Source organism: Bidens hawaiensis, unplaced genomic scaffold (assembly GCF_021521415.1).
Source record: "Bidens hawaiensis isolate Kalapana, Puna unplaced genomic scaffold, B.hawaiensis_p1.1 tig00005179_1, whole genome shotgun sequence".
Lineage (NCBI taxonomy): Eukaryota > Viridiplantae > Streptophyta > Magnoliopsida > Asterales > Asteraceae > Bidens > Bidens hawaiensis.
Genome location: NW_027491332.1, coordinates 4858 through 65805, shown reverse-complemented (window position 1 = coordinate 65805; position 60948 = coordinate 4858). Strand labels below are relative to the sequence as shown.

At 35.3% G+C, this 60948-nt stretch overlaps 1 protein-coding gene and 1 pseudogene across 2 annotated transcripts; one reads left to right on the top strand and one right to left on the bottom strand.

Moving 5' to 3' along the window:
- The first annotated feature begins 409 nt into the window (after window positions 1-409).
- On the top strand, window positions 410-22616 carry LOC143629228 (anaphase-promoting complex subunit 1-like; annotated as a pseudogene). Its single transcript, XR_013152919.1, has 37 exons — window positions 410-966; window positions 2062-2125; window positions 2216-2300; window positions 2402-2688; window positions 2772-2877; window positions 2984-3131; window positions 8485-8672; window positions 8786-8855; window positions 8984-9145; window positions 9244-9704; window positions 10567-11026; window positions 11100-11429; window positions 11538-11621; window positions 11855-11947; window positions 12025-12084; window positions 12263-12361; window positions 13046-13186; window positions 13507-13587; window positions 14166-14237; window positions 14657-14728; window positions 14892-14985; window positions 15209-15291; window positions 15424-15480; window positions 15555-15632; window positions 15722-15843; window positions 15921-16081; window positions 16155-16235; window positions 16310-16423; window positions 16526-16627; window positions 16715-16852; window positions 17084-17257; window positions 17332-17395; window positions 17473-17612; window positions 17705-17856; window positions 17946-18123; window positions 18532-18939; window positions 22596-22616. The product of XR_013152919.1 is annotated as an anaphase-promoting complex subunit 1-like (transcript).
- A 10811-nt stretch (window positions 22617-33427) lies between these two features.
- Window positions 33428-37162, bottom strand: LOC143629258 (protein SMAX1-LIKE 6-like). The gene is made up of 3 exons (XM_077098573.1): window positions 35852-37162; window positions 34902-35139; window positions 33428-34828 (listed from the first exon to the last, which is right to left on the bottom strand). The coding sequence occupies exons 1-3, from the start codon at window positions 36961-36963 to the stop codon at window positions 33443-33445; spliced, it is 2736 nt and encodes a 911-aa protein (XP_076954688.1). The 5' UTR covers window positions 36964-37162; the 3' UTR covers window positions 33428-33442.
- Between the last annotated feature and the right edge of the window lie 23786 nt (window positions 37163-60948).

Below are 60948 nucleotides of genomic sequence, written 5' to 3'. Positions count from 1 at the left end.
GAAATTTCTTGTCTGTGTTCGTTCATTAAGGAAATGAAGGTTCACAAACACAAACAATATTTTGTTTGAATTGGCTAACCGAAAATGGTCACTGTCAACGGTTCAATTCAACTCCAAGTTTCTGTTGGTGTTTTTTTTATAACATTCATATTCATATGTTAATTCTACATATAAATTAATCACATAAACTGATATATTTTTTGTTTAATAGTTAATTATTTTGCTTAAATCTATATGATAGGATCAGAAAAGTCATTAAAAAGTATTAAAATATCTAATGAACAAACAATAACGAACATAAACAGACGTAAACGGACATCTTATTGAACCCTCACGAACATGGTCTTTGTTTGTGTTTGTTCATTTAGTTAGTTGAACAAGATTCCTTGTTCATGTTTGTTCATTTTTAAACAAACAAACATAAACAAACTTCCCGCCGAACAGGTTGTTGAACGAACGTTCGTTTACAGCCCTAGAGTTTCTAGTGTGTTTTGTAATGTTTATATTTTAGCAAATAATACAGAGTTACTTTACTCAGTGGCAGAGGCTAAAGTGTATTAAGTTGTTCACAAAGTATTTAATTCTTACCTTTTCACTTGGTTATGTAGTTTGAGCTTCTTTTACTTGAAGTTAACTACCTCTTCAGCTCACCACTTCATCCAACCTCGCCTCTTTGCACTCACACCGCAACACTTTCTTCAGTTCATCCAACACTTTAATCACAAAGCAGTCAATGGCATCAATCAGAGTCCGGCATCTCACTGTTCTTGGAGAGTTCAAGCCCTTCGGCCTCATTGCTGAAGCTCTGGACGGAAAATCTGCCGATGAGATCACTGGCGAGTATGAGTACTTTTTATTTGATCCAGAAGTTACCAGACAGCGAGACGAAGCCAAGTCAGATGACACTGAAGCGTCGTCTTCGTTGAGTGATCGCAGCGATCATGAGCTTCTTATAAGAGGAAACCGGTAACTTTACTTTTTTCAGTTGATGCACTCTTATTTTCCATATCAGGGCTCTTCATTATGTTAATATGTTTTCGGTTAAGAGTTATAGACAGGAGAACAGAGACTAAGAAAGGTTTGTTACTATTAGCCCCTAATCTTACAGTTTACATGTTTTGTACGGTACAAAACCCTAGTTTCTAAACTGTTGAACTAAGAAGCAGATTAAGAAAGTTTTGTTACTATTAGCCCTTAAATTTACAGTTTACATGTTTTGTACATTACAAAACCCTAGTTTCTAAACTGTTGAAGTTTGAAGTAAGGAGCTATATTTTTGTTCATTATGATAGTTAGACGTTCGTTGTGTTTTCCTTTTTTGCTTTGGTTAATATAGGGGGTGAGGGTTACGACTAAGCATATCAGAGCTTGTGTACCTAATTAACGAGTAAAATTATAGAATAGAGGTACGGTGTCAGAAATGCCTATATGTCTCCATGTTTCATGTTTCTGTGAATTTGTTTTTTTACTACCAGGACCTGAGATTATAAGTGTATTCTTGTTTCATGTAGTCTATATTTCAGGACTTGAGAAGTTGAGATTATAAGTGTATCCTTGTTTCACGTGGATACTGGTTTAAAATCATACACAGATAGGTGCCTGATGGACATTTCTTACATCGTAGTCTTTGTACATAGTGCATATAATTCAACTGATATGTGCAGGCCTATAATGTTGTGATTACGTCAACATCTTCTAAAATTTTATAAATGCATGCATACATGTGTACAACTGCGCACACACATGTACATAAGAATGTAAGATTGATATGCAAATAGTTGCAATCATGTATGTATGCATGTATATTTGACATTTATTGGCTCAAGTTTTCAAGCTTACATTTGTAAAGTTTGCATAACATAATTGGCTGACCGAAGTCAACTAACCAGGTTCATTAAATAACATCAGCCAACAAAGCAAATGATTTAGTTAAGCACCACGTTGTAAGTTTGGGTACTGTTTACTTGTAGTACAAGAAGGGAAAACGGTTTTATGTATTGCATTTACGTAAATCACATCCGTCAACTAATTCACTAAATGCATTTGCGATTAATGTAACAGGATAGTATGGTCAAAAGGAGCAAGAGTGTACAAGAGGTTCAGTATACCTTCACCAGTTATCATGGTAACTTAAACCATAGTTCACCGTATACTACGATTCATCAAAACTTTTTTAAGATGCCAATGACTATCTTCATTCATGCTGTTTTTTTAGGCTTGCTGGTGTCGAATGGGAGATTTGTCTGAAGCTCTTCTTTGTGTTCTACAAGTAGATAGTTTGACGATGTATAGCGCATCAGGTGTTTATAACTAATCGCTGATGAAGTTTATTGATGGTTTAAAAATTAAAAACAAAACATTATTATGTGACTGGTTTAAATTTGGATACCCTTTTTGGCAGGTGATGAAGTATCTATCCCTATTCCTCATGCTGTCACATCAATATGGCCTCTTCCATCTGGTCTACTTCTCCAACTGACAGATGGACCAAATCCATTAGTACGCCCTCATTTTTCATCCTCAAGCCCATTACTGACTCCCAATGATATACCCCGCTCAAAAAAGGATATGGGTTATAGTCCTCAACAATCCTTCAGTTTAAGACGTTCATGGGATCATATGATGAAAGCAGATGGAGCTTCATTGTCTTCACATCTGATTTTAAAGGATCCGCTAGAAGAACCACAGGTGTTTAAAACACTTCACTGCCTTGAGTTCTCTTTTATTCTTATTGTCATTTGTTTAAATATTCTTGAATTTGCTGTGGCTAGCCAATCCATATCGAGGAAAGAGGGAAGCTCAACATCATGAAGGAATTTGATGAGAAGACAATCTGGACTAGTGATCTTATTCCACTTATGGCATCCTATCATAAAGGTTTTCACTCTCTGTTTCTTGCCTACCATTTGAATTCCGTAATAGCACCCGAGAAAGTTAGTCTGACTTTCATTGTCACATGATTGGAATATGGTTCTTCTTTTAGGAAAGTTGCAACACTCGTTATGGACTACAGAAGTTACAAATCCTAACTTTAAATCCAGGGATTCTTTACTAGCTGATGTTATGTTATCTAAGAAGTTTTTTTTAGAAGAATATGGCAAGGGAAAGGGGCACAAGCAGCTGCAAGTGAGGTGACATATCCATCAATCTCTCTATATAATGCATTGTCATGTCTTCATTTATTCGGGCACATTTTATCTGTGTATAAAGTGAGGGAAAATAGTGATAAACCTCTAAAAGTTTATTCAAGAAAGCAGAAGGATCCGATTAAGAAAAATGGATCAATGGATCAGTTTCAGTGGGTCTTTGACCCGTACATTGACCATTGAGATGGCTAAATTATGGGAAGTCATAATCAAGGGCTGAAATAGTGGGGTCAAAGTCAAGAGCTGAATTCTTGGTAAATTAAAGTCTGAGGCATGATTAGTGGAGGATTTCCTGGTTACCTTTTAGTATAAATAAAGCTAGAGTCTTGTTTGTTTTTCATTATCAAAATTATCCATTTCGTATTCTGGAGAGTAGCCCCTCTCGAATTGGGCAAACCATTATCCTATTTCTAATATAAATTCAGCCTATTTAAGTCTTATAATTTCGGTTCTTATCATTTTGGTTCCATTGCCGGGAAATTACGAAGATGGTTCAGACCCGGAACAACTCAGCAGATAGTGGTGCTGGTCAGGGTGATCCGGTCGCCACCCAGTTAGCTGCGATTGCTGCAAAACTCGAGTCATTAGACTCCGACATGGCAGCCCTTAAACAGCAAGCTCAACCCCGTGATAAACCCAGCAGTAGCAAAAACCGATTTGATGGAGACAGTTCGTGACGATCACAGCCGCAACACCGACCCTACCATAAGATTGATTTCCCGACGTTCAGCGGAGGCGACCCAAGAGGATGGGTATTAAAGGCTGAAAAGTATTTCCGTTTTTACAACACCATGGAGGAAGATAAAGTTGATGTAGCAGCAATGCATTTAGATGGAGATGCTTTGGATTATTACTCCTGGTTAACAGCCGAGCAGGAGTTAACCTACTGGGAGGAATTGGTAAAAGCACTGCAGAAATATTCTGGACCACCGGAGTTTCAAAATTCCGATGAGTACCTTTGTTGTATCAAGCAAACAGGGTCTGTTCAGGAGTACCGACATGAGTTTGCACGCTGATCGGCACGGGTCTCAAACTGGCCCGACCATTGTTTACTTGGGGTTTTTCTTAACGGCCTCAAGGAGGAGTTGAAAGCCGATGTTAGAATCCATAAACCCCGAACCATTTACAAAGCAATGAGCCTAGCCCTTGAGTATGAGTCCAAACTTAACCATACTCGTAACGACAAGAAAACCTCATGAAACTCACAGTACAAACCCGAATCCAAGTTGTTCACACCTACTACCGCCTCATCTTCAGCCCAACCTAAACCCGATACCAGACCCAACACCCGCATATCCGACACAGAAAAACAGGCTCGTCTCCTTCGTGGAGAGTGCTTTCGTTGCGGGGACCAATTTAGTCCGGGTCATAGATGCCGAACTGGTTCCCTTAAACTGTTAGAGGCTGATGAAGAACTGCCAAAAAACGTGGTGACAGTAGAAGAAGAGCCATTAACTAATCAAGACGATATGGCAGAGATTAGTCTCCATGCAATTCTTGGAAAATCTCACACTTCAATGATGAAGGTTTATGGTACATTCAACTCCACCGAAATCCTAATACTCATTGATAGTAGTTCAACCCACAATTTTATTTCTGATAACTTGATTCACGAATTGAATCTCACAACTCAGCTCATTCCACCATTCGGAGTGCAAATTGGAAATGGGGATATTATTCGTTGTAGTCGAATTTGTCGTGATGTTGTGTTACAGGTGGGAGAACTTAAAATTAAACAAGATTTTTACCCGTTCTCCCTGGGCGGGTCGGATGTGGTTCTTGGGGTACAATGGCTTGCAACCTTGAACACGGTTCAAGCCAATTGGAACGAAATGTTTTTGATTTTTTCAATCGATGGGCAGAAATATAAACTTTAAGGTGTGGCTTCAGGGCCACAAAAATCAGCCTCGTTCCAACACCTAGCTGTTGAACCCGAAAACAAACCTGATATCCCTAACAGTTTACAGCCTTTGTTAGACAAGTTCAAAACTGTTTTTGACGAGCCAAACACCCTCCCACCTTTCCGATCACAGCACCGTTCCATCCCTCTTCTCCCGAATTCCGTACCACCTAACATCCGGCCATACCGATACCCCCATTCCCAAAAGACAGAGATTGAAAAACAAATTGATACCTTATTAACTGTTGGGTTTATCAGCCCAGTACAAACCCATTATCCAGCCCTGTGTTGCTCGTCAAGAAAAAGGATCAGTCATGGAGAATGTGCGTGGATTACCGAGCTTTAAACAAGCTCACCATTGCAGAAAAGTATCCTATACCCAATATCGATGAGTTATTGGATGAACTCTATGGGGCCACGGTATTTTCTAAACTTGATTTACGTTCCGGCTACTATCAGATTCGGGTCAGCCCAGAAGATATAGAAAAAACGGCTTTTAGAACTCATTCCGGGCATTATGAGTTTATGGTAATGCCTTTCGGGTTAACCAATGCCCCGTCCACTTTTCAAGCGGTTATGAATGATCTTTTTAGGCCATATTTACGGCGTTTTATCTTGGTTTTTTTTGATGATATCCTGATTTACAGTCGCACTATGGATCTGCACATCGAGCATCTTCAGACAGCTTTAACTTTGTTGTCTCAGCAACAATTTTATGCTAAGATGTCTAAGTGCTGTTTTGGACAGCCCTGGGTACCTTTTATGGGCCATGTTATTTCTGCAGAAGGGGTCCAAGTTGATCAAGAAAAAATTGATGCTGTAACATCTTGGCCCATCCCTGTTAACGTTCGCGAAATACGAGGTTTTTTAGGCTTGACAGGGTACTATCGGCGTTTTGTTCGAAATTACGGGCTGATTGCCCGACCATTAACATCACTTACCAAAAAGGACGGGTTTAAGTGGACCCGTGAAGAATTGGCAGCTTTTAACGAGCTGAAGCACGCGCTGATTTCAGCCCCTGTTTTGCCTTTACCAGATTTCACTAAACCATTTGTGATTGAATGTGATGCGTCCTCTGATGGTGTTGGGGCTATTCTTATCCAAGAAGAGCATCCTATTGCCTATTTCAGCAAGGGCTTCTCAATGTCTAACCGATTTAAATCAGCTTATGATAGAGAACTTTTGGCAGTGGTCCTCGCGGTTCAGAAGTGGAACCATTATTTGTTGGGTCGTCATTTTTTTGTCAAAACAGACCACCACACCCTCAAATTCTTGCTTGAGCAACGTGTCACCACAACTGAACAACAAAGGCTACTCCTCAAACTCATGCCTTATGATTTTTCAATTATTCACCGATCAGGGAAGGAGAATAGGGGAGCTGATGCCTTGTCCCGTCGCCCACATTCAGCTGAATTGGTCACTTTGGCCATACCCTACTGCATCGATTTAACTGAAATACAAAAGGGATTGCAAATTGACCCGTTTACTAGTGATATTTTACAGCAACTCACTGCTGATTCTGTTTCAGTTCCTGGGTACTCGTTGGTGGGTAAAACCCTTTTTTATAAGGGTCGTGTGGTTATCCCTGATAACCCTTCCATTAAACAGAAGTTGCTTCATGAAGCCCATGCCACACCGATGTCGGGTCACGGGGGGTTCCTAAAGACATATAAAAGAGTTTCTACTTATTATTTTTGGCCTCAACTCAAACAAGATACCCGTTTGTTTGTGCAAACTTGCCTCACTTGTCAACAACACAGGCATGATACCCTTTCTCCCGCTGGCCTACTTCAACCTCTACCAATCCCAAATCAAATTTGGGAAGATGTTTCAATGGATTTTATTGTCGGGTTGCCTCGATCCAACAAAGTTGATACCATAATGGTAGTTGTGGATCGTTTGAGCAAATATGCTCATTTCCTTCCACTAAATCACCCATTCACTGCCAAGGGAGTAGCAGCCCTCTTTTGCAAGGAAATTATCCGACTTCACGGGTTTCCGCGTTCCATTGTATCAGATCATGATGTCATTTTTCTTAGTAATTTTTGGCAGGAAATGTTTCGGTTAAGCAATACCACCTTGAAGATGAGTACCGGGTATCACCCACAAACGGATGGTCAGACCGAGGTGGTCAATCGCTGTTTGGAAGCCTACTTACGTTGTTTTGCACACGAGCAACCCTCTTGTTGGAGTTCATTTTTATCTTGGGCTGAATACTCCTATAACACGGGGTACCACACTTCTACGGGTATTACGCTGTTTACTGCTGTTTATGGACGTCAACCTCCTTCATTCCATCCATATGTCATTGGTGATACCAATAACGCTGAGCTGGAAGCCCAGTTGGTTGACCGTGATGATATGTTACGAGTCCTGAAAGATAATCTTCAGCGTGCACAGTCCCGTATGAAGAATCAAGCTGATAACAAAAGGCGGGATGTCTCATTTGAAGTGGGAGATGTTGTGTTCTTAAAAATTCAGCCCTATCGGCAGCGCAGCCTAGCAAAAAGGAAGTTTCAGAAGTTGTCTCCCCGATTTTTTGGTCCCTATCGTATCATTCGCAAGGTTGGGGCTGTCGCTTATGAGTTAGAATTACCATCAGAATCCAGAGTTCACCCGGTCTTTCATGTTTCCATGCTGAAACCAGCTCGTGGTCAAATACCAGCCATGCCTATTGCTCCTCTTCCGGTTACAAAAGATTGGGAAATCGACCTTCAACCACAATCTGTTGAGGCTTATCGTTGGGTAAAGGAAGCTGGCCAGCCGACACTCGAGTTCACTCGAGTTACTAATCTCCTGGTGTTACCGCCCTAAGGAAGAAGCCACCTGGGAAAATTATGACTTGTTGGCAGAGCAATTTCCCTCTTTCCGACTTGAGGACAAGTCGTTTTACCGGGACGGAAGTATTGATAAACCCCTAAAAGTTTATTCAAGAAAGCAGAAGGATCCGATTAAGACAAATGGATCAATGGATCAGTTTCAGTGGGTCTTTGACCCGTACATTGACCATTGAGATGGCTAAATTATGGGAAGTCATAATCAAGGGCTGAAATAGTGGGGTCAAAGTCAAGAGCTGAATTCTTGGTAAATTAAAGTCTGAGGCATGATTAGTGGAGGATTTCCTGGTTACCTTTTAGTATAAATAAAGCTAGAGTCTTGTTTGTTTTTCATTATCAAAATTATCCATTTCGTATTCTGGAGAGTAGCCCCTCTCGAATTGGGCAAACCATTATCTTATTTCTAATATAAATTCAGCCTATTTAAGTCTTATAATTTCGGTTCTTATCAAATAGACAATTGAATTTGTGAGGATGAAGACGGGTGGTTTAATTTTGCTATTTACAACAACTTTATATGATATAGTCTCTTATTTTCTACCGGGAAGACTTGATTTTGTTGTTTTGGGATTAACATATGATTTGAATTGATGTTATGCAGGTTTTTTTGGCAACAGACAGTGACACCACTCCTGTTATTTGTTTCCTTCTTCAAGAACAAAAGAAGTTGCAAGCAGTGAGACTTCAGTGTGTTGAAATGGATAACGATGTTCTTTATGATATTAAACCTGACATGAGCTGGAGCATACCAGCCATTGCAGCGGCTTCTGTTGTTGTAACTCGCCCAAGGTAGGAGATGTCCACTGTTGTTTTTTTGTAGAAATAAACTGTTCTTGATCATTATTGGGTAACTTGGTATTAAAAAAGATTGCTTAACTGTTCTGGTTGTTAACATTTTCCAGAGTAAAAGTTGGACAACTGCCATATAAAGATATCATTGTTTTGGCCCCTGACAGCTCTCTTGTACTTTATGTAAGTAGGTTAACTTTGTTGCTGTTGCCATCAGCTGGTTCTGATCAATAACTTTGTTTCAATGCATAAACCAGTTATTCCTCAAAAGGTTAAACCAACATTTGGTTTTTTGTCTTTTATTGTATCAGTCAGGGAAGCAATGCCTGTGTAGATATGTCCTTCAAGGACATGCTGGCGTTTCACATAATGTCAAACCACTGGAAGCAACGACTGCTTTTCAAGATATGAAAATTATTGGATTGGCAGATGCTATTGAGGGGAGAGTCAATGTCATTTTACATAATGGACAGGTTTAATACCAGTTTACACGCATATGCATTCACTTGTTAAGTATCACGTGACATGTTTTTCATATGTTTGGTCTTTGTATATCTTTTTCTTTGTACAGATGCTCAGATGTACGTTTCGTAGATACCCGTCTTCATCATTGGCCAATGATTGCATAACAGCAATGGCTGAGGGACTTGAAGCTAATTTATATGACCACTTTGTGGCTCTTCTTTGGGGAAATGGTGAATCAGCTTATCTATCTAGGGTGGATTCTTCTGCTGATTCTGAATGGGAGTCTTTCTCTGCTATTATATTAGAAATTTTTGGGAAAACAAGAAAAAATCCTCAGTTACATTCAGGGTCATCATGGGAGTTTCTCCTGAACAGCAGCTTTCATGAGAAATATTCCAAATCTCATTTCATGAGTGGATTTTCTTCTAGAATGTCACTTCAAAGTGACGAATCATGTTCTGCTTCTCAACAGCTGGATACATCGTACACATCTGAATCTTTGATAGAGATCCTTGATATACTACATGCAGTTTATGAAAGTTTGAAACTTAATCATCTTCGTAGAAGGTACACTTCATGTTTAAATCACATTTGTCTTTTCGCCTTCTGTTTGTGTTTTATGTTTTATTTTATGTTCTAAGAACAACTATATGGCCTGTTAATTGTCAGTGGGCATCTTAACTAATTACTGATTCAAAATTTACAAACAAAGAAATCCTTGTACCAACTGATCATTTAGGGTTATTCTCATTTATACACACCCCTACAAACTTGGAAAATGTCGTATATACCCATACAAAACTAAAAATATCATATATGCTTACAAAATAGTTAAAATATCATATATACCCAAATTCATAAAATACAATTTAATAAATGATCATTTTGCCCTTATTATTTAAAAACTTTAAAATTTCATATATGGCCCATCTCTAGCTTTAATGTTCTTCCTCTCATATAGCTTAAACTTATTTTTCTTTTACCAATAAACAATAGTTTTTCAAAGTATTAGATTGCCTATCGTTCGATTATCATGCGATTATACCTGGTACGATTATCTGATTCGAACATACAGATTCGATTGTTCGACTATCTACTGCTGAGAAAACCAAAGAGAGATGATTGTTCGGTTCTCTTGCTTATCGTCGGTGTCGATCAAATCCAAGTAAAAACAGGGTTTAAACAAATATAATGGAAAAGGGTAGCATGGTCATTAATTAGAATTCATTCAAGTTGGGTATATAAGTATATTGGATATTTTTATTTTTGGTTGGGTATATGAAAATTATCAAGTTTGTAAGGGTATATATGAAATTAATTTGAAAATTTATAACCTTTGCTATATTATTTAAACTTCTGATCTAACTTTTGGACTCATATATGCATATGTTTTTATCGGCGTTGCCTAATACATGCCTTGTTATTGCAGGGATTTAGGTTTTCTTGTTGTTCTATTATGTGAAGTTTCAAAGATTTTAGGTGTAGATGGTTACCTGGACTATTATATACGCGACTTTCCCGCTCTTTCTAGAAAGTATTGTATTCAAAAAACATCTTTATCACAAAAAAATCCTCCCAGTTTGTTTAGGTGGCTTGAAAATTGCTTAAGAAATGGATGTACTGCTACCAGCATTATTGATCTTCCATCTCTTATGTGTAAAGATGGAAATTCTGTTGTGAGTTGGGCCAGGAAGATAGTTTCATTTTACAGTGTGTTATGTGGTGGAAAAATTATAGGGAACAAGCTGTCATCTGATGTCTATTGTAAGTTTGCTACCGGATCAGCCAACAGGCCCGAGGAGCTAACAGTTTTGGCAATGGTTGGAGAAAGATTTGGATTGCAACAACTTGACTTACTGCCTGCTGGTGTATCACTTCCCTTAAGACATGTAAGTTATGCTCTGAAACTTGTACATTTAATCAAGGTTGATCTTGAGTATCTAACTGGTGTAAAATTTTTAGGTATTGGACAAGTGTCGGGAATGTCCACCAACCGATTGGCCTGCTTCTGCATATGTTCTTCTTGGTCGTGAAGATCTTTCATTGTCACACTCTAAAAAGTTCACTGAAATGAATTCTTCCAGTAATGTGACTTCTGTTTCTATGTCTACACCTTACATGCTACATCTACATCCGGTTACTATTCCTTCTTCAATCACCGATGTGAATGGGTCGGATGATTCTAAGCATGAAGATACTGATTCTGTTGACGAATCTACAATTGATGGCATGGAGCATATTTTTAATTCTAGCACACAGTTGCGATATGGTCGTGATCTGCGACTTAATGAGGTTTGTTTTGGTTTATATATGTTGATTTATAATACTAATTGTCATCTTTCTTATGATTTGTTTTCTTTGATGTTTGTTTTCGCTTCATTCTTGAATTTGTGTTGGCAGGTTAGACGTCTTCTGTGTTCTGCAAGACCTGTGGCAATTCAGACACCAGTTAACCCAACCGCCTCAGATCAGGAATTCCAACAGGTAATCTCTTAATTTTTTTTCTCCTTCACCTGTGTAGTTTTGTTGGATTAAGTGGAGGTTATGTATCAAATTAACATGCTTATACTTTCAATGTATCATCTTTGAGGAGATTGCATGTATATCTATGATAGGACTTACGATCTTGTGCACATCATTTCATTTTTATTTGAGTCAATTTGTAAAAGAGTCGAAGTTTATCTTCTATGACCGCTGGCTGTTTTTCTTCTGTACAGGCTCAGCTATGGCAGCTTGCTCAAAGAACAACTTCTCTCCCTGTAGGACGTGGTGCATTTACTCTTTCAACCACATGTACCTTGTTAACAGAGGTAACACCCTTTTCGTGTACCTGCAATGATTACCTAAAAGAAATAGGGTTATTAATGTTCATTGACATTCTCTGCAGGCACTTCCTGTTCCAAAGTTGATATTAGCAGGCCGACTGCCTACCCAAAAAAATGCAACTGTATGATCATTGCAGCTTTTTCTTTGTTTTGTAACTTCAATATTATCCAAATACCAACAGCTCTGGTCCCCAATTGCAAGGACCTCCTTAGTTTAGAGAAGACTGATGAATATCTAGTTTCTGTATTTGTTTTTTTTTGGTATTATTTTTTCGATTATACTCATTTCATGCCTTTTAGGTTAACTTGGATCCAAGCATAAGGAATATACAGGAGCTCAAATCTTGGCCCGAGTTTCACAATGCTGTAGCTGCTGGTCTACGAATGGCACCTCTCCAGGTTTATATATATTATGAAATTATTGCCAAATTTGAATATTCTTTAATTGTCATGTAAAGGTAAGAAAATAAATATGTTTTGTTTGATATTTCAATAATTAAAACAAAAGTATACATAAAGATTGGAATACGTAGAAAGAGAAACCACATTTCAAAACGTATATAGATTTATTTTAAACAAACTTAAAGCTTAGCTCAGACTAATAAATGAATCACAAAAGTAAGGCAAATAACTTTTTAGAAATTAGGGTATTCAAAGAATTTTAATAATCTGGAAAGTAAACACCTAGTCTGTAACTAACCATATTATTGATTACCATCGTGTACTCGTATAAAATCTGTAAAGTTAACACCTTCTGAATTTCTGACTTCATCATGGGACTTACTATGTAGAAATTAGTGATTTAACCATAACCATTTATCTATAGGTTGCATGGTTAGTGAACACAAGGTGCTCAAAGCTTGTGCAATCTTGCATCAGGCGATAACAGCGGTTCTTTATTAGTTTATTATCACAGCCCATATTGTTAGTTTTTAGTTGATTTAAGCTTTAAACTTTTGTGTAGCTGACACTGCATGAGAGGAAATTGAATGTGTTCATAGCTCTCCCATTCATTAATCTTTTCATTTGAGCATGCCTAGTATTTCATTCTAGATTCTTGTAATCCAAATCGACATCTTTCAGGGTAAAATGTCACGAACTTGGATCTTGTACAACAGACCCGAGGAACCAAATATTACTCACGCTGGCCTTTTACTTGCACTGGGATTACATGGTCACCTGGATGTTTTGACTATAACTGATATATATCAGTACTATGCACAGGTATTTTGTTATCATTGTTATGTTTATTTATTTTTTTGTATCAAGAGTTAACAAAGGAAATCACTTCAAAATTCTTGGATATCTACTTTTTCCATGTTAATTTTACCTTTGTAGTTGGGAGTTTCTCTAAACTATAGTTGGTTGCACCCTGATATAAGCTACATATTCTTGTGATTTGCGAGTGTCTCAAAATTTTCATCTTTTATGCATCACTTTCTCAAAAATATACTGAGAAGCAAACAACTTCTCAATTTGGATTTCAAGCCAGCAACAATTTTTCAATGTAACACTATGAAAATTTAATGTTTTCACTATCTTAGGAACATGAAAGCACGACAGTAGGACTAATGCTTGGACTTGCCGCATCTTATAGAGGAACAATGCAGCCAGCAATATCAAAGGTCAGTGATGTGATACCTGCTTCATTATGCTTAGATATCAAGTAGGGATTTTTGTATTCTTACTCAGGGAGTTGCATGATTTTTGTTTTTCTAAAAACATAATCTACTAGAACTGAGGAGTGCCATTTACTGGCTGTATTTCTGGATTTTTCTTTTTATGTTGCATTGTCGTCCACTTTATATTTTGTTAATAACTCAATGCTGCTATTAGCACTATTCTTGTTGTGGTCTGATCTATTTTTAGGTAGAAATCATTTTGTCACTAGTAACAAAAATGATTTTAAAAATTTCATGCTCACTTATGGGAGTGATTTAACAGAACTCTAGGCTCTTCTAGACATACCTGATTTGCTCTATGTTGCTATTGATCTATTGTTAGCTTTTAGCCTAACTGTAGCTGGATCTTTTTTTAGGTTAAGCAGTGAAAGTTGTCACTTGTAAGAAAAGTTAATTTTCTGATTTAGTAGAACTAAAGTGCATCATTGCATTGGTTTAGCTTCGTTATTAATTTGTTTTTACATTTAGACTTGCTGCAGTTGTTTAATGTACACATAACAGCTCACCATTCTTTCTTGCAGTCGTTCAATGTACACATAACAGCTCGGCATCCGTCTTCCTTCCCGGAACTGGAATTACCAACCCTTCTTCAGGTAACTTATAACCATATTTTTTTCACACATCGCCTGTCATCTTTCCTTTCCAGAAGTATTTATCTGCTTTAACAGATATGTGTGTTTTATATAATAACCTGTATTAACTGCCTTTGTACATACTCAACTCAAAAAACAAACTCTTCCTTTTGTTCACTGGGGGCAGTTACTCAAGGCTTTCAATACATATATATAACAGTCATGACTAATTAGCGTGAGCACTATACCTACACAACAACACGCATAATTGTCACAATTGTATTATGTTTTCAAATTGTGTTCATGTTTTTGTTCAATAAAATGGGGCATGGGATATTTTCTTGGAAATTGGATTGGATAGGTAACTAGTATAGGGAATGAAAGTACAATTTGATTATATAGCAAGCCCATAGCTCTAATTGTTTTTTAATAATTTTCAGTCAGCGGCGCTTGTCTCAATTGGGATTCTTTACGAAGGATCTGCACACCCCCTAACGATGAATAATCTTCTGGTATACGCTCGTGTCTATGCTGTTCCTAGTTTTATATCAACATCTATGGCAATCATATTCTTTGATGTTGTGCCAGTAGTTATGCTATACATGCTTCGATTTACATTTTCCAATTTTATGACCTCGAGCTGCCACAATCGTTAACTTTAATAAACTTCTGCAGGGTGAGATTGGTCGTAAAAGTGGTGGTGATAATGTACTTGAAAGGGAGGGATATGCTCTATCTGCTGGATTTTCTTTGGGACTTGTTGCTTTGGGTATGTTTTATGTACGCATGGCAAACTATGTGGGTTGGGTGGATGGGTGACGGGTCAAACGGGTGGGATCAAGTTGACCTCAAAACACTTTTTTGTTTATAGTTTAGGTGGTTTTATACATTAAAATACATTGGGAGATGTATAAAGTATTTTGTATTCAGTTAATTTTTTTGATTCGGTTGGTGGTAATTGCTAATTCTTACCATATTCTTTTTGATTGCAGGTCGTGGTCTAGATTCGGTTGGTGTCATGGACACGCTAGTTGATCAGTTGTTTCGATATGCAGGAGGCAAAGATATCCAACATGTAAAAGCTGTTTAAACTGTCCCATCACATTCTATTTGATTTTTTTGCCATTCATACTCATTTCACTTCACTTTTAAAGATCTATAAGACCACGAGTTCTTGTGCCTGACTTTGTTGTTTCGGATTCCTCAGGAAAGACCCCTTTTCTCCAACGAATCAATAGATGATCACAATCGTGGTTCTGGACAGGTTGTAAATATTGTTTTTCAAATATGATTATTCATTATATTTTTCTCAATTCCTGCTTTTGTGTGCTATTATAGATGATGGATGCAACCCAAATTAATGTTGATGTTACTGCGCCTGGAGCTATAATTGCTTTGGGGCTAATGTACTTAAAGGTAAAACTTCTGCAACATGGCTATATCTTAGATTGTGAAATTTAATTGTTCCTTCAATTTTTCTCACTTTTTACTGTTATTGATGGCAGACTGAATCACAAGCGATTCTATCCAGGCTTTGTATCCCACAGACACGATTTGAATTGCAATACGTGAGGCCCGATTTCATAATGCTTCGTGTCATTTCCCGTAACTTGATATTATGGAGTCGGTAAGTACTATTAAAATATAGATCTGTTGGTGGAGATCTTCAATTCTGCATCTACCTTAACACCTTGTTGCTTTCAGGATTCATCCATCAGAAGATTGGATTCAGGGTCAGATTCCACAAGTTGTTTTAGATGGCGTGAGAGGCCTGAATGGTGAAATGGATGATTCTGATGATACGGACAGTGAAGCAATTGCTAAAGCATATGTGAATATGGTTGCTGGTGCATGTATCTCACTTGGTATGTCACCTTTTACCATTAACTAATTCTTGCTTCTTATAAAACTGATGCCCATAATATGGACTCATTGTAGGGTTGAGATTTGCTGGTACCAAAGATGGAAGTGCACATGACTTGCTTTATAGTTAGTTATGTTGTTGCCTTCTTGAATGAGGTGGTTAACTGACTTCTATATTCATTCGTTCTATTAGTTTAAACTTCTTATATATATGCATACATGTGTTGCAGATAAAGTCTCTACCTGTTAAAAGTTTGCATGGATTTCCAAGAGGACTTTCTCAATATGTTGACAGGAGTACATTAGAGACATGCTTACACCTCATTGCTCTTTCCTTGTCTGTGGTAAGTGTTAGCAATCTGCTAATTATAAAATTATTCTATTTTTGTTTTTTCCTGTCCTTGTATTGATGGTTTGGATTCTATACGATATTAAAAACACATCAGGTTATGGCTGGTTCTGGGCACCTGCAAACTTTTAAACTGTTAAAGTTTCTGCGCTCTAGAAATTCAGCTGATGGGCATATCAACTATGGTACTCAGATGGCTGTAAGTTTTATTTCTTTGCTCCAAACCAAAGTTCGTGTATCAGTTCAGACCTTTTTTTAAACTTTAATGTGTATTTGTTTATTTTAGGTGAGCTTAGCTATTGGTTTCTTGTTCCTTGGGGGTGGAATGATGACTTTTTCAACTAACAGCTCTATTGCTGCATTGTTGATAACCCTTTATCCACGCCTACCCACTGGACCAAATGACAATCGCTGCCATCTTCAGGCATCTCTCTCTCTCTCTCTCTCTGTATACACACACACACATACACACTAAAAAATTCCATACTACAATTATGCAGTGCTTATATCATCTGCAGTATGATATACTGCATATTTGTAGTATGGAGTTTTTCGATTCTCTCACCAAGAATGAGTTTTCTCATGATTATATTTCTCTATACACACACATATGTATGTGCATTTCAATGTCTTAATATAAGAACTGCATTTACAGGCATTTCGACATTTGTATGCTATTGCTACGGAAGCTCGGTGGGTTCAAACAGTTGATGTGGATACCGGGCTTCCAGTTTATGCTCCTCTTGAAATCACAGTTAAGGAAACTGAGCGTTATGCAGAAACAAGTTTCTGTGAGGTCACTCCTTGTATTCTGCCCGAGCGTGCCCTTGTAAGTTTTCATTTTTATTTCTTCAGGCGTTGACTGGCTAATTGTGTTTTCAACAATGAAATTTGCTGATGCAGTTAAAAACTGTGCGAGTTTGTGGTCCTCGTTACTGGCCTCAAGTAATTGAGCTTAACCCCGAAGGTAATTTATGTTTTTGTTAGTAGCTTATTGATGATTTAATGTTTGTTCAACACTGGTTCATGTTTTTTATTCTACAGAGAAACCTTGGTGGAATTCTGAAGACAAGAATAATCCATTTAAATCTGGTATTCTTTATATTAAACTTAAAGTTGGAGCTTGTTCATACGTCGACGATCCTACAGGTCGACAGTCTCTGCTTTCAAGGGCAATGCACAAGGTCAAACCTTCATCATTTCAACATTACTCAAGCATTTCCGTCTGTTTTAAAATATACGTTTTGTAATAAATAACTGAATTCACACGATATAGGTGTTTGGTTTGGCAAGTTTGCAAGCTTCTACTCCAAGCAATAACGATGATGATGCTGCGGTAAGCGTTAATCAGTTGGTCAGTACCTTTTCATCAGATCCCAGCTTGATTGCTTTTGGTGCTCTCTGCTGTGATCCTTCTTGGAACATCAAGCATGCGTACACAAAACTTTTTTTAATTGTTTCACAAAACTCTGCACATTTGTTAAGCGCCAACTTATTATTATCATACATTTCTGCAGATCTGATACTGATTTTCTAGAGTTTTGCTTACAAGTGCTATTTGAGTGTGTGAGTAAGGACCGGCCCGCACTTTTGCAGGTCTACTTGTCATTGTACACAACTGTCGCGTCTATGGCTGATCAGGTTATCAGCGGTATACCGGTTATAAACGACTCTCAGTTTCTCCCCAGTTTAAAGGTAACATTTATTTCCCTTTGTTAGGGTATATGCACGCGGAAGCAGCAACACACAATCACAATCAAACACAGAAAATAAACGGACACGAGGATTAACGTGGTTCGGTCTAAACTGACCATGCATTATATTATGCCCTGCTTTACACCACTCTTGAAGATGAATCACAAGTACAAGACGCCTATTTATAATTACATATTAGGGATACTAACTTTTTCCACAAGAAAACATAAGCGGTCTAGAAATAAATTATAACCAGGCCCACCTGCCCCTTAATTCACTGCCACTAATTTAGTCTTCTAAACGAACCAGGCCCAATACCAATCAAGCCAGCACCCTTGATCTATATTATGTAAATATATTAAATCCCGAATCAGCTGACTTTAGTTATTATTGTTATTTTACATGCAGCTTGCGCTAGCTTACAACGATGCTCTACTAGAAGGACGTCTCTCGAGTTCAAGAGGAAGCATTGTTCAATCGACGTTTCTAGGATCCCTCAAAAAACGGGTAGAAGAGCTTCTAGAATGTACTCCATCGTTGACCGTCAATATACATGATTACTTAAGATCCGGTAAATGGCCTGAAAATGATGATAACCTCCCAACACTTTTGTCATGGTATCTTCAGTGGTACAGTGTACCGCCACCTGCCACACTTGAAGCTGGTATTGACAAATTGAAGTCTATACAAGCACCATCTTTGATGCCCCTGCTACGTTTGTTGTTTCCTGTTACCAACATCAAGGCAATTAAGGAAATTGATGGGTTTATGCTAGTTACTTCAAAGTCCAATAGGTAAACTTTATCGGGTAGATTAGTGATTTTTTATATAGTATGCCCTGTAAAAACTATGATTTATTTATATGCTCTTAAGTATTATCTTTTGCATTTATGTTGTCTTTATTTCTTATGTGATTTTGAATTGTTCGTTATAATAGCTAAAATAGTGGGAGCACATGAATTTTAAGTCAGATTTATAATATTTTTTACTTAAGATTATATCGTATGCTAACTTTTTTTAGTTGTACTTGTTTTGGTGTAGAGCTATGTGAAACTCTAGTTAAAATAAGATAATCCAATTTTTAGTGTGACGAGCTAAATTAATAATCCCATTTTTGGTGGGACAATTGACAAGTCTGGTGCTAAATGGGACATGTTTGCATGGTGAATACGACGCTGAAATAAAAAAGTTACCAAACATATTTTGTTTGACCAAAAGTTTTTTTTAATGTTTTCTAAGCATTTTGATAGGTCATCAACGGATACAGGATCCTGAGTTCATATTTACTTTACTTTTGTGTTGTAAACGTTTTCAAAGGTTATTTGTAGACCAAAAGAGCAAATGCTCTCTTTATTTCATTTTCCTTTTCCGAATTGGATTCCACATGCAGATTTTGAATAGGTTGAAGAATGAAGAGTACATTTTTAATGCATTTTTTGTCATCTTTGTTTTATGTAAACTACCCCATGCTACACCTCACTTTTTTTTGGATCCACATGTTATACAAAAATCCTTTTATATGTTTGCTTCCACGGTATTTTTCTATTAAAAAAAAACAAAATCAAAAGGTTAATTTATGTATTCAACCCGCTTGAAGATGCCATGCATGAGCTAGCAGTTGCAAAGCAAAACAATCAAACATGATTTGACATTCCAATTTGGCTTCTGTTTACGAATTGGTGGGGAATTGAATTTATCCTCGTCAACAAGACATAGAAGCTAGACCCGTACCGTAACAGTGCCAACATCGAAATACCAACACCAAATTTCTAGAAAACTAGGTATCATATACTAAATCTATAGTACATTAATTCAAATTAATGATAAAGAAGGGCGGCCTTCTAAATAAAATTTTCTAAATAATCTGAATAGTAGAGTTTTTACTTCTGGTAATGAAAGTTAATATGTACTCTTGAAAATGAATATTTATTTAAAAATAGTTTAACAAAATATTTATTTCAAGGCGGATGATTTAATAAATAAAAACAAAGGAAAGTGACAAAATTTATTTACTTGTGTCATAATACATTAATTCAAATAAATGATAAAGAAATAGGTCATCAATGGATGTCAACAAGTTCCTGAGTTCATATTTATTTTACTTTTGTGTTTAAAACGTTTTCAAAGCTTATTGGTGGACCAAAAGAACAAATGCTCTTTCTTTATTTCTTTTTCCTTTTCGGAATCGGATTCTAAATTAAGTACATTTTTATTGTAATTTTTTTTCTATCTTTTATGTATTGGCTACTTCTGTTTTCTAAACCCGCACTATTACTCAACTTTTATTCTAAATTCGTCACTTATACGCGATATGCCAGATTAAACAAACTTCATAATATTAATAACTCAAAGATTTAATATACAAAAAACCCATATGCCATATCAACACTTATACCCCAACCGATTTTGATAGCTAAATTATATATTTGCAACCACAACATTTTTCTATTTTAGAAAAAAAATAATTTATGTATTCAACTCACTTGAAGGTGCCAGCCATGCAAGAGCTATCAGTTGCAAAGCAAAACAATCAAACGAGATTTGACATTTTAATTTGGCTTCTGTTTACGAATTGGTGGGGAATTAAATTATCCCCATCAACAAGACATAGAAGCTAGATCGGTACCGTATGGATAACAATATCAAAATACAAATACCGAATTTCTAAAAAATCATGTACTCATTACAAAATACTTATCATATATTGGTACCGACACTCGGTATCAAATTATTTGAAGAGATCATAGATGAAAATAAACATAAAATTCAACCGAAAACAATAGAAAGAGATCATCAAAGAGAGAGAGAGAGAGAGAGAGAGAGAATAGGTTTAAGTGTATTGAGTGAATGATGAATGAGGTCTATATAAAGAGATGAACAATGGTTAATGTTTTGATCCAACGGCTCTGATTTGTTAAAGGACGGATCGTGAACCTTTATTGTTGTGACATGACCAATTCCATGGGATCAACCATTTTTCAGGTGACACGTTACAACATTTCTCGTACCACCTTTTGACCAAATTTTAAATTTTGATTTTTAAGAATATGGAAGTTTGAATTTTGGATCCAAAAGTTTGACAACTTGTTAAGTAACCTCTTAAAATTAGAGGTGTAAATTAGACATATAGCTTGTAAGTCAATCTCGAGATTTGGTTTACTAAAAGTTTGAATTGAGTCAAGCTTGAATGAGTCCGACCTCAAACTCAAGTCTAAAAGTAAGCTTGTTCCCTAAGTGTGGACGAGTTTCACCTGTTGAGCTCGAGCCAACCTGAGAACTTAAACAAATTAAGTTATTATTTATCTAATTTATATTTTAGATATTTAATATATAAACCTTATAGTTAAATATATAAATATAAGTAAAATAATCAATAAAATAATAAACAAGTCGAGTTGAACTCAAATTTAAAAAGCTACTAATGAGCCGAGCTCGGGCCTAGAACACACTCAAACGCACACCCGAAAACGCATCCACTTTTCGTGTCTCTATAAATAAGTTTTAACAATATAACAATAAAATCATAGTTATTCAAAAAAATTGATTCAAAACATGGATGATAAGTGCATGAAACTCTATTTAAAAAACTTTCGAGTTTTTTTTGTTCTTATTGCAATGTAATAAAAGATACCTAAGGGGGTTGTCTTGAACAACCACAGAAAGTGAGTAGATGCGTTATGTAAAATAATATGAAACTTTGAAAGCAAGATACGTAATTATGAGACCTGAGTTAGATAAAAGAAAACTGTAAGGGGCACAATGAAAATAATGAAATAGCATGAGGCAGTAAACTGTAAAAGTGTAAAACGCTTGTTGTTGTTGGGCATTAGGCCCTTGGTTATTTGATTTGGGCCGAAGCAATTCATAAGCCCATCTTTACAAGTAAAAAGATCCAAGAGAACAAATTCTTTAAATTAAACAGCTCAATAAAATAACTATTTTATATATAAAAAAAATGAAATCCAATTTTTAAGGAGTGTTGATTTCCATTTTATAATTTTAAAAAAAATCCAATTCAAATTTAAATATTTAGTGACAGAATTTAAATTTGTATTGAAATTAATTTCATTTAAAATCCCCTATGCTAATTCTTCTAACAATATATATTACTAGGTTATTGTCCCGTGGGCGTCACGGGTGAAAATATAGAAATCGTCTAATAAACACATAATTTCAAACGACAATATTTCGCATCCTCGAAAGTAAGTTAATAGAACTTGTCTAAATTCGAAAGATAGACAAAGTCTATTAAATCAGATATTGGATATAATGAATTGTTAATTAGAAGATCATCGGAATTTGTACATTCATCTGTCATCATTTGAACACCCCCCCCCCAACATTCCCTTCACCTATATCCAATAGTCAATTCGCAAATTATTTTATCTCTTCAACATGTAAGAATTGACATCTAACTGTGAGCCTCGTGTTTTTTTTATAGTTTAAGTACCTTGTGCTTTTACAATGTGTAGGAAGAACCGCTTGAAGTGTAATTTAAAATAAACATGAAGAAAATTTTATACAATTTAACTATTTATTTAACAAAAGTATCATAACTTTAGTATCTACAACTCCCTAAATACTTTCTTGTATATAAGGTTTATACTTTAATTTGCAATTAATCAATTTAAAGGTCAAAATTAAATTAACTACGCAATTGATGAATATAAAGTAAGAAATTACCTTGTATTCAAATTCCACTATCAAGCTCCTGATATGTAATTATAATAAAAAAATAGTTTATAAAGCTTTCGATAAATAAAGTAAAAACCTTATACAACAAACACCAAATAAATTGAGGTTTTTACCTAACACCCGATTAGAGATTGAGTATGAGATGATAGTTTATATAGCCTTTTGATATCTTATTTTCCATTAGTAAGATACTAATAATGTATTCATTTTTAATACATATAAAAGGTGAATAAAATAATTTTTAGTGGTTCTTAAATATTTAGTAGTAATTGAAGCTTACTATTGTATAATAGTATTATTCCTCCTAATCATTATACCTCCACATGTGACGTCAGCACCATAAAACTGTCTCAAAAAATATTTTAATAATTCCTACAAAAGTCTATGATATAAATTTAAGTAAACATAATAAATAAATTAAATATGAAAATATGTTATTAAGCTTGGTACCAAATGTTGTGAAACTGGATCTCTTAATTTCTTAAAAATAAAAAAAGTCAACACATTTTCCCATTTATATAGAGAATAATTAAAGATTTTAATTACAATTAATTCATAAACTGATGATTTTGCATAATTATGGTAAATTGAATGATATGTGGTTTTAGTAATTGAATGTGATTTTAATCCGGTTATTCAAATGATTTTGAATTTTGGGATATTTAATGATATTAGAAAAGTTAGTCTCACCATTTTTATTACAGAAAGTAATTAATTTTGATAAATGACTATCATAAAGTAAATTAAGAAAACTATTACATGATTTATTATAAAGTAAATTATCCCTTCTTTAGTAAACATCATTTTAATAAAGAAATATAGTATAGAGAAAAGATCATATAAGAAGTTTGATTATTCTAAGAAGGCTAGGAAGGAGGGTATTTTTGTCTAATATCTTAATATTGAAAACCCACTTAATTTAATTTTAAAAACCCACTTAAATTTTCACTTATCTCCTACAACCACCACCGCCCACCGCCACCACCTTGCCGGAAAAGTGTTCGGAAATTTCGTCGGAAACTAACACACTATGAAAAACACAATGAAAAAAACACAATGTAAAAAACACAATGGAATAAACACTATGAAAATAAAAACACAATGACAAAAACACAATGAAAAACACAATTAAATAACACAATGTAAAAACACACAATGCAAAAAACACTATGAAAAAATAAAACACACTTGTATAACACAATTTTGTAAAACACAATTTTGATAAAACACACTTTGTAAAAAACCCACGAATTTGTTTTTGATTTTTATATAGCAATATGGTACTCATATAAAAGATAAAAAAACACTCGTTATTATGGTGAAATTGTTTTGAAAAAAAAAATGTCGTATAAAAAAGTTATGAGCGTTTTAAAATGATGGGGGTATTTGACATGTGTCTTACATGTGGAGAGAGAAAGTCAACAAATGTGTTATCACTATTATGCCCTTACCCTTGTTTTACACTTGATAATCTCTCTAATCTAATCTCAACCATTCAATTTTAAAATGAATGGACAAGATTATTTCCTATACTTCCTAGAAAAATAATCTTCTTATTATAACTCAACCCATATAGTATATACATAGGCTTAATTAATTGTATCATATCCCATATAATAAACATCCTTTGAAGTTAGTTTATACATTTATTTTTAATTAGTTGACTCAATTAAAATTTTTAATTTCATATCCCGTCTCTAGTAAAAATTATTTTAATATATAGGCTTAATTAGTATACATTATTTTTTTATAAAGCTAAACAAAGTTATATTCTAGGCTTAATTATTTATGTTATTGTTAACTGAGTCTGATTTTAGATGTATGAGAATTGACAATTCATACCGGTTACCAAAATTCGTTTAATTGATATGATTAATTATATTAATGGTAATAAATATCAATTACTAACTTATTCTTGTACATTACTAATTTTATGCTCTAGCTTGAAATATGGTGTATATTTAAACATATCAATTTAATTATATTGTAATTAATCGTGCTTAAAACATTATATCGCCTAACCTCCGTTACCGGTAGCCCTACTTTCGTGTTGAATTTACTCATAAACACAGTTCTAAATATCAGAGTTAATTAAAACATTTACGCGGAATATAAAACTTTCATAAAACTTTACATAATTCATAACTTGTCTCAAAACATCCTTTGTCTTTCAACATTAAAGCATTAAATTAAAACATCATAAGTCTTCAGATGCCAGATTCTTGTTCAGTGCCATGTGTCTCCTCAAGCGAGCTGCCTCATCCTACTCACCTGCGTGCATACTAAAAGTCAGCTACGCTGAGTGAGTTCTAGTTAATCACATAATCATACAATACATTCTTACGCTTCATACTTAATCTCTTAACTTTCTTTCATATACACCTAAGTGCTTTTACTTTCATTTTTACTTTCATACTTTCTTTACATTCATAATCATACGTTCATTTTTACCTTCATGCTTTCCTTACATACATAATCATACTTTTTAAAGAGCCTCTCGCCCTATAACCTCACAGATATTATAAGGGTCTGGTCCCTAGTTTTCGAATATTAGAAGGGTTCGATTCCCTAACATCACAGATATTATAAGGGTCTGGTCCCTATCATCACAGATATTATAAGGGTCTGGTCCCTAGTTTTCGAATATTAGAAGGGTTCGATTCCCTAACATCACAGATATTATAAGGGTCTGGTCCCTATCATCACAGATATTATAAGGGTCTGGTCCCTAGTTTTCGAATATTAGAAGGGTTCGATTCCCTAACATCACAGATATTATAAGGGTCTGGTCCCTATCATCACAGATATTATAAGGGTCTGGTCCCTAGTTTTCGAATATTAGAAGGGTTCGATTCCCTCTTCGTTACCATACAACCATACATCATACCTCGAGTATTAGTAGGGCTCGGTACCCTTTTCGTAACCATACATTATCATTTCTTTCTTCTATTATCTCTATCATGTTCATACACATAAACATACATAACATACTTACCTTATACATAGCGTTACAACCTGACAGTACGTGCAATATCCGAAGATCGTTCACGTACTATCAAGCAATCATTCATACATTTCACATTATCCACATAAGGCATACACTTATCTCTTAGGATAAGTGTATTAACAAACATATTGAGTATGCACACAGCCCCGAAAACGTAACACATAAATGGGGCTAGAAACTCACCTGAACACGGTTACGTTCTCCGTTGATCGTAATCCCTTTCTTCAGTTGTGCACGGCTGACTGTATAACAAGTATACATATCAATTTAACTATCACTACTTATAACATCTTTCTAGTCTTAATTACTACCCACAACGAACGGGGGTCCGGGGGCAGCGCCCCTGGCAGCGGGGTCTAGGGGCGGCAGCCCCTAGCAGGGTCCAAGGGGCAGAGCCCCTGGCTGGGGTCGAGCTGCCAGGTCAGCTTGGAAAAATTTTATTTCCATTAACTGTCTTAACACATTTTTCATTAGATTTTTAATTTATTTTCTAATCGAACTTGACTTTAGGCGAAGTTAACCTTAGGCGAACTTAGCTTTAGGCGAAGTTACCAGCTAGGCGAACTTAGCTTTACAGCGAAGTTGCCATCAGGCGAACTTGGCTTCAGGCGAAGTTGTCATCAGGCGAACTTGGCCTCAGGCAAAGTTACCAGTTAGGCGAACTTAACTTTACAGCGAAGTTGCCATCAGGCGAACTTAGCTTGCAGGCGAAGTTCATCAGGCGAACTTAGCTTGCAGGCGAAGTTCGTCGCTTTGAAGGCGAAGTTGCCCAGATGAAGGCGAAGTTGCCCAGGCAGCCGCTGTTTTAGCTTCTGATCGGCATTTCGAGCGATTTTAACACCCTTGCTATGGTTCAATATCACCCACTACGCTACCCGAGCATTTTTGGTCGTTTATACACTAAAAAGCTTGGATCTTTAAACTTCAAAGATCAAGAATCATACCTTTTTAGGCTTGTTTGGATCTCGTTTACTTGCTTATCACCACTAATCGCTCTCTCTCTCACTCGGGTCTGCCGGATCTGCCCGGATCTGCCTTCGGTCCGGCGGCGAAGTTAGTGTGGTATGTGTGTGTTTTTTGGAGTGTTAGGGAGTTTGGTGAAAAATGAAGATATTTTGGGATTTTGGGGTATTTATATCCCTGAAATCCCATTCTCATTTAACCCCTCTCAGTTAATCCAAGTCTAAGACCCGCTCCTTACCCGATATTAATTAATTACGCGAAATCACTAAACATAACTTCCTTTATTCATCATTAAAATTTTAGGATGTTACAGATGATGAATTCGATTAATGATGTAAACCTGTAATCTTGATTTCAATCTTGGTTTTTTAAAAAATTGTCTGGATTAATCTCTGAATCGTATAATCACTATTAGAAACACTTATTTATGGGTTACATGCAATGATTCATCAGATAAGACAAATATTTTTTTATATAGAATTGGATTTTGAAGAACTTGTGTAAACGATGAAGAACCAGAGAAGAAGAAGTAACCATTCTCTATGTTATGTGTTTTCGATTGGTGGAATCTACAGGGAATGAGAAACATCGATTGCTATAATCCAAATACAATTCCATTATGAGCCCAAATAAATAATTAGAACCCCATTTAAAATTACACTTAAGACCAAGTAGATAATTACTGTATAAAATCAAATAATAAAGCCCAAATAACATTATTCTTAAACGAGCCCGCACTCCCACGTCACCTAACTCGTTTAATCTCTAGCGTTATTTTCTCGATCAACAAATTAATCCAATAGCACTAAAATAACTAACACTTTTTGATATTTAGCTAGAAAACTAATGACGTGCTATCTTATTAATACAACGCGTGGTATATTTAGGGATCATCAAATGGTACTGGGTACCGGTATCAAGCCTTTTAAGTAAATCGTTATCAGAAAATTCATTGACTGATTGACATGATCAAACAATGAGTTACTAGATATATTTTAGATATGTTATATTCACACGCATGCCTAATTTTCAAGACACCGATCTGTCAGGGCCTATACCACCCTTTTAGAACGATAAGAGGCGTACAAGTACGTAGGAATTAGACCTAATTTGTTACCTACGCCTATACGAGGCGTATAGGCCCCAATGTTTTGTATATAGCTCCATGTCTATACGACTTGTATAGGCCTATATAAGTAGTATATATAACTCGTATGGGTGTCTGTATAACCGTATATGTTTCTATATGACTCGTATAGGCTATAAGACTTGTATCGGCCTATACTAGACGTATAATTTACTAGTCAACGTCTCCTAACACACACTACCATGTATACGACCCTTATCAACCTATACGAGTCAAATAGATGCGAAACGGTGTCTGAATATAACTTGTGGTATTGAATATCGCATGCCATATTTTTAAGTCAGAAAGTTTTTATATAAGTTTTTCTCGTGCTCCCGACAAAATATCATGATTACAAACACAATCAATAATTGGGTCAATATGAGACACAAATTAATATGCATATACTGAAATGACAAGTGGATAACTTGCAAGATATATTCTATAGGAGTGAAAGCCATTACCATAATTAAGATCTTGTCACATTTCCATCAAGGGAAGCCAAATGACATTTTCTATTTTGATTCCTCTTCTGTATAAAGATCTTTAATCTTTCTCTCTCCTCAATATGTGAAGTTTTGATTTGTTGAGAGTTCACACAAATGTGGTCTAAGGATTGGATATAATGTGCACTAGCTATGGATTAAGAAAAATGGTTACATCATGATAGATCAATACTCACTAGTAGACACTTTGTCCATTTCTCAATCAAAGTTTATCATGTCTTTCTCATTCATAGTCATTGTATGAAACTATGAATTAGCTTGTTCCAATCTGATTTTGTTTGCATGTATTTGTCTTCTAAAAATATTGTTCTTCAGGTATTTAAGACCATGTAGTATACTCATCAATGAGATTTCATTATTACGTGCGACCTCAACGACACATCATTACCACCCTCTATATTTACAATATCTTATAACATACACTATTAAACAAATGGGTATCATTGACGAACACTTCTATCACTACCAACGACTATCAGTGGTGAAGGTATGCCGATAATATGAGGCTATGTAATTTATTTGCTAATGACGAAAAATTGTACCGAGGGATCACCTTCGGTATTTTTAGGTTTACTCAAGTCTTTTCTGGTGGAGCAAACACTAAAACCGAAGGGGGGTCGACATTTTTAAGGGTTTCTACTTGTGTCTTCTTTTAAGTAAAGATAGTTAAAAAGTGTTCCTCTTATAAACCACTTCAAGGTTTGTCATTCCTCTTGTGTGGGACACGTTTCCATCATTCAACATAGTTCTTAGCTTCTAAGCTCCAAACACCTAGTTTCAAATATCACTATCTCATTAGTTTTAGTTTTGTTTTGAACGAGGTTTGATTCGTTGTGAAATTCTCATATAGTAAAACACAGAGCCAATAATAATACTTAAATTAAGTTATTAACAATTGCTTGCCATGATTTATTATCTGAAGCTAGTTACACTTTTACATTTGATGAAATCACACACTCCACCAATTTTTTTAACAAACATTACATAACACAATTAATCAATTACATGGGATTTGCTCATAACATGTATTATTACCTTGTCTATTCTTTTGTAGTTTGGTTTTCCAAATTTAGAGCATCCACAATTTCAAATCTATATAAATCATTACATCATATTTCAAACTTTTCTCAATACCCACACTTTTTCCACAACACCAAACATCCATTAAACCTTGTCCGTCTCCACGTTTTGTGCTCAAACTTCCTCAACAAACTTCACACACAAAATACTATTTGAAAAAGCATAAATAGTTGTAACCTATGAATTAGAGTCACTATTCGTGACAAATCTTCATCGTCATTTTTGTAAAAATGCAAAATTCCACATCACCCACTGTAAACGAGTGCAGTTGCTTTCTGACTTAAACCGGCATTAAAAACAAAGGTAATATGTAACTTTTAATATATTGATTGCGTGTTTTCTTATTTTCTGTATTTATCAATTTTTAATATAAGTTCTAGACGTACCCATAATAATCTTTGGGTTTTCTTTAATCGTTTTTTTTTGTCACAAAACATGTAGTTATCAAACCAGGGGGACTATTGCCAAATTTGCGTTGAGTATTGATCGTCTGTTTAAAAATGAAACTGAAAACTTGAACCGGATTTACGATTTCAACTAAATAAACAAATTCAACGTCAAAACATTTTGTTATAGTTTTAATTCCTCTTTATGCTGATGTTCAATACCGTTTAAAATAACACGTATAAAACGAAAATTACTTAAATGGCAAAATATTAGTCGATTAGAGTATTCAATCTAGTTGAATTGTTGGAAGTATTAGAGTATTGGGCTAAACTAAACATGGGTATTGGCCTATTGGGCTAAATGCAATAACTCAACTTAAAAAAGTGATCTCTTGTTCACAATTGATGAGTCATGCACGGTATGCCATAAAGTTTGTTTAAACAATTTTGGTGAGCATGCGGTTCATTGTAAAGAACTTATGGGGTTTAAATATAGACATGATTTGGTAAGGGATGTTATGTGATGTGTTAAACGGGCGGGAATCTCACATAAAAAGAGGCTCCTGTGAATTTTCTGTCGGATCCACGTGAAGGAATGTCTACTTTCCGACCAGCGGATATTATGGTGGTTGAATGGGCATGCATAAGCATGCTTGTGTGGACCTTACTGGAGTGTCCCTTATTGTTGGACTAAGAGACATCGGGTTTGTTGCTAGTCATGCTGTGTTAACGACAGAATCACCTAAGCACGAAAATGCTTGTGTCGAGAATTACCATGCATACTCGATAGCGACCCAAGTTAGAGGCTTCCTTATTGCACTTCCCTTTATAATGTGTTTGTTTTATTTTAATGATAATAATAACAATACAAATAAAATAATACATGTGTATATCACCAAAATATTCAATTTATTTTTATTAAAGATCACACCTAATCTAATGTATCATACATCGACTAAGCAAAGCATAATTCTCGTTTTACACATATCCACCAATATATGTCGAAATCATGAATATCGCCTTAAGTATTCTATATTTGTTTATTTGTATTTTAACTAAAAACAGTTTTCAGTTAGGTGCCAACGTGATAAATATTAAATTTTCTATTTGTTAAAAAAAGATTTCCAAAATCCAAATTGAATGTAACACAAGTTGAAACTCCAAATTGATTTCACATACTAGTATTTACTTTTGTAACGCTTTTTAGAGCGTTGAGACACACTTCTAAATCTACACCACCTAAATACCCATAATGTGGTTTGAACCTCTTCGCTTCGCCGCTAGGAGCGAAGCTATGTGGGGACCGGGGGTGACCCCGGTCACTGCCATTTTCTCCGTTATTAGGGTAAATTTCGCTATTTTTCTCGAAAATTTTTATAAGTATTAAGCGCGGTCACCACCGATGTATTTTTTCAAAATGCTACCGGTCACTACAAATTTTTTTTAAATATAATACACTATCGTTAGGTTTTTTGTTTTCTAAAACCTCGCAATATTTATAAACAAAAGTTACAAAATAGTAGTCGAATAGTAAAAGATTTGTTTTTATAAATGTTTTAGGTCTTTGCAATTCTTCTTCTAGGAATTCACCCTTAGGGATGAGATCGGTATCTTACCGGTGCCGATACCGATACCAAAATATTCGGTTCGATACCGGTATTGAAGGTAAAATTTGAGATATACCGGCACCAAAACTTAAAACTTTGGTATCTATTCGATACCGACGGTACCAGATCTGTATCGATTTTGGTACCGGTACCGGTATCAATACCGAATATGCTTATCTCTACTCACCCTTCCTCTCGCATCTCATGAATATTTCAGGTCTTTGTTGGTTAAATAATTACTTTGTTTTTTTTATTGTAAGAACAATTGTTTTAATAAATGAAGAAAAATTAGATATATAGATGTCATATTGTTTGATCCGACTCGACCCGAATCACCGACCCGACCCGAAGCACCGACACGAACCGAATCGTCGACCCAAAAATTTTTGAGTCCGTGACTTCGATCACCCCCGTAACTAAGTCCAAGCTTCGCCACTGTTCGCCGCGTTACATATGATCAAGGCTAAGGTAAACAAATTTAACTAAATCCAACGGCGAAGGATGCTTAGGGCACGGGGTGGCCCCGGCCCATCCTGTTTTTATGCAATAGTGTAAATTTACCTGTTTTCGTCTGAAATTTTTTATACGTTGTGTAAATTTAACTGTTTTCGGGCGAAATTTTTTATATGTAGTGTAAAAATTAGCTGTTTTCGGCCGAAAATTTTTATACGTAGTTTAAATTTAGCCGTTTTCGACCGAAACTTTTTATATGTAGGATAAAATTTAGCCGTTTTCGGCCGAAACTTTATATACGTAGTTTAAATTTAGCCGTTTTCGGCCAAAAAATTTTATACGTAGTTTAAATTTAGCCGTTTTCGGCCGAAACTTTTTATACGTAAATTTAGCCGTTTTCGGACGAATTTTATATACGTAGTGTAAATTTAGCTGTTTTCGGTCGAAAATTTGAGCCCGGCCCCCTTCGTTTATGAAATTTTGTATACATTTTGAGTCCCCCTCGGGTGTCTTAGTCCAAGCTTCGTCACTGACTAAATCATTATAGTATTATACACATAATTAAGATCACAAAGAAAAAACGGTACATCTAGTGACGAAGTTATAGCATTGGTTTGTGAGGAGTTCATGGTAAAGCCTACATAAACAACGAACACGTGTATGACATAGTGAAAAATCACCCAAAGTGAAAGAAATACTCTTCCTCAATACAAGCGACATGAATCCCGTCGCATGAGCCAAACATGAAGAAACTATCAAGAATGGTAAATCAAGACTCTATAATCCCAAATGAAAGACGTTTATTACCCAATCAACAAGATTAATAAAGATATGAAGTGTATATATAGAGTGCACAATTAACAACACTATCTGGATTCTGGAGACGATGAATTGGCCATATGTCCAGGTAAGGATATAACATCTTCAGCCCATAAATCTTAAGCCCATACACTGCTACAAGCCCACATCCTCTTATTGCAATTAAGTTCATCAACTCCAGTCTCCAACTCACATTGTTCAGCAAATAAACCACATGCAAATAAACCGCATTTATAGTACATTTAGTCATTTACAGTGTGCCATGAATATAGCCAATCCTAAGCTTAGATTACTTGTGGCCATATCACAAGTCTACATGTGTTACAGGTTGACAAAGGGATAATCACTACCTACCAGAAATTTAAATACTTGTCTTTCAACGTGTTACGATAACAATCATAACATGATAAACTCGAATGAGTCATGGCTAGATAACTTCATATAGTTATATCTAACTGAAAAATACAAAAGAGTATCCTACACATTTATAGTTGGTATTTACATAATAATGGTACAAATTTCACAACCTTTTTCAACTTTAAGTCTATAACTTACATCTATTATACAAACACAAATCCAGACAAACTGTTTTCATAACCTAAACAAATGTTAAAAACAAGGTTCAAATCGCTATCTAATTACTAGTTACTACATTATGCACTTGACCCGAATCTTGATCAGCTCATTAAGATCCTGTCAGGAAGTTGGATCCCGAGAAATTGCTCCTCAGCCGTGACAAGTTTCAAAACCGAATGACAACCGAGGCCATACTTATTCCGAGCTTCAGTAAATGCTTCACCAAGGACCTGCTCGATCCAATCATCGGTTTTCATGGGCTCTAAAAACCATGAAACTTTTAGAATTTGCTCCATCACTTTATAATCGATTTCTAACGAACAATCCAACCCGATATTGTTCTCGAAACAATCACCGATTCTCTTCAAAATCTTCTCAGCGAGCGAGTCAAAGTCAAACGGCTTAAAAATGACCTTTTCGTCTACATGTTGGAGAACTTCCTCCAACCAAGCGTTCGAGTTCTCAGGGGTAAAACCGAAATCTGCCTCACGCTCTTCAGCTGGTAGATTCAAGTCCAGGTAATCCTTCCTCTTATTCTGGTTCCGTGTAACCCTAACCACTTTTCGTGTCGGTTTCATGTCATCAAGGTCAAACCAGGACAACGCACGGATGTGCCCACATTTCGCTTTTAAAACAGTTTCCTCTGTATACTCCACATCAGCATCCTCAGACTCATTTACTCCAAATAATGTGGAAGTCAACACAAATATTGCATTGCTGATGCTTACTTCTCTTCCATGTGAGTCCGAAAACCGCCCAGTACTCGCAGCCCGAGATAAATGCTGCTGAGTCAGCGTATCCGCCACATCAGCATTTTCAAGAAACACAACTGATAGTGGTTTCTTGATCAGTTCATCCGCGATGTAATCAACGATGTTTTTCCCTCTCAACTTTCGATCACAACCGTTCAAAAAATCACAACAACTTAGATCAACGCATATAATGTTTTCCCGACCTCCGAGTAACACTTCAGCTAATGCAACAGCAGTTTTCTTCTTACCAGCCTTATCGGGCCCTACGAACCCGAACCAGATACCAGCCCGGTTGTGGCCCGGTCTAGCCCTGCAACGCGCAATGGTTTGACTAACACCACCAAAAGCCTCTTCTTGTCTACCAACTCTTGTCAACAATAAATTATACACCAATTTAGAATCTTTCTGATCGAACGGGCCCACACCGAGATCAGTAGTCACCGAGTTTCCTGATGCAGTTGAACCCGAGAGGCTGCAAACGACACATGGATCTTTACCCTTTTTAGAGTTTGAAACTGTGTCACATCCGCTTTCGGTTGAAGATCTTGCAATTTGGTTTGTGCTTTCATTGACTTGAAAGCCCACAACCGAAGGGACCCGAGGCCCGACTGTGTACGTTGATTTGGGAAATATTTGCATATACGGTTCGCCTTGGTGAAGACGTTGACAAATATTATGCCATTTCTTTTGCAGCCCGAATATTTTCGCACTCACCACAGCAGGATCATCTTGGGCCTGTGCTGCAAAGATGCAATTTCATATGATTAATATAAAGTTATTGAGGTACAAACATTACAGTAACGCATACCTGCACCGCGTCCATTTCACATATTTGAGACGAGTGTAACCACGAAGGCAGAGACGACCGATGATGGTCTGAAACCGAAGCGGTTAGTACTCCTTTAGATATATCATTCACTTCTAACTTAAACTTGTCATCACAAATGTGACATAATGATCCAAAATGGTTTGAGATCCTTAATGGGCTACTGATGTCTGATGGTAGAGAAAAGAAGCCTCCAAATGGAACAAATGACTCCATTAGACTGCAAAGTGCAAATTCATTAATTTAGCATTAACATGCAACACAAATAATAAATCAAATTTGGGCTCAAACCCTACAAGCCCATAAACAGTGGCCACACATATGGGCCTGTTAGTACGTAATCGTTATGTTCACGGGTTTGTTAACATACAGGTCACGGGTCAATGTTCGGGCCAGTCAAAACAGATGTCGGGTTAGACTTCTGGATTTAGTAAAAGACTGTTTTGTGTAAACAACTTGTGTGTCACGTTGTTATATTATTATTATATAAAGATGAGATGATAAGGTCGCATCTCTAGGAGGATAAAATTGCAACTTATACAAGTTGCAAAGATAGATTTCTACATATTTTATTTTGTATGTTATAGTGTAAATAGATGGTTTAAGTGTCTTTCTAAGATATGATGGTTTGATTTTTTCTTTAATACAAAAAGAGTTTTGTGCCATTGTAATCCAACACGGCATAAAAAATAATTTTTTTTTTTGAAAGGCAACTAAAATAAAAGCTAGCGAAACACTAGAAAAGAAACCAGAGTTATATACGTGTCAAGAGGATTTTTAATTCACCCGGACCAACTACTAGCTGTATTATTATGTCTATTACTTTTTTTTTTAACGACAACTTTCCTGTTTTATCTTTTACTTAAACCATCAAAACCAGCACGAAAAATTAGGATATTTTGATATTGAATAAAATAATATTAAATATTCACCTGGATTTTGGGAATGTTTCTGGCATGGCAGGCCTGATGGGAAGAACATGTAGGTCCCACTCATGTTCAACTGAAGGAAACTTATTAAAAAACTGAATACAAGTTTCATGGTTTTCAGCAGATCCAATTAACCACACTCTAGCCCCATGACTAGCCACAAGCTCACCCAACTTCTTCACAACAACCTTAACAGAATCTGTTACACTTTCATCTAACAAACTATTCAATTCACCAAACTCAACCATCACACCAGAACCAACACTCTGCTTCAAAATATTACCGACTTCCTCTATTTTCAACCCCAACAAATTCTGGTTCATGATCATGTGTTTGATGGAAATAACATTTGTTATTTCCGTAGGCGTGTAAGAAAACGCGCGCATGCGCGTTTTCTGTAAGGATTCCACCAAAATCCTAACGGTCTCAGCCGCGGCTGGACCGACTAGTAACGGGTTGGTTCGGGTTTTCCCCGGCTTTTTAACGAGTATTTCGTTGATTCTGTTGTGAATTCCGTTCGTTTCTAAATAACCTTGAAATGGAAACACGAATATCGGTTGGCCTCTACCACGAAGAAGCTGACGGTGAACGGGTCGGAGTATGGATAGTTTAATATCCGAGCTGCGAAACCCGGACTCCCCGAACACCCGGCTGACAACCGGGTCGTCGAGTATCGAAAGAATTAAATTTTGAATCTCGACTTTCACTGTTGAAACACAACCTGATGACGGAGAACTAGATGTCATTTGTTGGTACAAATGAAAGTTCTCTTGCTGGCGTCGCTGATTGGCTTGCGATCGTTTGATCGCAGCCATCAGCGAGTTTGAGACCGGCGGCTCGTCTACGCGTTGAGCAGTGGACGAAAGCCGGTCTAGCGCGACGCCCAAGCAAAGCTCAAGAGCTTTGAACTGGACTCGCGATGCGTACGCGCTGTTTCTAGAACGTACGCATGCTTCTCGTAAAGGGGAGGATGGGAGGGATAGTAACGCGGAAACGGCGTGTAACGACGACGTTTGGGCGTGGCAACGGCGGTGTGCGACCGACACCGCCTCGTCTAAGGCGTGTACCGCCTCCGGAGCTAAACATTGCCTGGCTATGGTTACCGGCGTCGGCATATTGACGACCGGTGAAGAGTGAAAGAGTTTAGGATTATTAATATGAATAGAAAGCTGTTTAAATTGATTAATTAATTAGAGACTATGAAGTGAAGGAGAACAAGACAAGTGAATATATTTTAAAATTATGATTTTGGGCAAGTATATATAATAAAATCTCAAGCGTACTAAAAGTGTCCGTATCTCAAAATACTCTCTTTTAATAATGTGTTAAAAATCTAAACTATAATTTATAATAATAAAATAAGGTCAATTGGGGTTTTAGAAAAATAGAAGGTTAAATCTTAAAAGCGTAGTCTGTTATAATATGTGTTTTCTTCTTTTATGGTGAAGGGTTCGAGTTTTATAGTGAATATTGATAGATTAGGTTGTATTTTTAAAAAAATCATGTGATTTTCACATTTTGTGTGATTAAACGGTTTGAATTTTATAATCTAAACGATAGCTTACTTGTTGATTATAATTCACGCTAACATTTGAATTAGTAACTTTATTTTTACTTTAGTTGCCAAGTGTAATCTCATTACATAATCATCTTATAGTAAACCCGATCCTACTCGTAATAAAGGTATGTCTCCCCAATTAGTCAATTCATTTTGAAGAAGGGAATCGGGTGGAAATCGAGTGCAACTCTATGATGCCTATATAAGTGAGATCACCGTTGGTAACGAGGAAAAATAATTCATATTGTCATTGGTTACATTGTTAGTATTAATTATTATTGACACAAATATAAGTTGCATGTTAATCATTTTACAAACTAAGTTAATGTCACCAAAACATAATTGTTTTTATATAGATGAGTTGGAGTTGTTTCTATAACAAGAATGAATCATTAGTCTCTAAAGTGGGTGGTGGGTATGACTGTGTAAGGTGGTGTTGGTGTTGGATGGTGGAGATTATGGTGGCGGTGGTGGTGAAATGATGAGTGGTGAGTGTGGGCTCATTGAGAGGAGTGGTGGGGTGAGGGTATAGATTCTTGTGTGTAATGAGATCTTTTGGTTTGATAGAAGCTTTTTGAAGAAGGGGAGAGGTGTGAGAGGCATGTGTGTGTCTTCACATGAAACATCTCTTTTACTCTTTAGTGGAAGAGTCATGGAGCATCCAACAATTATTATACCAACTTTCTCACTTTTAATATTTAAGTATTTTAATATATATTCATCACAAAATGATTTTAGTTTGTGATATTTCTATGAAATGTCACGCATATATAAATATTATCTAACATCTAGATATATAGAACTACATTTGTAATAACATAACTGTAAAATTTGGAGCAATACCAACTTGAATGGCTCGAATGGTTAATACGAAAAGTACAAGGGTGGTACGGAAGATCTCAAGGGACGGTTTGGTGGAGATCCAAAGTTTAGGGACCAAGTTGAATAACTTGGTGTCATAGTTATATTTTATTTATTATTAAATAAATTAGAAGTCTAGTATGATTATGTTTCCTAGTTTGAGTATGATTAGAATTGTGGGTGCTATATAAACCCATCATTAGTTTTCTTTTGTTGAGAGTAGAGAAGAGTAGAAAAGAGTAGAGAGAGTAAAAAGTATTTGTTCTTATTTCTTATTAATTAAAAGAGTCGCATAAACGTTTTATGCAAAATCGTGTTTGGTGTTCTTGATTCACTTATCTAAGGTTTAACAAGTGGTATCAGAGCCTAACGATCCAGGCTCGTGTTTTCGATCTGCGGCAAGTCTTGATTGAGGTAGTAGTTTCCAATCAAAGACATAAGAAGCCAAGAAACCGATTCCAATCAAAGGTGTTAAAGTTTCCGACCGTAGGTGTTCAAGTTCCGATCACAGTAAAGGAATTGAGTGCAGGATTGTTCGGTCGTTATATATTATATATTGTTTGCAATATATAATTTTGTGGATAGAAAATTATCGTCACCCCAAGAAAGAAGTACAAGATTTTAATTTGGGTTTTGTCTTCTGGTGTTACACATTTATTGCAATTATAGTATTTGTGTTGTGTGGAGAGAATTTTAGCCGTCATAATTCTAGTTTGGAAATTGTATTATAAAGTTCAAAAGTCAAACACAAGCTCTATCCATATTACTTTGTATTGACCAGAAGAGGACGGCGGTTGTTGTTCGATCAAGAAGAAAAGAATTGATCTCCATTTAGTCAAGAAACCGAAACAATGACAGAATTGCAAGTTGTAGGAGGAATCAAGAAGTTGAACCAGAGTAACTATAAACAATGGTCAACGTGCATCAAGTCGTATCATCAAGGTCAAGATATTTGGCAGGTAACGAACGGTACCGAGACGAGACAACCCGCGAACGATATTAACGGTGGTATCGGGAAGTGGCAAGTTAAAGTGGGTCGGGCAATGTGTCACACCCCGACCAAAGGCGGTGGAACATGCCGGGGTGCAACGATTGCTCATAAGCGCATGACACTATTTAAAGCGACAATATTTAACAAACTCATTTCATTTCACAACATCGAAAATGTCATATAACCAAATATTCATAAGTCAAATACAACAAAATATAACAAAATATAGCAAATCAAATATTGTTCATTTTTGCTAATATCCTAACGGTATTTGTGACGTTTTCTTCACCGAACTCCAAAATCAACCTAGATGCAAACCTGTAATATTTCATAACATAAAGTTTATCAACACAAAGGTTGTTGAGCAATTCATAAGTTTGAACAATAGATATATACTATGAAAAGCCACAAAACTAGTATACAAAACCATAAATAATAGCTATAAACTTGGATAAATAGTTATCGCTAACAAGTTAGCGACACCCAACTATAAGGGGTTTTGGCAAATAGTTTAGGATTTTATAGTTATCGTTAATTGCATTACGTTAACGACACCTTGCCATGAGGGGTTGCCAAATGGTCTAGGATTTATAGTTCCACCATCCAAAAGCGATAAACACATAGGCAAATAAGCATAGAACACCAAATCGAGCAATTATTCAAGTAAAGTATACAACAACGTTTGTGGTTTAAGACCCAAGTATAAAACATTTAGTTTAGATAAGATGAAATGTCACCCCCAAAATAAAAGATAGAAAACGGGGTACGAAGTTACTCGCGTTCAAGTATAAAACTTGATCGGTAAAAGATGAATAACCGGATGGATGAAGTTTAATGAGCAAGGCCTAAATGACAATAAAATCTTGGATTTAGAATGGTTGTCTTGAAGATCTTTAAATAAAATAATTGTTGCAAAAAGTAAACAATTAAAGTTCAAGGTTTAAAATGTAACTATTTAAGAATTTATAATAACAATCCTTTAAAAATGTAATTTTGCTCGAAACCGGGTTAAAGTATCTAACCTTAATATTTACTTAACCAATGTTAAGTAATAAGGTGGAAAAAAAGGCTAAAATGCAAGTTCCTTTGGGACAAAGATACTAAAACGAGTCTTTAACGGGTGTTCGGGTTGTCGGTTCGGGTCTTGACAAATGGTCAAACCCAAAGTCAACTTTCCAACATGTTAATTGTTATGAGATAACTCATTAAAATATACTAACACTTAACCAAGTATGTAGATTTATTGTTTAGAACTAACAACGCACGTTAAGTGTAACATCTGCCCGAATCCGACCCGACCCAGATACCCGTTTTCTGATCCGATTCTTTTTATGATTTAAAAATTAATTATAATCTTTATAAATCTAACCTTTAATAAATCTTTATGTATATATATATTTAAAATGTTTCTTCCGCCTCTCCTTCCTCTTCTTCTCTTTTCTTTCCGCCGTCCCGTCCCTCTCCTTCTCTCTTTCCGCCTTCTTTTCCCTCTTGTCGCCGTCCCGCCCTTAAGCCTTGTTTCCCTAACTCCTTGCTTTTCCTTTGGCTCTTCCCGCCTAAGGATGTTTGCGCAGCTCCACGCGCTAAACTCCTTACAAGGAAGCCTGCGTGAAGATTGACTGTTCCTGCGCTACGCGCTAGGAACTATAGTTCTTCCCGCGGCGCGCTAAGAATTGTAATTCTTCCCGCGACGCGCTAAGGATTTATGTTCTTCCCGCGACGCGCTAAGGATTTCAGTTGGTTCCGCGACGCGCTAAGGATTTGTGGTTCTTCCCGCAGTGCGCATGGAAATGTAGTTCTTTCCGCGACGCGTGAAGGTTGTTTGTCTGCCTTCGCGCTCACGCTCTCTTGACCTTCTGTGTCTGCCTTCGCGCACTCAGCTTTCTCGCGCTAAGTCTTGTGTCTTTTATCTTGATTTATCCAGCCGTTTACCTTTGGTGATATTTTATCTTTTGGGCTGTTGACCTAACTTGCTTGTGTCTGAAAAGTTACTTTCGGCGCAGCATGCGCGTCAATCCTATTGGTTGACAGAAAAAGGTGACTGACAATATCTTTTGAGATCTTCTTTTCCTTATCTTGAACAGTGTTTGCCTGACATATCCCATGTGCTGTGAACAGTAACCTGACAGCTTTTTCCCCTTTTCCTGCTGCCATATCTTTTGCTTAGATTTGGTGTGATATTTTCCCCTTTTTCCGGGATTGTGTTCCCTAGGGTTTGCCTATTTATACCCAGCCATTTTCTTTAACATTTCACACAGACACTTAATCTCTTCTCCTTCTCCCTGCTGAAGATCCTCGCAGCACAGCCGTCAACATAACTCCAGCTCTCCTTGCCTCTGTTTTTCTTTCTCTTCTTTTCTGCCCAGATCTCGGTTAGTAAATGTTTATAATTTGTTTAAGTAAATCGATGCATATTACCTATGGTTAGTTATAATCAAGACACTAAAACCAATCGTTAAACCGATAATCTTATTTATAGGTTAACTTTGCTTGTTTGGTTCTTGCTTTATTTATCTTCATCGCACCGTTTATCATGTGAGTTATCTCGTACCTAATCCCTTTTTATTTTTAATGTTTTGGGATGTTCATGTGTTCATACAAACTTAGAGTCTTAAACTGTTTATGAACTTTAGTCGCGCAGTATCCCATGTGTTGAGGATGTTTACTTGGCTGTTATTTGTATGTGTGTATCATTAACCGCTTTGTTCGGCCTATTCCGAAGTTTTCATGGATCCATTGGATGAACACGGGAGACCTATCGTTTACGGTTTTCTTTGTTTACACTTGCACAGTATGTTTTCTCGTTTTTGTGCTCAATTGGGAGCACGGATTGAACTATGAGCTATGATCTATCTTAGGCTTGATCACAATCTGATTTCACCCTTGCTAAACTCTAGACATACACATGTTGTGCGCAGATTTACTGTATTGCATTAAACTTGATTTCTCACCAACACGCAAGTGTTTGACGTTTATTTTAACACATGTTCAGGTTTGCAGTAGCTGTTTTGGAGCTTGTGGACACGTAGGAAGTTTTCTTTTATTTTGGACCTAGATTAAAATGTATCAAGACAAGTTTATGTTAATCGAATACTTTGCTTTATTATATAATGATTTTTGTTGATTTATGTTATCTTATGTTGCGCTGCGCGCGCGCGATAAATGTGTATTAATAAATATTGACACCCAATAGTGTCACGGGTAATGAAACAATATGTGGCGCCCCGATGTATAATCCGCCTTTGGTCGGGGTGTGACATTAAGCGAGTGTTTGGTTTTGTCGGTCCAAACTATGTGATGAGATCAAGTTGGATCTAACAATTCCAAGTACTTAAGAAAATAATTAAAATTAGTTTGTAAACTATTTTTAAAGAAATATACAAGTCTTGATAGCTAAAAACACACTTGTGTGTCTTAAGCGAGTAAAAGTCGGTATAGTTCGGTTTGGTTCGGTCTCCATCTCACAAATAGTTCATAGATGGTTTCTACATGCCCAAATATCATAGAACTTGTATATTGGTTTATAAATGAAGAAAACTTAAATTTTACAACTAAAAAGTTAACTACAAGTCTTTTAAGCAAAAATTTCGGTTTAGTTCGGTTTCCATCTCTCAACGAGTTCATAGATGGATTCCATATGCTTAATATCAAAGAACTTGTAAAAATGATTTTTGAAACTCAAATCTAGCAATAAACATGTTTAAACAACTATTTTAACAAAACTAGTAAACAAAAGTTCGGTTTCCGGTTTAGACTAGTTTCGGTTAAACCGAGGTTATTCTTATACAAACCCACACTATGGAACTTGTAAATAAGATGAACAAACTAAAAAGGGTTAGAAGTTAGTCATAAGTGATATGTATAATAAGTTATGTGTGTGTAAATATATATCAAGAACACGAAGTCCTCCATGAAGCCTTGTCTTATGACATTCGAAACTTAACCAACCGGAGTCGGTGAAGTAACAAATAAAGGAAACAAGGGGTGTGTATTATATATATGTTGTACCACCATATTCAAGTGTTAGTAATATTAGATGAACAAGTTAAAATGAAAGACTATAGTTAGTTGACCTTAAGAAATCAAAATAACAAAATGTTGAAGATGAATACTTGGATTTGAGAGAGATTTGGAGAAGATGAACAACCAAAATGGTGTATGGAGCCTTGCTTTTATAATGGTAAGAGTATGGTTCATACAAATAGGGTAAAGATGCATGTGATTGTTGAAATGGTCAAACAAGTTTTTGGTAAATGGCAATAATAGTCCCCAAAATTTGGTTTAAGTCATTTTAAAGAGTTTTAAGGACCAAAAAGAATGTTTTCAAAATCCAACAAGTGTAAAACAAAATTGTAACATTAAATCCATCATTTTGATTATATCATAAGCTTTGGTTTACAAAATGGGTCGGTTTACATGATAAACGAATACAAAAACGAATACAAACGAGACCCGAAATTGACGAATGTCACACAATGTTTATTATCAAGACAACGGTGGATGATGATGTTCTTGATCACATTCAAGATCTCGAATACCCAAAGCAAGCATGGGATACGCTGGAGACCTTATTTACGAAGAAGAACGATGCTCGTTTGCAACTAGTCGAAGGTGAGTTGATGACTATTTCCCAAGGTGATCTTCCTATCGCACGATATTTTCGCAAGGTAAAGAATTTGTGTCGCGAAATTGGAGAACTCGATCCACAATCTCGGGTTAGCGATGGTCGTATGAAGCGGATACTTATCCACGATTTAAGGTCGGAGTATCGTAGCTTCGTTACCGCTATACAAGGGTGGGCGACCCAACCGAGTATAACCGAGTTTGAGAATATTCTTGCTGGACAAGAAGCCTTGGCAAAACAGTTAGCCGGTGTGTCAATTAAAACCGAGAGCGAAGCCTTGTATGCCGGAAGAAAGGAGAAACATCGGTTCAACAAAAACAAGAATCGTTACGGTGAGAAAGGCAAGAGTAAATATTGGGAGAATGAGAAACGTGACCGACCCAAAAAGAGAGAATGGAACCGGAAGGGTCGGGTTGACAACTTTGAAGTAGATTCATCGGACGAAGAGAACCGAGACAAGGAATCAAGGTACCAACCAAAGCAGTTTCCGTTTAGGTGCCATAACTGTGGACAAAAAGGGCATATGGCAAGGTACTGTCGAGAACCTAAGGAGGAAGGTAATGCGGCTGTTGTTAAAGAAGAAGAACCGTGGGAAGTGGAGGCTAATATCGCCAAGGTTCAAGGAAAATGCACAGTTGATACCGAATTCAAACCGATCCTGGTAGATGAATGGTTTGAAGAAGGCTCCTGTTGGTGGACAGATCAGGAAGTAGTGCCAGAGTCAAATCAGTTGAAGGTAACCATGGAATCATCTATTGTTATTTTGAATAATGATGATAAGGAAATTATGGTTGAAGAAGAAAATACGGTTGATCAAGACGTAATCGTGACTGGAACCGAACAAGACGAAAGAGAAACCGTGTTGGAAGAAGTGCACGAGGAGGTAACCCCGTCTCATGTTACGGTTTGTCACAGTGGAATAGAAAACGTTGAAGATCAACAAACCAACAAAGTTGATTTTGGAGTTTGCGTGAGGTTCATGCAAAGTTTGGGTGATCCGAATGAACGATCGAAAGAAGGAGTTAAGTTCGAGAGGGAGCATGCATCAAGTGGAGATGGAAAAATTGCTTTGAGTACCATGATAGTTGGTCATGGAGTTAAGAAAGTAAAAGTCGTTTCCAATCTGAAAACGGGTGATGCAGTTCTAAATAATGGTAATCTCGAAACTAGCTCAACTGATAACATGAAAAAGAAACCTGAAGGTAGTGTGGTGAAGTCGAATCTATGAATCAAGCTCAAAGAGGTGCGAGCTTTACAAGGTGTGAAGGATCTTGGAGGAACAATGGAAGTTGGTATTGAGAGGGAGTGTAAAACTTGGAGCAATACCAACTTGAAGGACCCGAATGGTTAATACGAAAAGTACAAGGGTGGTACGGAAGATCTCAAGGGGCGGTTTGGTGGAGATCCAAAGTTTAGGGACCAAGTTGAATAACTTGGTGTCATAATTATAGTTTATTTATTATTAAATAAATTAGAAGTCTAGTATGATTATGTTTCCTAGTTTGAGTAGGATTAGAATTGTGGGTGCTATATAAACTCATCATTAGTTTTCTTTTGTTGAGAGTAGAGAAGAGTAGAAAAGAGTAGAGAGAGTAGAAAGTATTTGTTCTTATTTCTTATTAATTAAAAGAGTCGCATAAACGTTTTATGCAAAATCGTGTTTGGTGTTCTTGATTCACTTGTCTAAGGTTTAACAATAACATACTGTAAAACATTAAACTGACAGAGTAATTAGAAGAAGAAGTAACATAAAAAATCGATCTACTTTTTTGTTTTCTTTTAACAAATTTTTGTACGTTAAAATCGTTCTATATGTTAAATTTGAACACAATTGTGAAAGTCTTTTTCAACAACTTCGAACCGGTACATTTTGTCTTTGCTTACGTGTTTTTTTCTCATAGGTTGCTTATCTTTCTTTTGTCCTAGTTGTTTTTTATAACAATTTAAATGTGGCGGTTTCAAGTTGTTTTAGAAAAATAAATCATAAATTTTGCTTAATTATAACAATGCAGAAGGATTTTAATATGCAAAAGTAAAAGTTTATTAACGAGCTTGGTTAATAAAAAAACATAAACTATATTTGCATAAAAAAAAATCATAAACTATGCTTGCTTTTTATATAGTATTGAAGAACGAGCTTTATGAATTTATGCTATCTTATAACATGAATTATTATGTCATATTCAACCACGGAAGCCTAAAAAGATCAAAATATTAGTTTGGCTCGATCCTATGTATGATTGATGAACATATAACTAGGTGATTCTGTTCTTGCTTGAACATGTGAACTTTGTTTAGCCCAACTTGAATGGTTAACAATATTTGTGCATTTTTAGTTGTTTCTTTTGTTTTAAAAAATATAAATTATATTATGATTTCAAAGAGTAAACTAGATGTATAGCTTGTCATGACTATACAAAATACTCCTTGCTTTTTATCAAGACATTTACTGAAAAATCATTTGAATCATGATCTAATTTGTTACCAACAAATTAGATTAAAGTCTGGAACCCAAAAAGCAAACATCCATAATTAACTAATGTGTACTCTTTGACACTTTTTTACAAACAGTTTTTGTGTGGTTTTACAAGAACAAACAACATGATATTTGACATTTTCAACATGAATGAAATGGATGTAGAGGTGCATAAATCGGGTTTTTTCTAATACCCGGGTTCGGGTATGAAACCGGTTTCGGGTATGATCGGGTATTGGAAAATCGGGTATTGGGAGAAATCGGGTAGGGTTTGGGTAGGGTATTGAGGAGAAAAACTCAACCCTATGTACCCCATATAGGGTATGATCGGATTCGGGTATGACCGGGTATTAATACCCGGTTTTGAATTTTTATTTTTTACACATTTTTTATTTGTTTAAAACTTAAATTTGCTTTGTAATGTATAAAAATAATGAAACTATATTACAAAAACCATAAATCCACTTAATTACAAGTTATTTACCTAGTAATATGCATTTTACAAAAACTTAACATAAAAGTTGTGAAGTAAACAAAAAAATATACTATAAAAGTTCATGTATTATTTCGGGTATTAGAAGTTGGTATCATCGGGTATAGGGCATGACCGGGTCCGGGTATAACGGTACAGTTCCGGGTACGGGTATTGACCTCAAAATGCATACCCTATCCATATCCTACGGGCAGGGTCGGTTCCGATTTTGGGTATAGAATACCCGGGTATAAAAAAACCGGTTCCGGTTATTTTTTTCGGGTCCGATTTTGGATACGGGTTTTTTGTGCACTTGGATGAGAGTAGAAATTTATTATAAAGCTAACTAAACCTTTTTACTTAATGATTTTTTTTAATAGAAATGAAAACAACTAGTTGCTAGAAAACAGATTACTAAACTTGAACTGAAAACATTTTATTCTAACAATTTATAAAGAAAAGGCGATATTTATTTTAGAGAAGGCACGGGGATGACAGTTTCTCCTCCCAAAAGCGTTGCCTTCAGACTGTAAACATACGTGGGCCCCTTCTTACTTTCAATGAGATCACTTCATTCTCTTTGAGCCGACAAGAAGAGTCAACTGGTGTGTCAGGAATTGTTTTCTTACTAAACATATATTGTTTTTAATATATTTACTAAACGATTTTAAAGTTTTTTAAAGACAAAAGGGTGAAAAGCCAACAAAACATTTTTAATCACTTATCAACTTTTTTTTCGTATTCTTTTACTTTTTTTACGACCAACTCATTATGTTCAAAAACTATTATTAATAGATTTAGGGGTCGTTTGTTTCATTCAGATCTGAATGAGTCAGATCTGAATGAGTCTCTGTCCCATTTAGCAACAATAACAAGTCTGAATGATTCAGACATAATTTTAACCATTCAGATATTTTTTGTGTTTGAAACCAAACAGTCTGAAGTCTGAATGAATCAGACGTTTACATCTGAATGGTTCCATTCAGATATAAACAAACATCACCTTAGTGTTTAACAAAGGTTTTGATGAAGTATAAAATTTAAACAAATGTTTCTTAGTGCTTAAGAAACAAATTCAAACAAGACATGTCTATTCAGACAGTTGGGCAGATCTTCAAAATGGTCATGACAACTTTTTTCAAGACAAAAATAAAAATCTTATTGTATCTAAAGTTTTAATTTAAACCCATTAATGAACAATGTTTTAACAAGGTTTGAACCTTTTATAAAGGTCTAAAGCTAAATTTTACAATGATCCACGTAAAGAACTGATCTACCCACAGACCACTACTATCATTTTATAATATAGATGAAGAACACAATGCTGATAGTCGATAGAAGAACAAACTGATGTTACTATTATTTGTAAGTTGTTTACAAACTATGAATAGGTTTTGTTTGTGAAATATACCATGTGACATGTCAAGATTGGAGTACGTTTTAATGATATTGTTTTTTTATAGTTTAGTTATCACTAGTTATTTTTATAACATATGTGTGTTTTACATTGATGTACTGATTTCGACTACAAAGAAAACTCTCTTTCATGGTTTGGACTAAGCAGATATCGCAAAAATCTTGAAAAAAGTATTATAAATGTGACGCTGCTCAGTCTAGTAGACATCAGTTGAGTATCATCTTTTCCGTCACTTGACAAAGCATTTTAGACTCTATGAGGAGTACACGAGGATACTTAATCTGCGGAACATGGTGCCCTAGACTAAAGTACTTCGTGTTTAGAGGGACACAGAGTAATGATCCTAATAACAAGGATACACAATTGAGGACGTACGATACATTTGAAGCTTACGGTATGTCAATTGCACATGTGTTTACAACTGTGTGATAATAACACATACCAAAATTATAGTTAGGAAAAATCATGGGTGATTTCATAAGAACTTGATTAATATATCAAGATATTATCTATCTTTTAAATGGAACACTTGTATTAACACATTGATGCATTTATCATTTGTCACAAAAGTTCTCTATAATTGTGACTTATATGTTAAAATAGATTAATGTGACATAAATCATGTCTAGGTACAATTACGTTGACATGATAGATTACACACCACATTGGACGGATGAAACTTGTATTCACACCCTTTGTTACTATTTACTTTCTTTAGTGGGGTAGCCCAAAATAACTTTTCATTTTCTTAGAAAATAATACGTGTTTAAGTTCTTAGAAAATAATAGTTACAAGTTAACAAAAATTTTAAAATCTGAAAAATCAAGTCAAACCTTTTAGAATAATTTGTCTCGTATAGTTACATACTAGAAGGATTAAAATTGATTGTCATCACTACTTAAATGGGGTGTTCATGAAGAATTTTTAAAGGGTCTTTTCTACGAAAAGATTATGAGTTTGAGTCTTAAAAGAATGAATTTTGTCAGTCTCTTACAAGATTACGAATGTTTATTAGTAGTAAAAAAATTGACATGTGACCTATAGTTAAATACTTAAATTGACCTTAAAAGGTTGGCAAAGATTCCTTTCCTTCCTAAAATATGAATAATCAAAAAGATAAACGAGAAGACATTATTTAATTAAGACGTGGCATCATATTGACCTTAGTCTTGATTTTCGGTGCTCAACGAATCGATTATGACCCACGGAATGTGATTGATAAATTGAGCAAATCTTTTTCGATACTAATAAATATATTATTCATAAAAAACAAAAAAAAATATGAATTTCTTTTAAGGCCCAATATATTAAAAATAACAATCGGAAACCATCTAGCCAAAAGCAAAAAGCCCGAAACATACAAGGAGAATGAAAAAATCGAACAATTAACAAACGAGTTACAAAGGTAATAATTTTTCAAAATTAAACATCGGCCTCCTATGTCTAGCTGGCCCATTTGCTTCTACTTTTCACCCAAAGGAAGAGGACCGACTTAATCTCACTAATCATCTTTGTTACTGAGCATTTCGTGTTCTTCTATATCTTCGTGTTCCATGCTTTCGAAATCAATTAAATTGAGATTGCTATATTGCTCGGATCAACATCTCTGAGTCCTTTGAGAGTTTGAGACCTTTTGATATTTTAGGAGTTCTAGAATTTCTTGTATTAAACCATGATCACCTACATAGGGTGATTTCACCAAGGATAATATCACGGCAAGAATAGTGTGTGTGAAACTGCAATTCACTAAAAGATGGTCCGTGGTTTCGATATTAAGGTCCACATATGCCACAATTAACAATGGCTTTTGGTGTGGAAAGCTTAAAGATGTTGATGTACTCCTAAGGCCGTACGCTGTTGTTGGGGGTGGGGGGGTACTGGCGTACTACCCCTCCCACCTCTAACACCATTGTCTCCGCCAAATCACACCACCACCATCACCCATGCATTTGCAAAATCATCTTTGCGCCTTGGAGCCATTTCTCAAACAACATCCCACACTTTGGGTGTGTGGCGTCCACTTTCTCCACCAATCAATCTCATGCAAACACACTTTTTTTTCCTTTTTTACTTTTAATTAAATTTTAGTTAAATTATAACGTGATAGTTAAAGAATGAGTTAGTTAAAATTCATTATCTATATGACAAACGTACGTTTAATAGCATATTCTAGTTAACCGACAACGCATATACTAATAGCTTGAGGGAGTTTAAGTGAAGAGGGTTTGTTTAGACAATCTCTTTTAAAATTTTTTAAGAAAATATCTAGGAGAAAGGGAGGCTAGGGCCTAGGGCTAATAATGTACCCACTTAAATCCAATTGAAAAAGACTCTTAAATATATGACTTTAAAAAATATGATTACGATACACTCATGATAAAATATGAAAAGGGGAGGTGTATACATTTTGTAGCTTTAAGTTTAGTGTGTGGGTTAGGTTTAAACTGAAAGATGTAAAACAATAGTTGTGTTACAAGTTATTTATTCTTTTTATATGTTTATCTTCTTTTTCTTAATTTGTATCAATATAACACACTAACCCACACTTAGTATTCCTTTTTTTGTCCTTTTATTTATCCAGACTAATTTAATAGCTATAGATCAATAGTATTCTGGCTGAATCTTTGGGTGGGAGATCGGACACTGCTAAAAATTCCTTTCATTATTCAAGCTAGAAAGGCGTAACATGTGCTCCTTAAGGGAAAAACGATAGATGGGTCGTTCGTAAATGGTTGGAGATGGTCATGGTCACGAAAACCGACGCTGTGGGAATATTTGGATCTAATCCCCGGTATGGTCTTAAGAACAGTGAAAGATGAATGGAAATGGAGCTTGGAGATAATGGTGAGTTTACATCTAAGTCTTGCATATTGGGACTAGAAAAGTATATTCAAGTTGAACCAGTTTTTGTTATCGATGGGATCCAGTGGGTGCCTCTAAAAGTAAACCTCGAGTGAAAAGCGAAAATGGACAAAATACCGACATCAGATATGTTACATAAATGAGGGATACTTGAAGCAACCGACTTATACCCATTATGTGAAGAATCACCGGAAATGGTGGAACAAGTTCAAATATTATGCTATGTAGCCTTGGTTATTTGGTAGTTTGTAAGCAATTGGTGCGGAATCACCCCTGTTTATGCATTTGAGGTTAGAGACATGCTTAAAGAACGTTTAAAGGTAAGGGCTCGAGATGGAATGATACGTAATTTAACAATACAAGGGGTACCAATCAATAGACTAAAAGAAGACATTTTTTTGGATGACTAAATGTCACACTTCACATATATTGAACTCTTTACCTCCTATTCTTAACTAGTCGTTCTTATGGGTAAAGTATAGAGGAATATATATGGCTTAGAACGGTAAGAATGATGCTAAAGGGTGTGAATTTGAACTGGTGTTTGTAAGTTGACGCGACTAGCTACTTGCTGAATGTATTTTAAGTAAACGAAAATATGGCTGTTAAAACAAAAAACTAACTAGGCAATTAAAAGGTTGCAAAATTAGCAATCAATCCACTCACATCGTTCCAAACATCCACTAACGACCTATATACATCCATCCACTCACATTCATCCAAATATACATGTTACTTGCTACATGATTTTGAATCATGTGTCTGGTTTTAGTTGTTCTTTTATTTTCACCTACTAAATAATGTATATACATGCATACACACATATGAATCCATACATGTTTCTTATTGATCGAAATCCCATGATCATTCTTAGTCGTGTATCTCATGCCTACTTGGTAAAATTTTGTTAAAATGACTATATATTAATACGACACTACAAAGTTATTATTTTTCTCTTATTATATACATTACAAAACATCATTTATATCTTTATTTCTTTATTGATAATCACAATACTTTTCAACAATACGATCATTTTCTTCATGAATCTTCTTATTTAGGCTACTTTCTTAGCACAAAGACCATTTTATCAGTCATCTTTTTTGATGAGGTTATTTTCTCCAGTTCTTCTTGATAAGACTATTTTCATATTCAAACGATGAAGTCAACAAGAAAATCTTTCTTGGCGGGACCACAATTGAAATAAAAAACTATTAAAAAAAACTTGTTCACCAATAATAAAGATAAGTGTTATTAATAATCTTTTTAACGGCAAATCACACACTCTCCAATATCTAATCTACTTCTAAGTTACACCTTGATTATTGACTATCACGAGATTTGAATCCACATGTTGAAAAGGTAAAGGTTTATCAAACTCTTTGAAGCGTTAAGAAAAAAACTCTTTGGTAACTGTTTACATTATAAGACCACAATTAGCAAGCTATTCTAGTGCCTACACATGTGTTACAAACATTATAAAAAGTGAAACATAAAGAAATGAAGAGGTTGGGCAAATTGGGGACCAACGAGTACCAAATTCCATTCACATCCCCATGATTCCATTCATTGAAAATTTCAATCAAACTTTAATTTGTGATCATTATCATGTGTCTCTTTCGGTTTATGTTATTTTTAACCATATAGTTGATTCGTATTGTAATAAAACAATGCTTGTCACCCAAAAGCGAATCAGATTTGATTTGATTTCACTCTTTATTTTCTTTGGCAGTGTAGAACCACTAACCCCACTTATTCGGGTAAATATCTTGAAAACAATATTGGTAAAAATAGGTTAAAAAAACGTTAGTATTATTATTTGAATGATATAAATAAAATACGTTAGTATTACTCTTCAGTATAATAAAAACTCATGGGCGGCTCTTGGGGGTGTGCAAAGCGGGGCGACCGGCAGGGGCACGTTTTCTTTGGGGTACAAAATTTTTAAAAATTCTCGATATTATATATGTAGAATACCCGAATGTTTATAATCACACTAATTTTATATTACTCAAACACCTTTTAGCCTCCATTTTCTTTTTGGATTAACCAATAGGCCCACTAAAATTTGAAAAAGGCCAAGTACTTTTAATTAATCAATATAAGTTAAATAAATAAAAGAGACGAATAGGCGCAATAAGAGCAAAATCGATTTCGAAGACCAGTAGCCACGTCGTCTTCGAACACCAACAGTCACGGTAGCATCTGAAAATATGAATTTTTCAAAATTATAGTTATTGAAATCCTATTTTCGACCCAAAATGCCTCAAGAAAGACTTAGCGGGTTGGCGATGGAAGTTATCAAGAACGGAACATTAGAGAGCATAAACTGCGAAGAGTTAATTCACCAATTTGCTATAAAAATGTTATGAGAGCTTCACAAATCCTCAATTAGCTATTAAACTATTAAGTGTGTCATAAACTCATTATAATATCATGATTTTCTAATTTTTATGTTTATCGCTATAATTTTAATCGGCGTATAAAAATGTGTTTACATTATTTAGTACGTTAAGGTTTAAGGAACATATTTTTTTCGACCCGACCGAGGCACGTGAATTTTCAAAGCCGGCCCTGTAAAAACTATATGTTGGTTTGACGGTTGAGTATTTCAAACTTGGCTTGACGGTTGAGAATTTCAAACCTTTGGCCTAATTTGTTTCCATTTTGATGCCGAACGGGATTTTTTTTTGTATGAACTCTATATTTGAGTATTTTGTGTGTGTGTGAGAGAAAGTTATAAAAATATAGAATTTTTTTTATGAGAATCGAGAAAGTTGTAAAAGATGTGAAGGTGAAATGCGCATTTAATATATAAAGATGTTTTTTAAATGGAGGTTAAATTGTGTTATTATTGTTGGGAAATAAAGAGTAACATTTGATCCACCGTGCCCGAGTTTTACTACTCAGGTGCTAGCTCAATCCACACGAGCTCGCTTGATGCGAGCTAGGCACCCCACCCACCCTTTTATAAGTTGGATAGATATTGCATACTATATATGATTTTATGAAGTTACTAGTTAGTATGTTATCATATTTGACATTCTTTAAAATCTCAAGAAAAGATTATAAAAAATAATAAAATAAAATGATAGTAGTGAATGGAGTGACATCAAATCATGGTGTGCTGGTGAGAAAGTGGGGATATCTATTCCTTGTTGGGAGCTTTTCCAATCACTGTGGAAAAAGTTATTTTCTTTTGCTTTCTCAGGTAAAGCCTCAATAATGGAAGACTTAACACAAAGTTTGTGGCCAACTCACCCTTGGACTTAACCATGTATAGGTACCCATGTTTAGCCTAGTTGGGGAACCTACTTTTCACTATTATTGTTAAATTTTTTTTAAAGAAAAAGTCATTTTCATAAAAACTTTATGAAATGGGCACAATTTAAAAGTGGCATATTTGGTCTTAACCAAGGCTAAATGGCCATGTTATGGGCATATATGCCTTTCACAAGTGAAATATTGTGTGTAAGGTTTGGTCCATTGTTCAATCAAGTTCTTGCTTTTCACTTTTGTCATCTAAAGTATCTCAATTAATTTAAAAGGGCTTGCGTAAATTTCATAACACGATGCATTGAGGTTAATCAGATTCTCGAATATTTATACTTTTTTAAAGCATACGTGTATGGAACACGAGTTAAAAAGATGGTTGCTTTTAAAAGTTTCGATACTATGATGTGGGGATTTGGGCTTACCATCTTTTAACTATTTTGAAGAAAGGTTAGGTTGTGGTTGGCCTTTGGAGGGTCTACTAGGCTCTTTTAAAATGACCTTTATGAGCACGCTTTTGGAAGGGAGGTTGACAACCGTTGCCATCGTTTTCTTTTGTGTTAAAACGCATTTATTCAATAATATGCCCTACGCCATGGTACAATGGTGGATTCTCATTTAAAAAGTCAAAAGGTGTAAAGGTTGATTTATGCTTTAACGGGAAGTCATGCCACATATCAATCAATCAAAACAAACACGCTTCTTGAAAACACCCACTTTCTAATAAACAAACGGGCTCAACCCATATATATTCATTGCCACCATTAAAGAAAAAAAGGCCCAACCCATAACAAAACTATAGGCAGTTTGAATAAAAAAAACCTATGGTTTAAGAAGCCCATATGTAAAGGCACACTTTCTAATAAACTAACTTAGACAACACGTAGTGATCATGTCGTGGAGGGAACGAGAACCAACCCTCCCCCCCTCCCAAAAAAAAAAACACCCCCTCCCTGTTGTGAGCTTAGTTTTGGGTTAGAATGTTGTAGATACAACGTTGGTGGCGAGATTGGTTGTCCAATCACATGCTTAGTTACCACTGCACCACTTGGTTTTGAGCTTAGTTATGGAGCATTTTACCACTACACCAATTTTCGCAAAACTAGTAAGTGTTGATTGGGACACTAAGTATCAAAAAACACCATATGCGCTTAGTTACCAATGCACATGGTCTTAGAGCCTTAAGCTCTTTTTCATGGGTTGATTCAACGTTTTGGGGTGGTGTGTCATCATTTCATGTGTATTGGACTTGTGTTTAAACAGTGTGATTGGCTCGTCCCTATTGAATTATTAGTTTACTAGGGTATAGACCCACGTGACACGCGGGTGAAATAACATGTCACTACAAAAAATCAATTTAAACATACGGTTAACTTAACATAATACTTGTTCATATTTGTTACCAAAGTATTATAAAATTACACTGTCTTAAGATTCAAACTTCAAAATTACAATAAGTTAATTTAAAGACAGAATTACAAATTTTGTCCTTTAAAAAAAGCCAAATTACGGTTCGTGTCCTTTTCTAAGTTTCCTTGCAGGCGGTGTACTTTAAACTTTTTTTTCTACACGTTATGTCCTTTACGCTAACTGGGTTAGAAAAACTCAGTTAAATGACAACATGTGCATAGCATGTGAGGGCATATTGGTCTTTTCGTCTATATCCTTTTATTTATAACACCTTCCTCTCCTTTGTGCACCACCACCATCACCACCACACCTCCCTTCATCTCTATTACACCTGCAAATCACATTATTTCCAAATCGAAGTCCCAATTCCAAATCAAACCTGCAAATCGTGACTTACAAGGGTCAAATTGAAGATCTGAACTCGTTTTTCTTTGTACTCACCGGAAACCTGCAACTCGTTTTTCCGGCAAGTAGATCTTAAAAGGCTTGCGGTGGTTGCAGGTGACGGTTTACGGTGGTAGCATGTGTCGATGGTGGTTGAAGGCTTGCGGAATAAAATGTTTATATAAGTTAGTGACCCGCCAGTTGTCTTAGCTGGCTGTTAAAAAAAGTAATTATAATAAACATGTACTTATTAAGCTAATCAAACCATTAATTAGACCACACCAGCATCATCATTCCACATAATTCCGATGTCGTCGAGAGAACCAAGATCATACCAGCATCATCGTCCCACCTAACTTCCGTCAACATCCACCTGCAGCCATCCACCACCATTAAACGAGATTCACCAGAGCCGTCGTTTATCTTTATTCATGTTTATGTTAATTTCTTATCATTCCATATGAAAACCTATGGTTTGTTATTTTATAAAACCTAGAATTTGGGGATTTTTCAAATCGATGGGTCAGTGTGGTCAGGGGATATAGCTAGTTTGCTGGATGCTATAATTAATCGATTGTTGGAGTCTCGACGAGCGAGGACGGCCGGTAGGTTCAGTTATCGGAGTCGGAGTTCCGGTAACTTTGTACCATTTTATGATATATCTTCACTTCACGTCACAACAAACCCAATGTTCAAACACACACTCTTCCTTCGCCACTTCACAACCCACCAATCAACTCACCTCCGTTACATATCCGACTTGACCCGACCCGAAATAGTCGACACCATCTGCCGTCTGCTCGTTCTCCGTCGTTATGACGCTATAACCACTCTCTCAATTAAGGGTTTTGATTGGATTTTTGGAGGAAGATGAGCGTTTGGGGATGTGGGTTTGGGCTGAATTAGTTAGGGTTTATCGGGAATTCGGGTTTTCACCGACTGTGTTTGATATTGTCTTGAAATTGTATGCGGAAAATGGGTTGGTGAAGAATGCACTCCAGGTGTTCGATGAAATGTCCAAGTTAGGATCTACTTGCCGGAAAAACGAGTTGCAGGTTTCCGGTGAATACAAAGAAAAACGAGTTCAGATCTTCAATTCGACCCTTGTAAGTCACGATTTGCAGGTTTGATTTGGAATTGGGACTTCGATTTGGAAATAATGTGATTTGCAGGTGTAATAGAGATGAAGGGAGGTGTGGTGGTGATGGTGGTGGTGCACAAAGGAGAGGAAGGTGTTATAAATAAAAGGATATAGACGAAAAGACCAATATGCCCTCACATGCTATGCACATGTTGTCATTTGACTGAGTTTTTCTAACCCATTTAGCGTAAAGGACATAACGTGTAGAAAAAAAAAGTTTAAAGTACACCGCCTGCAAGGAAACTTAGAAAAGGACACGAACCGTAATTTGGCTTTTTTTAAAGGACAAAATTTGTAATTCTGTCTATTTTAAACTAAACCACTAAAAGACATTAACAAAAACACTAACCATGTTCTTTGATATTAAAACATTATCAAAGTCTTCAAAAGTTATACCAACATAAACTCCCATTTTCTAAACACCTGAAAGGTTATAAAAACAACACAATATTCAATTAAATTAAACTTAACATAACATGTTTAATAATTACTAACATCTAAGCATTAAAAAGGTATCATGTATAACCTACAAATCTAAAGTTCATATTATAAAAATTAATTTGGAATTTAGAATATAAATTATGTTTGTGTCACATTCAAAATGCATGGCAGAGTCCTTATTAATAGATTATATATAGAACAAATAACCAAACATTAAATAAAAATAACTCTAAACATAAATATAATCAAACATTCAAATAATGATAAATTGTTAAAAACAACCAAGTAGCAGAGATAGTCGTTCCAAAAAACACATGTTTATAAAACCAAACAAAAAATATCCAAAACTCTTAAAAATACTTAACATGTAAAACCAAAACGAATAAATTCGAAACCAAAGTTAACCGTTCACTTATAATCCTTCTCCACCTTAGGAGTTAAAATAGTTGCAAAATCACATGATTCACTGGTGTTCCCCATCTCTTCAATAGTCTTTGACTTAAACTTAGTGACCGACATGCTAGCTTGATCGTCAACTTCAAAAACTTCAACCAATTTTCTCTTAAGTTTATCGTCAGAAGACGTTGGCATTCCTTTTTCCTCATTTGCCACATCTTGACCATCAACATTTGAACTTGGAGTTTGGTTATCTCCAATATCCGAAATCTGTTATTAACAAAGTAATCAACATCACAAAATCATGTCACACATCTTTGTGTCACATATATTTATAAGTTTCAATTATCATATTTAACAAACATATATACCTTAACGGAAACTGAACCGGATGATTGAAATTCTGACATAGATGCCCCCAATGAAACAGAATTAGAATCGGTTTGCTGAAAATAATAAGTGTAACCATAAAATCAGTTAATGAAAATATTTATAAAATAACATTAACTATAAAATAAATTTAGTATTAAATAATTACCAAACGACCATTCTGCCTTTTCTGTAATTCAGTGAGAATATTAGTGTCATCAGTAAGCTTGTTTATACCATAATCTTTCACGTTGTTTCTGAAATTGAAGTCTGCCACATCGACCTTAAAAACAAATTTCTTTTCTAAAAGACAATCCAACTCAGCAGGGAATCCACCGTTTTTAACCTCATTCTGTAATAAAATAAGTGAAAAAAAAGCTTAATATTTCAAATTGTTAAACAAACAACATAATAACAATGCTTTATAATAAATCATATATAGTAATTGAAAACAAACCTGCTTTTGAGAATCAATCAATTCAGCTGCAGTTTTGTTGATCAGCATTTTAACATCTCTATCAAAGAGAGTCAACGAAACAACTCCTGTCGAATCTTGAACCCTTATATTGATCTTTAATCTACATAAATTTTAAAATAGGTTAATAGAAAGCAAGACAGAGAATTATATATCTGAAAAAATAAAAGTTTGAATTTTTTTTCACGAAGTACCTAGGTGTAGGATGAACACCTAACACATTGCATCTTTCGATTTTGCATTCATATGAATTTCTCCCTTCACAATTATTTTCCATGAGTTTACGGCTACAAGTATTACAGCCAATGTAATACCACTCAGTATCTGGACATATGGCCTTAATTGTATCAAGAATAATGATATTCTTAGGCTGTAAATAAGTAAAAAACCAGTTATGAAATATTCAATAAATCTTGAAAGATAAATAGTATAAAAGAAGGAATTTAATAATTAACTTACAAATATAATGGTACAAATATCACCAATGTTAAACAAATCTGTAGCTTTCAAAAACTCATCATCAACAGACGACAGCATCTTCACTGGAATCGGTTTACGAACACCGACATCATTGCCATTCAGCAAACCAAACAAACTACAGATAAAAAAATTTACAAAAAAAGTCGTTTATGAACAATTTATTAAAAAAGTAAAAGGGTTAAATTTTACATAACAAAATCTATGTACTAAACACAATAATGACTGGTTATAAATACTGGTACCTTAAATCACATAACTTCATTGTACGCTTGTTTTTGTCTTGACGTTTGAAACGTTGCTCTTGAAGACATAAACCACGTGACCAATTATATCTAACAGCAATAAATAAAAAAATAAGTAAAACATCAATTGGAAATCTTAGGGTAAAATTAATAAATATTTAATTGAATAAAACTACTATTATACCAATTGTGGATTTCAAAGAAATTTGTTTTATTGATTATTGATTCAAATGAAATCATTCTGAATCCAAACATGCGACCTTCAAACTCTTAACATGGATTAACATGAGTGTTTGGTCCCAACACTAATTTGTTGGGAGAGTCAATCACTCTGTAGTTTGATCCATTTAGACCAACGCTAGAATTAACAATAGTCAGAGTAGAGCTTTCCTTCAAGAATCTTTTGAAACGAAATATATCCTGTTTGTAAACGGTGGCTTGGATTCGATTCTCCTGTCATTAAGAAATTCATATTTGTGAGAATTTAAAAACTATAGAAGTGTATAACATATACAGATTAAGAAATAGACACTTACATCTTCATCCATTAAAACCATCTCGATCAATAAATCCTCGTTGACATTTTTGTTATCTTTGATGCTCCAAAGCCTCAAACTCTAACCTTAAGAGTTGATGTTGATGTTTTGAGAACATTAATTTCATTTAGCATGGTAAATGTTTGAGCTTCTATTGTCATATGCTTACAATAAAAATATAAAACAGTTAATAAAGTGACCGAAAACTAAACACAATTATTAACAGTGTAGAAGCTTACATGTCAGAAGATACGAATGGAATAAAAGGCCTATGATTATCAAAATTATGAAAATTGAATATGTGATTAGATATTATATAGTAGAATTTAGATAATATTAATTTTTTTAAACGTATTATGTTTTAAACCTTGCTATAAATAAGTTTGAATACAATAACCGGTTTATTGTAAATTATTATATCCAAAAATAACATATCCAAAAATAACTTATTGTAAATTGTAACATATTGTAAATTTATTTTATTATAAATTAAGAGAACAATTATGCCTTGAAGATTATATATTACAAAAATAATTTGTATCAAATAAAATTATGCCTTGAAGATTATATATTACAAAAATAATTTGTATTCAAATAATAATGTCCAAAAATAAAACATTGATTATCAAATAAAGTATATTTAGAAAGTATGATTATATACGTATAATTTTATTTAATATTATATAAAAACA

Coding starts and splice junctions, on each gene's coding strand:
- LOC143629258 (XM_077098573.1), bottom strand. CDS start 36,963: ATGCCGACGCCGGTAACCATAGCCAGGCAATGTTTAGCTCCGGAGGCG. Junction 35,140..35,851: donor GAAACATTCCCAAAATCCAG/GTGAATATTTAA, acceptor TGCACTTTGCAG/TCTAATGGAGTCATTTGTTC. Junction 34,829..34,901: donor GTGAAATGGACGCGGTGCAG/GTATGCGTTACT, acceptor TTTGCAGCACAG/GCCCAAGATGATCCTGCTGT.